The following is a 53,894-nucleotide window of genomic DNA, read 5'->3' as shown; positions in this document are numbered from 1 at the left end:
CTCCTGGGCTGAGGGTCAGACTGGAGATTTAAAGGTCTTTTCCAGCCTTATGGATTTATGAACCATCTCCCAGAGGCCTTGGGTTTGCCAGGGATGTCCCTTGAGCTCTTCTCAGGGAGAGCAGCACCCTCCCTGTGTTATAGCTACATGTTATATTATTTGCTTTATAATTATAATTTAATATAATTATAAATTAATTTTAATATAATTAAATCATAAATTTATAGTTATACATTGAATATAGATTATTAATAATAATATAATTATAATTAATCTATAATTCACTAATATTAAAATTAATGTTATATGTATAATGTTGGAAAACTGCTGATGAAACGTAGAAATAGTAGTGTAATACATATATATATATTTATATTTTTTTACACTGTACTATGGTATTAAAATAAAGACTCCTTTTGTTCATATAACCCAGAGAATGAAATTATAGTCAGAAACGCCCCCCTGCATTCTTAGATTATTTTATCCAGATGAAGCCAGTACTGACCAGAGCTCCAAGGGAGGAATTTATTGAACCTCTGTTACTGGGGATTGTGAGACTCAACAGAGCCAAAATTGATCTACTGGGGAGGGGGGAGTTGAAGCTAAATAAAGGAACATCTAAAATTTAGGAGGAATGTTTGAATCATGCATAACAATTTATGAATGTGCAAGAGATTTGTGTTTTTAAGGGACGATCCTTTGTGAGTAAGGTGTGCTCTTGGCTGAATGCTGAGGCACCCGGCCAGATTTGTTGATTTTGCTTTATTTCTGTCTCCTAATTATCTTTCTATTAAACTTTTTAAGTTTTATATATAAAAAATGTGAGGCTTGTTTTTCACACCTGTGTCCTAGAAGGGAGAATCTGGTGACAGCCACCCGTGTCCCTGCCCTCCCTCCAGGCACCCAGGAGAGCACAGCTCCTTCCCGGGATGTCAGAGCTGGCCTGGCTCTCAAAGCAATTCTGGGTTCTGCCTCTAAACCAAACAAGATGAAATCAAAGAAGAATTAACATGGAGCATTCAGGAGAAATTTCCATCCTTAACACACCTCCTTCACTCTCCGTGCCTGCCTCATTAAGGAGGCTTCAATGAAATCCTTTCAAAAACACATCCTCACAAAAACAATGGAGTGATTGCGGTTTGTGAGGAGCTGGGATGCAATTAGCATATGAACATCAAAATGGTTCTGCAATCTCCAGCAGCTCCGTGCTGTCTATATCTTTTTAGACTCCCAGGTTTTAGGTTTTTTTGGAGGGGATGTGATTATGTTCCAATTCCTCCCCCTTAACTGAAGTTCAAATAACCAGGGCCAGGTTGGCCAGGGCTTGGAACTGTCTAGTGGAAGATGTCCCTGCCTTGGAATGAGATGGGTTTTGAGATCCCTTCCAACCCAAACCATTCTAGGATTCTGTGAACAGCAGGAAAACTGTCCAAGGGAGTGGTGCCAAGCAGCACAAACTCTCAGTGGCTTATCCAGGAGTTCCTGTCACCACTCAGGAGCTCAGGGCACACGGAATGGTTCAGGTAACAACAGGGAGGGGTGAATAAAAGTGTCACTAGGGAGCCTCAGAGCATCCTCCCAGCTCATCAGAGGGTCTGGAAACAGCTGCTTCTCCTGGGATCTGACAGAGACAACAGCTCAGGGGGTTTGGATCTTCATTCCCTGTGACCCACACAGGTGTTTGCCTGGGGACAGAGCAGGGTAGGTGACAGGGACTGCACCCAGCCCAACCCTGCAGCCAGAGAAACTCACACGTGCAATTACCCCATATCAGCTCATTAAATAATCAATGGTTATCTTGTGAGGAGGCTTCCTTTTTCCTCTACACATCTCATCCTGCACGATCTCTGTGCCCTGAGGCAGAGGAGGAGACTTCTCAGTCTCACTTGGCACAGATGGTGCCTTAACTCAGCCACAGCAGATGGGAGGATGCCGCCTGCCACGCTGAGGAGTCAATAAATGTTTCCCTCCAGACACCTGGCTTCATTTCTCTCTTCTCTACGAGTTAAGAACATTTCTCTTGCCCTGTTCACCACTTCCTCTGGCCCATGCACTGAGTCACTTGGACCCTCTTAGGTCTAGTTTAAACACAGCTACTCCCCCTCAGTGCTCCTGCTGGCCACGCCACCGTTTCCTGTGCAAGTGCTTTACACTGGATTTACACAGGAATTTTTAAAGCAAAGAATTACACAGCACCTGTGCCACCCCTCTCTCGACAGTCCCTGTGTCCCACCACCACTATTTCATTTACTGTCAATAACTGCTTACTTCAGGCAAAAAGGAATTAATCCCTTGCACCCGGCCAGGAGGTTTAAAATCAGGATTTTCATTGTTAAAGCCAAACAGCTGAAACCAATGAAACAATGCCATTAGTCAGGAGCAGCAGCCAACTAACACAATTCTTACAAAGGTGAACAGGTTCCCCTGCTCTCCAAAGGCTGCAAAGACAATCTTAATGAAGAGGCACTGAAAGCTCTTCCAAGCCCACGCAGCCCTGAGGTGGCAGAGCTGTGCTGGCATTGAGCTCAGAACTGTTCTGCGCTCAGCAGCCCCTAATTTCTGCCCCTCGCTGTCTCCTCTGGCTCTCTGCTGTTCCACTGTGTCGTTGATGTGTCAGAGCTGTGAATAATCCAGCCTTTCCAGCTGTTCTGGGGAAGAGGATCCCCTCTTTCCCAGCCACAGCCGGAGGGAAGGTCATTCCTGCCTCCACTGCCATCCCTGGCAGAGAGCAGGTTAATAAATATTTATAGGGCTAAATGCTCAGGGGTGAAAACAATCAAGTATTTTGCAAATGTCATCCAGCGTGATATGGAGTGTGGAGACCCTGAGTGTGACACAGAGTGTGCAGATCCTGAGTGTGACACAGAGTGTGCAGATCTGAGTGTGACACAGAGTGTTCTGATCCCTGAGTGTGACACAGAGTGTGCAGATCCCTGAGTGTGACACAGAGTGTGCAGATCCCTGAGTGTGACACAGAGTGTGCAGATCCTGGGTGTGACACAGAGTGTGCAGATCTGAGTGTGACAGAGTGTGCAGATCCTGGGTGTGATTTAGTGTGTGCAGATCCCTGGGTGTGATTTAGAGTGTGCAGATCCTGAGTGTGACACAGAGTGTGCAGATCCTGGGTGTGACACAGAGTGTGCAGATCACCCCCAGCAGGATGGGCAGCTCGTGCCTTTGCTCACACAGAGAAACAAGAACTGCTCTGACCCATTCAGACAGACCCAGAGCAGCCCTGCTGAGAAGGGCTGGGGGAATGAGGGGCTGGCAGTGCCCAAGGCCAGGCTGGATGGGGCTTGGAGCAGCCTGGGACAGTGGAAGGTGTCCCTGCCATGGCAGGGGTGGCACTGGATGGGCTTTAATGTCCCTTCCAAGCCAGGCTGTTCTTTGATAATTGTTCCATGAGGATGACTTCCATCGGCTCAACTCCCACTCTGAACATCAAAGCAAAACTCTCCCAGGCCTTTTGGCCAGTTCAGGAGCTGCTGATATCCATGACAGAGCAATTCCAAAAGAATGCAATTCCAGGACCTCGCTGTGTCCCGCAGACACATCACAGGCTCTGTCCAAGCACTTTGCAACTAAACAGACAAAAAGGATGGCATTGCTCCAATTTGCCAACAAGGCAAGTACCCAAAATTCTACAGAGCCTTGTGTCCTGCCTCAATAAACGGCCTCAATCCCAGCATTTCACATACAAACTCACATTTAAAGGTATTTGGTAACTCCCCAAGCACTGCATCCATTGCTGAATTTTGGCTGCTAGGATATTGTCTTTTTTCTGCTGTTCTGCATCTCATTGTGCAATTCCTGTGTGTTCAAAAGCACTTTCTGCCTCTGCAGAAGGAGTCAGAGGTGCTGTTCCTTCCATCCAGCACAGGATTGGAACAGCACCTCCCCCAAATTGCCCCAAAATGCAGGATGTGGCTTTTACTCCAGCAGAACTTGTCATTTGGACAACAGAGGGCTCAATCCTAATGTGGAAAATCACACACACTGCAAAGGGCACTGGGGAATGTACAAACATCAAGGGAAAAAAGGCAGAAATTGCAGTTGTTGAGTGAACAAGGTAAAAGGAAAAACCTGTGACCTGGCAGGTGACCTCCTCCAGGCTGTTGTGTTTTCTGAGAGCTGCGAGTGTTTGTGCTAGAGCTTCAATAGCGCTGGATTCCAGAGCCACTTTGCAGTGAGAAATGACAGTAATTTCTTTGTTTGTGCATTAATGGAAAGGGGAGGAATCAATCTGACCAGCTTGGGGATGAATTTTTAATGCAAGGTACAATAATGTGCTGTCACTAGGTGAGGATGAGCCATAAATAACACGGAAAATCCTTTCCTTGCTTATGACACCCAGAGATTCGAAGCTCCCAATCTGTGTGTCCTGGGGCTTCCAAAATGAAAGGATTTCTAAATTCCTGCCAATCAACTCCATTATTTCTACTCCTGGTAGATTTAAAGTGAGCTTTTATATGAACACAACAGGTTTTGCAGTCTCTTTTTGTTTCCCCCACCCTGTCCAACATGTGCAGGGTGGTTATTTGAGTTATTTAAACCCATTTGAAGTCTGAACACCAGACTTCTCCAGAAATGGCATCAGTGCTCAGGAACTGCTGCCAGTGTCAGCCTTCCTGACTCAGCCATGGAGCCACTCTGGGGAAATGGAATTGGAACAGGGAATGTTGAGTTTTCCCCACAGATTTCCAGACAGAGACCAGTTGTAGAGGCACAGGGGTGGGAGATTTCCAGGTTCCATTGGTTCAGGTGACTCCACACAGGTGCTGAGTGACATCCAAAGGGAGCAGTGATTGAGGTGGGACCCAGGGAAGATTTACCATCCTGGGATATGATTATCAGCTGGATTTGCCATCCTGGGATGTGATTATCAGCTGGATTTGCCATCCTGAGATGTGATTATCAGCCAGATTTGCCATCCTGGGATATGGTTATCAGCCAGATTTGCCATCCTGCCTCCTGACCACTGCTAACACCTGGAGGCTGACCTTCCTCATGTAATTCCTACATTCCAGAGTGTTGGTCCTGTGCTAAAGCCCTGACCCATCTGACCCAGAGGAGTGCACACCGAACCTTCCTTCTTTTGGACACTGAGGAGAGACACAGGGATGAAGCCCACACGTGGATCCAGAGCTCAGCTGAGTCCAACAGACAATCCTCACATCCCAAAAGCCAGAATCCTCCACAAAACCAGGACAAATATTCAGAATTCCACAGTGGTTCTCTCCCCAAAGCTGATTTCAGAATCTTCCAGGGGAATTTCCTTGGAGTACTCAAATCCAGCCCTCCTCACCTTTGGCACCACGGGCAGACCAGGAGTCCTGGCTGTTGGAGCTCACTGGTGCTGCTGGTTCTGTGAGGATTCTTCTGAAGTTCTTTCCAAGCCCTGCTTTGGAAACCAGCCAGCACTATTTGCTTCTCGGGCAGAGGATATGGAATTACCGTAAATTATATTGAAAAATTAGATTTATCCACTGCTGTGATAATTGATCTCCCAATTGGTCTCAGAGAGTTAGCAGCTGGTAAGAAAATAAAATGCAATTTAAATTTTTATTTATTTTTAAAACCCCCCACTTTAATTCAAGCATGACAACAAATAAGGGGGAGAGGAGAGGGTGAGTTTCTCACTTGCCAGTCCTCATATTAAATCCTGATGATAAGAAGACAGAGCAAGAAGTGATTGCAGAGGTGTTTGAGAAATTCACACTGCACTGGCATTAAGCAGCACAGGCTCTGCAGGGGGGTTTGATACCCTTGCACATAATTATGTGTAATTGTAGCTCAGCCCTGAGCTAAGGGATTAGGGCCAAGGGCGTGCCTGGAGTAGAATCCCCGTGCTGGGCTGTCACTGCTGGAGCTGCTGCTATTGATGTTGACAAACCAACATTCCACAAGTGACTCCAGGAATTCAGCTCCTCTGTCAAAGCCTCTGTAACTGGGCCCATCAAATCTCTGACTGTTTTCTCTCAGGCCCTCCGAGGGAGAAGAACCAGCCCCAAAAATCTGGCGTTGCTGATGGCTCCTCTCATTAAGGCTCTTCTCTGTCAGCCCCTGCTCAAATCATATCACACATTACAGATGGAGACAGGATTTGGGTTTTACACCGAGATTAGCTCTGAGGAAATGTATTTTTATCTGCTGGGAGGAGAAAGAAAGAACTCCATAATTCACCATAACCCAATCACTTACAAAGTGATCGGCCAAACAGTGTTTGCAGGGACTTGAAGAATCTCATGCTGTCATCGGTAATAAAATAAGAATGATAATCCTGCTCCCTGGCTGAAGGGGAGCACAGGAATGGACACGTCATTAAAAGGCAGGACAATGGTGTGAGGGAGAGGGGGAGATCCTGGCTGGAGCCAGGGCAGTCTGGCAGCCCCATTTACAGCAGCAGATAAACACCACGAGTTCCTAAAATTGCCAAGCCCAGAACTTGCAATGTGAAGCAGCTCTGACTTCATTCCACAGAATCAGCGAGGCTGGGAAAGCTCTCCAAAGTCATCAAATCCAACCTGTGATCAATCCTCACCTTGTCACCAGCCCAGAGCACCCAGTGCCACCTCCAGCCCTTCCCTGGACACCTCCAGGAATGAGAACCCCAAACCTCCCTGGGCAGCCCCTTCCCATTTCCCTGCTGGGCATGAGGAGCAGGGAGGTTTGGGGGAATCAGGAATTGAAAGGGACGTTTGGAAAGACCCAGTTGTCTCCAGCCAGTGGAGGAAATAGAGAGGGGCAACAAGGAAATATAAGGAAATAGACAAAAATATAAAGATACAGAAGGAAACAGAAGAAAACAAAAGGAAATAGAAGAGAACAAAAGGAAATAGAAGAAAACAAAAGGAAATAGAAAGAAATAGAAGCAAACAGAAAGATACAGAAGGAAACAGAAGCAAATAAAAGGAAACAGAAGGAAACAAAAGGCCTGACCCTGATACTCAGGCGAGCAAGTCAGACTGAAATGTTTCACCAATAATTCATGACTGTTGGACAAATATAATTCATCCTGGCTGTGTTAGAAGCTTTGATACATCAGGAAACAAATTATTAGCTGGACTGACCTTTTATTTTCCAATTACAACAGTAAATAATATCACAGAAATAAAAAATGGTGCAGAGAATCCCAAGGTAGCAGCAGTGCCACTAAAACTGAATTTCTGGTGGCACAGGGAGGGTTAATCAGTCTGAGAATTCAAAATTATTTTCTTCCACACTTGTGCTGTGGCATTTGCACAGATTATCAGTGGGGTACAGCAACAAGAGCAGCTCACGTAGCTTAAAAAATACATTATATATATATAATAACATATAATAAAGTAACAAGCACCCAGGCAGGCCAAGTGTATTTTTGTTCTCTAATCTTCATGTCCAGAAGCCACCTCACTTGCAGGATCATCCTTCTCTGTCTGCAGTATTGTTCCAGCAGTTGAGTAGGTTAAGAACATTTGTATTATTATTATTATTATTATTCCCACTATTTCTGATTTGCATGCTAATAGTTATCTAGCAGTTCAAATCTCAATTAGGAGCCCACACAGGCAAGAGCAGCACAATTCATGGCGAGGTTGTAAATGTGGAAATGTACTCAGGCTCACAATGAAGGCAGCTCATCACCAGCACTGGGGTTTAGTATTATTAATTTGGTGTCACTGGAAGGCTTCAGAGTGCTTGCTTCAGTTAATGCACATTCCTGGATACATTGGCTGCTTTTTATTGTGATGGATTTTATGTTTCAATCACACAAAGTTGCCCAGGGCCTTCCAGCAGGGATTTTTTTTCTTTCATAGAATCAAGGGAAATGAAATGTGTTGGTCCATCAGTGCCTCTCCCAACAGGATTTGCCTCACCAGTACTTGGGATGGAACAAACCCTGCAAAACTGCTACAAAATCTGGGATTCCCTAAGCCAGTCCTGAGCAAGAGCAGTGGTGAGGGGGCTAAATGGGGATTAATTACTGCCTGAATAAACTCCCATCCCTTAAAATCACATCATCATCATCACCTCACACCCCAAATCCTCATCCTGAACTTCCCAGTTCTGCCCTACACCATCTGTTCACCTTTAAAAAAATCCTGCTGTGCCTCCAGCACTAAGTTTTCCCTTTATTTTTTTTTTTTGGCTTCTCAGCATGGACAGTGTGACTGGCAGTGCACTGAGGGCTGTGAAAACAGGAGACTCCGAGCCAAGGACAGCAAGAACCTCTGCAGAGAAACCACAAACACTGAGAACAAAGAGGAGTTTTGCCTGGCTGAGCCGGACAGAGCGAGACAGACTTGTTCTGCTTATTTAGGATGTTTTAGTAATGGTGTCAACAGGTTATTGGAACATGATTTCAGTGCTGTGTCCCCCAGCACGGTGACAAGGGCCACCTCAGCAGCTTCTGACACGCAGGAGCCTCTCCTTCCTCCCTTCCTGCACTCGGCAGCAACCTCCAGGTAATTATCCACAAGGGCACAGCCCCAGGAAAAGCCATTTCTCACTCCAGTGCTGCTCAAGGGCCAGCAGGTTAAACAAGTGATGGAAAACCTCTGGGGCCTGCTCTCCTGCTTCCCCTCATGCACATGGGGGTCGTGTCCTCCACCCCGGGCAGGGTTTGGAGGGGGTTTATGGCACTTTGGGGAGGCAATAAATTGGCAGCAGCACAGGAGACATCCAGCCTGTGGTCAAATGACTGCTGCAAAGAGGGAGGAATGGGGTAAAAAAACTGATGAAAATGTTTTTGTAACAGCCACTAAACAAGAAAAAAACCAACAAAACAAACCCACAGGTTTTGGGAAAAATCACATTCCAATTTAGCCAGCTCCAATACTGGGAAGTGTTTAAGGACCAGTATAACCACACACAGCTTCTGTTTCCACAGGCACTGGAGAGAGTCCCACCCCTGGGACAAGGGGAATTTGCAGATGGAAAATCCGTGGTCCCTCCCACCAAGCACCTCTGAAGGACTCCAAAAATGCTGCTCAGACCCCCAAAAGGCAGCAAAGCAAACAGTGGGAACGGCAGGGCCGGAGCAGCACAGAGCGCCGGCTCCTCCGCGGCTCCTGCCTGGATTTTGGCACCTCCTGGGCAAAGAAAGATCCAAGCACTGGTGTGCTCAGCAGAGCCCTCTGATCATCAGCCCAGCCAGGACTCCACAGGATTAAACACGACTCAAAGAAGGTTTCTTAATCGTGATTTATTACTATGGTAACACCAGGCAGTCAAAGGGAATTATGCAAGGTCCGCCCCAGGGGTGGGAGAGGGAGAGGCAGCTCTGCTCACGGAGCACCTGGAGCTCAACAGGTGCGCCAGGGAGGGAGAACAGAGAGAAAAACCTGCTTTCCCCCACTAATTAGCAACTCAACAATTAATATTGCAGAGCCACCTGGAAGCCAAACCTTTCCCTGAACCACTGGGCCTGGTGCTGTACAAAGCACAGCTCAGAAATGGAATTTTTGTTGCAAATCAAAAGGCTGAGGGAACTGGGATTGTTCAGAATGGGAAACAGAAGTTCTGGGGTGTCCTAATTTTGGCCTTCCAGTGCCTGAAGGGAGCCCACAAGAGGATGGCAGGGGTGGAAGGAGATGATCCCTAAGGTGCCCTCTAACCCAAACCTGTGATCACATCTTGCAATAAACACAAAATTTCTCACTCCTGAAGTGGAAGAGAAGGAATTTACCCCAAACCACAGCATGGATTTCCCTGCTTGGACATCCCATTAAAGCCTGACTTGGGAATTGCACTCTCCCTGGGGTGTCAGCACAGAAATGGACACATTATTGTTATTTCTGGGCCTTGTTTCACATCACAGCCTCCAAAAAGCACTTGTTGCTTTATAGGGTGGGGGGTGGGGGGGAAATGAAACCCCTTTTATATCCCTACTAGGAAATAATTAGATAATTACTCAGCAGTAAAGCAGAACATATAAGAAAGTGCTGTTCTCATCATCATTCCTTGAAGCATCTTGTCATTATTATTAGGAAATGATCAATTTGTGCCAGGCTAATTCATATGGATTGTAATTCCGGAACATAAATTACCCTGCCATGTGTACTCAGAGCAGAGAAACAGCAGCAGAGGTGCTGAACGTTCAAACCAATTTGTTAACAGGCTTTTCCTCCCCAACCTACTGCCCTCCTTTCTAATCTGCTGCATTCCAAAGAGTTTCCAAGGGCAAATATCCATATATATTTATTAGAAAGCCGTGCCCTAAAACATTTGAGGTTACCCCTTGGAACTTATTCACAGGCTCTGTCACAGAGAGAGTGGTTTAATGGTGCAGGAAATACATCTCTATAAAGCTGTGTACATCCTGCTTTAGTGGTGACAGAGAGATTATGGTCTATCAAATAAGTAAATTCATTTAGTGCACGTGAAGGAGGACGGAGGGAAACGAAGAATTCCTCTTGTGAAACTCATTCCAAGCACCAAGCTCCTCTTCCCTTGTCTACAACCACTGTACAGCTTCCAAGAGTTTTCGGGAGTGGCCAAAGCATCTACACAAAGTGTTTGGAAGATTCTGGGAAGGTTGGGACACTCTCTTGTCCCTCAAGTCTCAGTGGTCAAATAGTTTTTCTTCCTTGCCCACCTGGTACCGCTCCAAGGTGAAGAACTGCAGAGACTTCTCCCCACAAAAGGATGACAAATTCCTCATCCCTCCTCATTAGAACCTTTCTCCTCATGCTCTGAACACAGACGGATCAGCTCTAACTGCCTTGGGTCTTTTTTTTTGGCGATGCTTCACTTTCTTCAACCATTTCTCACCGAGAGGGCAAACAGAGGCGAATGTTAAACAACCCCGAGCTGTGACTTCTCTGCCTTTGGCATTTCTCAGCCCTGTTCTCACTCTGTTAAACAGCGGCTCTTTGCAGGGAGGGAACGGGGGCTGACAATCCGTGGCTTTGCATAACAAAAACCCCGTTTAGTCGAACAGTGGGGGTCGGAGACACTTCAGGAAACCAGATAATCCAGAAACTGGTGCTAATAAGTTATTGACTTTCCCACTGCTCTTCCAGGAGCAGCTCATGGCTTCTGGTAATCGCTTTGCTTCCACCCTCAGAGTCCAGCTGTGGCTCTTGGAAGAGCTCATTTATGGCAGCTTGTGATAATGGGATATTTTAGCAATGTCAGCTTTTGCACAAGATATAAAAATCCACCGATTTATTGCCCCCTGCTCCCAGTGCAATCAGAAAAGGCAAAGAAACCCATAAAGTGTGTCTCAGTCACGTTGAGGTGAACACGACTCCCCTTGCCTGTCCTGCCCAGCTTTGGATGGAGTTCCCTGCCAGACCCTCGTGTCCTTCCTGCCCTGGAGGTGCTGTGCCAGGAGCTCAGCTCGGGTACAGATGCAGCAGGTGCGATGCTGCTACCTGAGAGCTGGGAGGGATCATTTCTGCTCCAGTCTCTGACTCTGTCCCCTCTTTGTCCTGCCCCAAAACCAATTCCTTAACAGAAAAAACCACACCAGGGTTGGAGGGACCACGCAGGTCCTGTTCTGCCTGTCCAGGTTCCTGGGGTTTTTCCTCCCTCTGCTTCTCCCCTTGCTGAATTCCAGACAGCTCCTCTGTGCCCATCCCTCCAGCACCCTTGGGTTCTCCCAATTTCGTGCCACCAGAGAACTCGCTGAGAAGGCTCCTGCCCCTTCATCAAGGCATTGGTAAATAAATTAACCCTGAGCCCAGCACTGAACGTTGAATAGTCACAGAACTATTTCTGATTCTGGTCCTGACCTGGCACTCCAGGACACCCCCGCAGCTGGAGCTAAATTTTAAATTTGAGGCTTTAAATCAGGCAGCTTGAGCACAGCCAGATCAGTGTTTGGAGGTGCTGGTTCCAGGATTTATCTGGGTGTAATTCAGGTAAGTTCTCAGGGCTGTAGCTGCAAGCAGATGTGACACAGGCAGCTCTCCGCTCTAATTGCACCAGACTGCATCTTCTCGGGGACCTGGAGTCTCTTATGCTGCCTTTCCAAAGCACCTGGCACAGCAACATGTTGATGCAAGGAGGCTCCCAGGCAAGGATCTGATGCTAATTAATAAGATGAGCACACCAGACCTTCAGTCTATAAATCAACAACATCCCCTGCCACAACCTCACAGTCAATTTACAGCAGCTGAGTTCTTACTGTGGAGAGTGCCACTCCAGTACCAGCCAGAGCTGCCCACAGCTAACTCCAACAAATGCTTCACATGGACTAGGGAAAAAATACTTTGATAGTAGGGCAGGAGAACAGAGGGAGCTCTTTGTGGGCTGGTGGCACTTGGAAGGCACTCCTGTAATGTGGGAATGTTGGCAAAGGCAGTAGAAGAACCAGGGTCTCTCCAACAGCTGCCCTGCTAATGAAGCACATCCATCTCCACGCAGCACACCCAGGGTCTTTCTGCCTTTGGTGCAGCTGATTTAGGAAAACCAAGACTCACACATCGGTGTTTTCAATAAATCCTGACTAAATAATCACAGCTGGGCCCTTCTGCCCTTAAAAGCTGAACATTTTCTACAGTAGCAAGGAAAGTTTCTTGTTATGATGGCAGGAGGGAAAAGGGCGGGGGGGGCAGGGAAGACTTTCTGGAGTTGGAAGGAGAGAATAGTAAATATATTTTTCCCCTTTAACTGAGGCAGCTTTTACAGCGAGGCTAAAACACTGCAGGGACTCATGGGGATCAGATCCTGTCAAAGGTTTGCATTTCATGGCTGAGCTTTGAAAGGTGAGGGCAATGCATTTGCTGGGAGACAGAATGATAACTTCGTCCTTCAGGCTGAAATAACAGAGCTGAACATATTTCCATTCAAACAGGAGAGAATCTCTGGGATAAAGGGTAAGTGGGTGTGGATGAGTGCACTGGAGGAGAAGCAGAACACAGAGCAGCGCTGTGAGGGTCACAGGCGAGATTCTGTGCCCCTGGCAGGATGCACTCAGGGGCTGGGCAGTGCTTTGACCTCCTGGTCTCTGGAAAGCAGGAATTGTTTAACACAGAATCATTGTGGAATGGGTTGAGTTGGCAGGGGACTTAAATCCCATCCTGTTCCACCCCCTGCCACAGGCAGGGACACCTTCCATTATCCCCAGGTTATTCCAAGCCCCATCCCACCGGCCTTGGACACTTCCAGGGGTGGGAATTATGAGACCTGGTAACAGCCCTGCCCTTCAGGGTTCAAAGTTTGCAAGATGAGCTGAAGGAGGAAGAGCTGATCCACCAAAAGCCCTTAAATGGCTCCGTCCCAGGGAGAGCAGCAGGGGAGAAATCAATAACCCGAGCAAGAAACTGTAATAACAGCTGACATTTATCCAGCATGGATAGCCAGGTGTCCCCAAACACTTGACAGATATTACAGGCTGAGCTGATTTACAAGCAGGGATCTGGCTCCTTGCACAACATCGATTGCCACGCCGAGGCAAAGGAACTCCTGTGGATTTAGTGGTAACCTTCAGCCACCTGCCCACTCCAGGGTGAGTGTTGGGATGCTCTGACCTCCCACACCCCACACGGTTCAGGGTGGACATTCTCTCCACCAGGAACAAGGCAGCTCCCATTCAGGGGAGGCAAACATTTGTTTTTGGCAGCTGCACAGAAAACATCCAAATATTGTGAGAGAGGCTCAGAAGCACCTTCACGGTGCTCTGCTCACCTTGCAATCTCCTCCTTCCCCTCAGGAGCCCAGGCTACACATCCCTCTACTTTCCATTAGACAGGGAACTATTCCAGGCAGCTCTTCACCCTGGATTTGCCTTTGGCACAGCAGCTCAGCACAAGCAGCAGTGACACTTTGAACAAGGTGTTTCCTTGTCTGCCTCAGCCTTACATTCCTTCTACAAAGGGAAGAAAGCAAAACGGAGGGGATAAGAACGGGATTTAAAGGCCCAGGAAAAAAACCCAAAACAAACAACAACCCCACTGTCTTGGAGCTGGCAGGGCAAGCACAGGTCTGATGGCACTGAGGGCTCCAGGACCCCAAATGCTTGTTAGGCTTGAGGCACTGAAGTGACACCACTGCATGTGACACTGCCCGCCTGCAGCAGGTCCATGCTAGAGCCCAAACAGGTCCAGCAACACTGAAACCTCTGTAATTTACAGAGATCCGAAGGGCAAATGCATTGGGTTTGCATGTCCTGGTTTTTGGTAGCAGGAGCATCTTCTGTGAGAGGTTGCCAGAAGCTTCCTCCATGTCCAGCAGAGGCAATCCCTGCTGGCTCCAAAGATGGACATGCTGCTGGCCAAGCCTGGGCCAGCTAGAAATGGTGGGAACACCTCTGGGATAACAGATTTAAGAAGAAATCAAAACAAAAAGTCGTTGCACAGTTGAAATTGCAGCCAGAGAAGAGTGGGGTGAGAACATGGAATAGGAACAATTGTGCAGACACCAAGGGCAGTGGAGGAGGAGGGACAGGAGCTCCTCCAGGCACCAGAGCTGGGATTCCTCTGCAGGCTGGGGTGAAGACCATGGTGAGGCAGCTGTGTCCCTGGAAACCCATGGGAATGCAGAGATCCCCCCACAGCCCCTGGAAACCCATGGGAATGCAGAGATCCACCTGCAGTCCCTGGAGATCCATGGGAATGCAGAGATCCACCCACAGCTTGTGGAGATCCACAGGTGTTTTTAAGGGTTTATTTTATGTCTCATTATCCTGCTCTGATTTTGTTAGCAATAAGTTGACTTCCTATCTCTAATTAGAGCCTGTTTTGCCCATGATGAGTGATCTCTCCTGGTCCTCATCTCAACCCATGAACTGTTCATTAAATTTTCTCTCCCCTGCACAGCTGTGGGGGGGAGTGAGAGAGTGGATTGGGTGGGTGTACATCTGCTCCAAATCTCACTCTCTTCAGAGCTCAGGGTTTTTAGAGGAGGGCACAGGGGGCACAGACACCAAGCCAGGTGCTGCTCACACACTGCAAGACACCCAAGGTGTGGAGCTGCAAATCTCTACAAGACGTGGCACAACTGCCTTGTCTTCCTCTGCACTCCAGCCCTGCTCTGGAGAGGGTCTTCAATTCCATGTGCACCATGGAAACACCACATCCCCACCTCTCCCTCATGGCTTGGATCTGCTGCAACTGTTCGCTTCTAATAACCATGTAAACATATGGGGGTTTATTCTGGTGATCAATAAAATGATCCTTGAATTTTTTATGTGCTTTTTACCTCATGTTTTCCTCCTCAGGGCACTCTCCCCTGCCACACGAGGAGCATGGGGGTGAGAGGAATGACGGATTTGTCTTTACAAACAAGCTGTGGGTCTGCTGATAAGGCAAAACTATCACTGAGAGATAATAGAAACAATGGGATGGATTCCATTGAAGGATGAAAGAGGGACTGAGGAAGCATCACAAATTCCGTAAGAGTTAAGAATTAAGAAGGGGGTTATGCATTGGGGGTGTCTCAGGTATCAGGTGTTCCGGAAAGCCTGTACCTCTCAAGTACCTCATCCTATGGGGAAAGAGAGAAGGAAACAAGCGGGTGGGAATTAGGATAAAAAGGAGGCTGCGCCCTCCAAAAATTTGAGAGATCCCAGGGGAATGCCCCATGGCCTCTCCCTTTATTTGAATAAAAAGGACTCCTCTGTCTCCTTTTTGGACATAAACCTGTGGTGTTTGTGGATTAATTTTCCTGACAGGGGAAGTGAAGGAAGCTGGAGCAAGGAGCCAGCAGGCTGAATGCCAGGATCACCCTCTGCCCTGGGAGCAGCACCACTGCCTCGTGCAACAGAGGAAAACCACCGAGGTCTGAAACTCCTCAGCCCTCCTCCTTCCCCTGAATGGAGCCCGGGTTTGATCCCCCAGGTTTCCCTTGTCCCTGTTCAGAGGACATTACCCAGCTGCTGCCAGCTCTGGGGTCAGCCCTTCCCACAGTCCCCTCCCAGCTCGCTTCCCCCGGCTCCTTCCACACGTTCCCGATTTTCAAATTAAACCTGCAGGAAAGGTGGGAAGTTCTGTGTGGGGAATCTAAAAGAAAAGCGGCACCAAGGGCCTATCCCAACTTCTTCAAGGGCTTCCTGAATTCCCAGTTCACATTTCTCCCTCAGAACATCACTGCTGCTGCCAGCTCTGCCGCTCTGGGATGTGTGACAATTCCTCTGCTATTTCCATAAGCCCTGGGAGTAGAGTGGAGGATGGATTTGCATGGAACTGCTGTAAAGTTTCCCAGCTCGCTGCAGCTTAAAATCACAAAAGAGGAGCTCGATGGGAGGTTGTTGAGACAGATAAAACACAAAACACTCCTCCTTTCAAGCAACAGATTCTCTTCCAGTCCTTGGGTAGCTGCAAAGAAAGAAAAACTGCTCTAAACTCTCCAGCGATTGTTCCATCTGCAGCGGCTCCCATCCATCAATCAGTCTGAGCTTCCAACTTGGAATTCACAGTAAAGCAAGACATTGAGAAAAACCCTGAAGAAACAGGAATAAAAACAATCCTGTTGCCAAGAAATCGGCTCCCCAAACCCCTCCAAACCCCGAGGGACAGACTGAAGCTTTCCCAGCTGAACCTGCTGCTGCTGCTCTGATTGCTGCTCATGTCCTCGCCATACTTGAGCTCCTTCTGGATAAACAAACCTGGACCAAGTTTTCCAGTATCATAATCATAATTGGGGGAGAAAATTAAAATCTCACTGCTATTTGTTCAGCATTATAAAAGTGGCTGTGTCAGGCCTAACAAGCACCATTAGTTCCACTGAGAAGCCTTTCAGCTCCATGTAGGAGCCAGAGCTTGGTTAAACACCCATCGAGATGTCGGTGCCTGTTATAAATGCATATCACATTATTGGCTTTTCGCAAATATTAGAATGAATGTTATATGTATAAGGTTAGAAAATTTTGTTGTATTAATACAGTTTCCTTTGTTTCTGCTATCGATGAAATTTAGAAGTAGTGGTGTGATACATATATATTAGGCTATAACATGATATTAAAGCACAAACTACTTTTTGTTTATATAACCCAGAGACTAAAAAAAAAGATAGTCAGAGACCCCCCTGCATCCTACGATTATCTTGTCCAGATGAAGACAAGCAGTCCTCCAAGCCCTCCAAAGAAAAAATTTATGGCACCTATTATTGGAGGACATAAAACCTAGTGGGGCCAAAAAGATTGATCGATTGGGAAGGAAAAACTAAACAGAGGAACACCAAAGATCCCAAGAAGAATGTCTGAATATGTGTGAGAATTTATGGATATGTAGTAGGGTTCTGTTTTTACGGGACAATCCTTTGTTAGTAATGTGTGCTCTCTTGGCTGAATGCAGACACCCGGTCATATCTGTATACTTTATTTTTATCTCCTAATTGTCTTTCTATTAAACATTTAAATTCTATAAAAAATATGTGAGCCTTGTTTTTCACAGTGCCCAACTCAGATTTCACAGCTGCTTGACTCAACAGGCTTTCCCTAATTTGCCAATCACCAAGAGCAACCCCTAAACCCCCAAAGAAGAGCACACAGAAGGATTTTTGGCAGCTCCCAGTGCCTAAAACAGGGTTGGGGTGAGTTCATGTGCTCTCGTTACATTAAAAACTCTGTACACAAGGGATGTTATGAAGGAAAAGCAACGTGGAAGGTGATGAGGAGACAGGTAAAGGAGTTTGGCTGGCAGGAATTATGCTGAGTTTTCTCTCAGATGTTAGCTTTGTCCAGTGTTCTCCAGGAGGCTGGGGCAGGGGTGCTGGAAGTGGCTGCACTCACTCTCCAGCTGCTCTGATTTTGGGAGTCTGAGTTCCCTCTGTTGTAAATGAAATCAGAATTTTGACAACTAGGTTTATTGAGTTAACAGCAGTTTAATTAAAAATGAATACAATTTAGTAAATTTAATAATAATTTGGTATAAAATAATATAGTTTAGTAAAAGAATACAATTAATAAAAAAAATACAATTTATATATGCAATTTGCCAGTAATTAAGTATGATTAAAGCATAAGCAAAACCGACTGGGGTCCAGAGAGGGCTTCCCACCCTGCCTCATGTACAAAACAAAACAATTCAAATTAAACTTATATACTGTATGCTTATACATATTTATTAATGTTTCCCACAAGTTTCCTCCTATTTCCGATTTTTTTGACTTTATGTCACATTTCTTCATGGTGCATGCTTCACTTGTTGTTAGGGGGTCTTCAGTCTTCTTTTGGTGGTCTTTGGACGAAGGCTTACACTCATCCTCACTGTCCTCTGGATGGCCTCACAGGTTTGTGTGTGCATACTAAGCACTGTACTATGCTAAGTCCACTAATTAGTCTTACATTTTATAATTTTCAGGCCCTATGCCTAAAGTCGTTCCAACTTTGTCCATCTCAAGGTTGATCTCATCTTGGGACATCACTTATCTCAAAACTACATCGTGTACCTCAATTTTAACATGTAACATCTGTAAAGGGGTACATCTGCCTTGTAACACTGACTCTTTTGATTGCTTCTAATCATAACTTTCCAAATAGTTATAATTTAGTTAGCACAAATCAATTCCATTTATTGTACCTCCTCAGCAATGGGATCTCTCCAGCTGCTCCCTGAGACCAAGGGAGATCTGTTATCACTCACCCTCCCCAAAGCCTTGGCAGCAAACAGCCGGCCTGAGAGGATTTACGAGGAACACACCAATCCCAAATCCCTCTTGTTAAAGTTTATTGCTATGGCAAATCTCTGCTGCAGAGAGAGGTTGTTGTAGCAACACTGTGCCATGATTTTAGCTTCACCTTTTCTCTTCTCCTGCTCCCAGAGGTGTCATCTCCACCACGGAGATGCTCAGTGAGGTGGCAGATGCCCTGCACAGCTCCCTGGACCATCTCCCTCTCCCTCCCTATTCCACATCCATCACAGGCAGTTCTGCATCTTTTTTGGAGAAAAGCACTGAAAACACATTACAAGCACACCCACTGCCAAAGCAGCTCCCCAGGCTAAGTGAGGCACAGCCATCCTCGGCAGAAAGTTAAGGATGCAGCCTCCAACAGTTTGGATTCAGCATTTTTTTTCCTCTCTTATCTATTATGAATTTAGGCTAAGAAGAGAACTCTTGATGAGCACCTGCCTAAATTCAGGTGTATTTTGACTGTACCACATTTATGGTGCTTATTCAGTTTGTGGTACCCAGAGCAGAGGGTGCAGACAGTTCTACCACTCCTGTTAGCAAGAATATTCCCTTTGGCCCTTCCAATCCTCAGAGAAATTTCACCAGAAGGAGCCAGACAACCCACAGACCCTTTGGTTTCACCTCTACACATCATTCAGCTGTAGCCTCGTGCTCCCTGCACGAGAGCCCAGCACTCCCCCCTTAACACAGGCTCCAAATAACATCTCCCCTTCCTCTCCTTCCTCTGCTTTTTCATCTTTCCTAACTGCACGCTACATTTCTTCCCTGCAAACACCCAATTTAGATGGCATCAGGAGGTGCTAACAAAAAATGCTTCACTGTCTTGTCAGCAGATTACAGAAGGGTGTCTCATTCAAATTTATCCAGTTGGAAACAGAAGTAATTGATGTGAACTTGAAAAATATATGATTTGGAAGAGGGGGGTGGGGGAAGCTTCTCGCCAGCATTCCTGTCTTCGCTCACCCTAGTCTGGGTAATCAGGAGCTCCATTATCACCTCCCTTTTCTGCATTTACCTCGGGCAGAGGAGCTGGGATGAGGACAAGGTGTAAATGTGCACGTGCTGCAGGTCCCGGGCTGGCTCTGCTGTCTGAAAACGAAGGGAAAAGCAAGCACTCCATTAGGATGGGCTGTGTTTGCCCAAGCAGGGATGTTGTCTTGGAGGGGAGACTGCAGTGAGGTCCCTGTTTCTTCTCCCTTGGTCTCAGCTGCCCCTTCTGACAGTGACACCTTCATTTCCCAAGGCAGGAGCAGCAGGGAAGATGAGAATCCCAGAATAGTTTGGGTTGGAAAAGACATTAAAACTCATCCAGTTCCACCTCCTGCCACAGGCAGGACAACTTCCACTGTCCCAAGTTGCTCCAAGCCCTGTCCAACCTGGCCTTGGACACTTCCAGGGATCCAGGGACAGCCACAGCTTCTTTGGGCACCTGTGCCAGGGTCTCCCCACCTCATAGGGAACAGTTCCTTCCCAATATCCCATCTAGCTCTGCCCTCTCAGTTTTAAAGCCATTTCCCCCTGTCCTCTCATGTAAAACATCTAGGGAGTGGTGGGTGACTCCTGAGGGACACAGGCCTGGCTTTACAGCAGAGACCTTGAAAATGGGGACACAATGTAGAAGATGAAAAGACAAAGGACAGGAGATGACAGTGAAGGCCCAGGGCTATAAGCAACTCACCTCTAGTACAGAAATGCGAATCTTGGAGCAGAAAAGGGGCAGGTAAGCAGATGCAGAAGTTTCAGCTGTACTGCCATTCCAGCAGTTTCCTCTCGGGAGACACAGCAGCACTAACTGATCCCCAGAGCTCCAAGCATGAGGATGTCCCAGCATCTCCTACAGCTGCACCAAACACCTGCCACCACACACTCAGGAGATGGCAACACAAGGTCCCAGCACAGCACAGGGCTCTGATGCTCCCTCCAGATCTCCCAGGTCAGAACCTGGCTCTGAGCATCAACAGCAAATTAAAGCCCTTTTGCCCAAGACACAGAAGAACCTGTGGGTGAACATTTCCCTCATGCAGCTACATCATTGTATGAAAACCAGAATTACTCTGTGTGATCAGCTCTCCTCATCCCAGCTAAACAACCTGCCCATCCCTGCTCAATAGTGCAGCGCTGCAGAAGTGCAAAGCAACTCACTCCAAACCACAATTTGAAGTTATTGTTATTATTTCTATTGCACAGAGAGCCCCAGGTGAGAACAGGTGTTGCACACCCTTTATTTCAATTAAATACTGTAATAGGGAGAGCAGCCCAAGGCTGCAGGGAGCCAAATTAGAAAATTGCATAGAAAACACAAAATCTATCAGATTCACTCAGGTGAGGTTCACAGGAGGGTGGCTGGCTGCTCCTTGGGGCAGCTCTGCTGTGAAGGAATGAGGCAGTTGGTTCTCAGGGAAAGACACAGTAACAATTTCTGCTGGCCAACCACGACTTTTGCTGAAGGGGAGGAACAAATCCTGCCCCAGATGGACCCTCCCAGGTTTGTCTCAGACTGTCACAGAGCTGAGAACTGAACTTGGGTAACTGCTGTTGAACATCCGAGTTGTCCACAGCACCAAGGTGAGAGACACAGGAGCCCAGCAGCTGAAAGCCTTTGGAAGAATATTTTCCCAGCAGACTTTAATTTTGGGACAGAAAAATGGACTAGACCAGAGGCTCTCTGCTACCTGCCCAATACAAGCACTGGACATCACTTTCCAAAGGCAGCTCACCTGGGAGTCCTGGAAACGAGGCTTTTAAAACTCAGCCTACTGTTTGTCCTCCTCTGCTCCATGTTCTGGGGTCCTGCATCCAAGCAGATAAATAAAGCACCCAACTCCACGCCCACACTGCCAATAAACTGGGATACTTTGCCTTGGGATGGAGCCATTCCGGAAGGGAAGCAGCATTTACAAAAGATGACACTGATTTTGGGAGAAATATATTTGGAACAGTGGAAACATAGCACTAAAATCCGCCTCTCCTTTTCTTTGAAATTAAAAACCCCCAACACAGCCCTTTCCTCAGATTCCTCCCCAGAAAGATGAAGCCAATTTTCCAGCATCCCAATGAATATTTCAAAGATGAGTGTTTCCTTAAGCTAATTGGTGCCCATTATCATGGAATTAAAAGCCAAATGGATTGAAGGCAATTGAGCCTCATCACTTCCATTATTCTCTTTTCCCCAAAGACAATCCTGATTTTTAACTCCTCTGACCCTTGGGCTTTCAGACAGGTATTCTGACAGGCTTGCTCACAGCACAAGAGCTCAAGGAAAGGTCCATAAACTGCAGAGGGCAGAAGGGACAGGTGGAGATGCAGGATCCATGACAAACGGCTCCAGAGGGAATTCCAGCACACCAGGAATGTGCTCTCACCAGTTTGCATCCATCCCCTGGCCCTCCCCCTGTTTGTAACCCACACACTGACCCAGAGCCTCGCTCCTGCTGTCCTTGCTGCTCACCACATGGACTTTTTTCCACGCTAAATCCCTCAATTCAGCTTCCAAACCCAATCCCTGGATTCATCCCTGCTCCCCAGAACCCTGCCTGGCTGGGCAAACTGCTGGAGCAGGGCAGGTACAACCTTCAACAGCAGAACTTCACCTTGCACTACTCTCCAAAATGCAACTGAAGGACTTCAGATTTTTAAAGACTGACACAAGCAACAGGTGACAAATAAATTCTGCCTTTTCCTGCTGTCACAGCCATTCCAACTACCCAGAATCACTGGGATTTTTCCTTCAGGTCCCACCCCACTTTGTTTTTTGCCTTTCCCAAGGTCGGCTCCTTATTCCAGCCAAACCAAAGCCCCCAGGACAGCAGCACCAAGCAGGTGCTTGTTCACCAAAGAGCCCAAATGGGCACTGGCACCTCTTAAACCCTGGCCCACAGAACTATTTATTACTCCTCTGAAAGGCTCCCAAGGAAGCTTTTGTGGCTGAAATGTGACTTTTCTCCTTTTCCATAAAGGAAGAAAACAAACCCAGCCAACTATTGCAGGCAGCTTCCCATTTATTGCCATGTCCTCCAGCAGTGTGCACTGGGGACTGCCGTGAGGAACTCCAGGAATTGGGGATGATTTTTCCTGCTTTTGCCACCCAGACTCAGGCACTGGCCACTGCCCAAGGGACTAAACAGCACTGCTGGTCTGTTTTGGAGCCAGAATTGCCTTTGGGAAAGCTGTCAGTGCTCTGATGAACACTCAAGGCTTTGAAGGAAGCCTGAGGAGTGATCTCAAGGAATGCCAGTCATACTGAGCTCAGCCTTCTTCCCTCCCACACGGGGCTTTTGTTCACTCGCTGTTTACAGCTCAGAATTATTGTCATCATAAATGTTGAATCATGAGGCTGGAATCAAAGGGAAAGATTCCTGCTTTGTTTGTGGCTCCTTCCTTTGTTGCCCACCTTTCCCCCCGCCTCCCGGTTTGGTTGTGTTCCTCATTCAGTTTATGTGACACATTTAAGTCTCGGAGGGACGAGAGCTATGGCAACAGGAGTTGTGCAGCTAATCCCTGATGCAGAGTGCTAAAATCACACCATGCAGCAGCACAGCAATTCACCAAAGCAGCCCTGTTCTCATTCATGTTAAACTTGTGGAGAGAAGTCCCAGAAATTCTGGATAAGGGGAATAACTCATGTGCCATGTGGGTCAGGGCAGTGGGTAAAGCTGGAGCCTAGTCAAGAGAAGATATGGGAATGGGGTCTGGGTCAGATTAGCCTGAAATGTAACAAGAAATGGCAGAGGCAGTAAAAGTGGCTGGAAATTGGTAGAGACTCACTTTTGCTGCATTTCTGCTCCACGTCACTATTTCTGCTCATGTACAGGAGGTGATAATTCGATATGACACCCTCACAACCCTCCCTATACTTTGGTTCCCTCCAGTTGATCCCAGTCTGAACCAGAACCCACAGGGAAAACAGCACAAACTGCTCCAGCTGGGCTGAGCCCCCTGCCCAGCCCGGAGACCCCTGGGGCTTGCTGGGCACCAACACGGCCACCAAGCCCCAGCTCAGCCCCTCAGCACCACCAGCAACAGGCCACAAACTCCACAGATCTTTTTATTTTTTTACTTTTTTTTCAGAAAACCCCTCTACCTGGAAAGATAGCAGTGGTGTGGAGTTGTCTCTGCTTCCCAGGACGTTCCTGGCTCCATCAACACCAAGGAAAACCCCTCCAGGATGCTGTGGGACACCAGGAAACTGCTCCTACCTGGGCAGCCCAGCAAAAAAATTGGAATTAAACAAAGCCTCCTCAAATACGTGAGCACTGCACACAGAAAATAAATAAATAAATAATATATATATATATATTATTATATATATATATCTCAAAAAACAAGGAAAAAGCTCACTTGTGCTCTCCATTCAGCTCTGCACTGGGAATTAATCTGTGATTCACAACTTCCCATCCGTGGGCTGAGAACCAACTGGTTATGAATGAATATTTTTGCAAACTAAAGAACGTGCAAGGTCTGCTCTAGGACAGCTTTTACACTGAAACCACAACTTTACAACCAGCACCTGAACCCCAAACAGAGTTGCACGGACTCACCCCAACCTTCACCTCCTTCTTGGGGAGGTTCAGGTGCTGTAGGGGGAGAGCTGAGACCCCTACCCCAGAAAGGGACAGGGTTACAGAGGAATCCCTGCTCTCCACAGCCAGAAATAAAGCATGATTCTAGCCAGGTGTGGGCTGTGCTGGAATTTGGCTGGGATTCAAGCACCACCCTTTTTGTAATTAGCGAGAGGTATGAATGGAGGGCTGTTACAGAGGAAATGATAGTTTATAATAATTGATATTCTCATTTAGATGGCATAATTTATTGTAAATAAATAAATGAAGAATTAAAAAGAAGCTTTTATTTGTAAGGAGAAAAATAGATTTGAGATTGGGCAACAGAACCAGCAAAAAACTGGAGAAGCCCCCTCAGGATCCCTCTCCTCGGGTGCCCCTCCCCGTGCCAGAGACCACCTGAGCTGTGTTATTGTTTCCAAAATCCTCCCAAATCCTTGGGAAAAATCTGATTCCCTAACAATGCTTTTTGGTGTCAGTGATTCAGGCATTATTTCATCCTTGGCCAGGGTTTGGGTGTGTGGCTGACAGGGCTCTGGCCTCCACACAGACCCTGATCCAAAACCTTTCCATTTATTTATACATTTTTAGTAAATAAAAGAATCAATGTTCACTGGCTCTAAGCCACACAATTCTCTTCATCAATCACCATTCTACTGATTATTAATTTCTTGCTCTTCCTGCTTATTTGGCCCACATCCTTTAGCCCTTTTATCAGCAGGGACTCTGCAGCTTTCCAGGCCTTGATCTCTGTATCTCCTGGTTGCTCCAACATCCTCCAAGTGCTATAAATTTAAATTCTCAGATATCCAAGTCCCTTTGGTTCAGTTTGCTGGAGCTGGTCAACGTTGGTTTCAGCAAACTTCAGGCTTCAAGTGATTTACAGATCAAAGTAACAATAAGGGCCTGTGAGGAAACTCGACCAGTGCTGCCCGCAAATGGGCACTGCTCACTGTTTATTAAAAAAAAACTCATTAAAAACTATGAAAGGAAGCTATTTCCAGTATTGCCAGTTTACTGAACTTCGGGAAGATGGGAGTGGGACAGAAAGGGGAAGGGGAGGGAAAAGGAATGGGAGGGAAAAGGGAGGGGCCTCCATGCCTGGCAGAGGATTCCTGAACATTCCACGTGCTCCTGGAAGCTCGGGAGCTTTGGGATTCACTCCCCCTGATTCCTGAGGGTAAGTTTTGTTGTATTTTCACTTTGGGGAAACTTTGTTCTTTCCGTTTGGTTCCATGTTACGGGATATTTTGGGAGTAATGGATGTGTATGGTGAGTTCTCCCATGGAAATTGTCCATGTCACCTCAGGATTTGCAGACAGATCTTCAAACCTGAGGTGTGCAGGAGTGAATCTGGAGCAGAATCAGGTCCTGAGGAGCTGGGTGTGCTGAGCAGGTACCTGTTTGTCAGGTGCACATCCCTGGATAGTTGGGATTTTCTTCTTCTTAATTTTCCTTCTTCATTTAATGTTATTTTTACCAATTTCCTTATTAATCGAATTTAATTCTTGTATTAATCAACTTCAAATGGGGATTGGCTTTCCAACATCTGCCTTGTGCTGAGTCTGCTTCTGTCATTCTCTGTCTTGAGGTGTTGCTCGTCTGCACTCTGGTTTAGGCTGGAGAGCTGCAAGAGAAACAAAGTTGTTTTTTTTTTATTAGTAACAAAAGCACTGCAATTTGGCTGATTCTGCTGCTGGAGCCTTGGGGGAAGGAGAGCTGTGAGCACCTGGAAAAACCCCTGATGAGATGTTCAGCTTGCATAGAAACACACAAATAAAGTGGCTTTTGGAGCCATGTGGAGAATTTGGCTTTGTTCAAGTTGCACCTCAACATCTGCTGGTGCCTGGGCTGGCTCCAGCCACAGGTACCAGCACTGTGCTTTCAGTGCTTGTGGAAATCCTGCTGCTCTGGGTGTGCAGGGTTGTGCTGCTGTTTTTCTTCCAGCAGTGCCTATGATGTTCTGGGTCCAGGTTTAGGAATGTGCGTTAAAAGACTCAGAAGAGGAGGTGTAACGTAGAAACACATTTCCGTCAAATCCTTGTGGCATCTCCATGGGAAGCTGGAATGTTTAATTCATAAATTGAATGTGGGGGAAGCCCTGGGATTCCTGAGCATGGCATGGGCACTTTAGGAAAAACTGGTGGGGTTTGAGGAGAGGGGAGAGGGACAAGGCTCATCCTGAAGTGCTCCTGACAAAACTCTGGTGGCTGTAAGGAATTGTGGAGTGGTCCCTGGCAGGAGCAGCTTGTCCTTGCCTGTCTTCAGGACAGGAAAAGGAAATTTTGCATGTGCTGCTGATAAACTTTGAGCCTCTCTGCTATCGCTTTATGCATGTCAGGATTTGTCAGGGTAGGAAAGCAGATTATTGCAGATACTGCAGAGCAAGGGGCTCCCCACTGCGGGTTTGGGATCAGTCCTGGGTGGGCACAGAACAGCTGGGAAAGGGATTTTTTGGCTGCTCTGTGCAGGTGAGGCTGAAAATGCAGTTAGTGCTTCAGACTGGGGCCTGTCTGATGCAAATTGGGAAGCACCTCTCCTGACTTTCCAGGTGCTGAGCAAAATGTGCTTTCTTTACCTGTTGGAAGCTCTTGGTAGGTGGAGCCTGTCCTCAGGACTGAGATGTTGGGGGCTCCACAGACCTGGCAGAGCATCTGGAGTCAACAAAAGTGCTAATTACACAAAAGCCTCCCTTCTTCCTGCGAGAATCCATGGCAGGAAGTTTCATTAATCCACAGAACCCCCAAACAGTCTGAAGATTCCTTTAATGGAATAGTTCCAGCTGATGCAACAAGACATTCAACCCAGAAAATAGGAACTAAATCCATCCATGGGAATTAACTGAGAGTATCTGAGGTAACTTAATTATTTACCTAATTCTGAGCTTTGGATATACCTGGGGGCTCTCATTGTTTCCCCATAAGCAAAGAGCAGCTTGGAGCCTGTGTAGAATTTACTTTAGATGGAGTGAAACAAGAATAAATAGAGCAACAGAAGTGAAATCTTTATTTAGAGCAGGTGTGCTGGGCTCCTCTCTGCCACGCCACATTAATCCAGCCTGCAGCGACCACAGCTGCCCTGCCAGAGCCGGAAACCTCGGGAACACAGAGGGGCAGGAGCAAGAAGGGATTCCCCATTGGAAATTCTCTGTGGGTTTGGTTCTTTAGATGCAGTTTTCATTTTAAAAAAGGATTGCAAAGCAGTTTTGGGCTACTTCAAAGCAGTGCTCAGGGTAGAAATGTGCTTTTCTGTGTCCTGGAGGAGGGTGGGGAGAGGATGTTCAGGCAGCTGGTCCTGTGTGGTACAGCAGGATTTTTATTCTCTTAGAGGGTTTGAGTTTGGAAGGTCTGGGCAAACCAAGCTTAGGTAAGCTCAGCCCATCTCCTCTCTTTTGGGGCATTTATTGCCTCTCCTGAGGATGTTTCCCAATGCTGCAGTCCCTGGTCTGGTGTTAAATGTGAAGTAGAAAATGCTGAAATCCTCAAGTGCTTCTGGGGAGGGAAGCAGCACTAGTGGTGCTGGAAGGGAAAAGGCAGGTGAGGGAGTGGGGTGATCTCTTCTCCTGGTGGTAACCAAAACTCTTGGCCAAATTCCTGTTGAAACCTGATTAACACACATCACTTAATTTAAATTCTCAGTTAAGGTATTTTAAGGAGCCTTTTCTTGTTCCAGGCTCCATTCAAGCTGAAATTTTGCCCTGGGAAGAGAAGGGTTTTTTTTAGCTCTGGTTTTTCTGTCAATGTCTAAGCTGGTCAGTAAAACAATTCCCTTTATTTTTCTGTTGCATGTTATTCCTCACGTTCTAGCTCATGGGATGGGGTTTGTTTCCTGAAAAGCTAAGATGCAGAAGGGCTTTTGGCTCCTGTGTTGGGATGAGTGATTAGAGTAGTGACTGACAGTGAAAAACAGGAGTTTTTTTGGAAGCACAAATGGTTGGAAAAGCATTCCTGCTTCAGCAGGGAAGAGGAGGGGGATTGGAGAAGGGGTGAGCTTTCTTCTAAGCAAAGGTGAGAAATACTAGCAGTGAAAAGTTCAGCTGTGATAAACTTGATAAAAGTTGCCCTTGACTGCTTGCAAGCATCAGTTTAATTTAAATGTAATAAAAACCTAAAAGGGAAAATTAAGATGCGGAAAGCAGTTGAAAAGCCTTCTGAAGACATCTGCAAAATGGTTTTATTCCCAGCAAATATAAGAAAAGTGTTTGGGTTTTTTATTGTCAAACAATAATTGTGCCTCCATTTATAAAACAGCTTTTACAACCAAATCTCTTTCATAGATTGCTTCCAAAACAAGGCAGAAGTTGATTTATTTTTAAACCCAATGTCCATAACCCTCCCCTTCGTGGTGAGGGAGCATCTCCACGGTGGCAGGGAGTGACTGGAGCTGAGGCTGTGAAGGAATGGGGGGTTTGGCTGGGGCAGAGCAGGGCAGGGACCCCCTCAGCCCCTCTCCCCTGTGCTGAGCCCCATGGCACTGCCCTGGGCTGGACCCCTGAGCTGGGTTAAGGGTGAGGGAGGGTTATTCTGCTCAGGGCACTTGATCTCACATGGGTGTTGTTCTTTTCCTCCACCCAATCCCTTCCCAGTCCTTTCCCCAGTCCAGCTTTGGCCAGGTCCCAGTAGAAGAGCTCTGTGGTCTCACTCTATTCTGTGATCATTTTAGCAGAGACAGAGCTGTGCATTCCACTTCAGCTCCCAAGCAGGCCTGAAAATGAAGCGATCTGCTTGCAATAAATACTACAAGTGCCTGTTTTCCATACCCTCTAAAAATCCCACTGCTGTCTCCAGAGAGCAAGGAATGTTTCTGTCACACAGACCCACAGACACAGCCCTGTCAGACCTTTGGATCTGGGAGTATTTTGAAAGGTTATTCAGTATAAGCAATAGATTATTGGTATTGAGGCATAGGAGATCTCTCAGCTGTGCAGACCCCTTTGGATTCAGCTGGAGATGAGAGGCCACAGGCACAGCTGGGCACAATGGATGGGATTTTTCTGTGCAGGGTGAAATGGCCACTGCTCTAATGATCTGCATTTCTCTGTCCTCTTCTGATGGCAGCTGTGAAATGAGGAGGTTTTGACCTGTTTGTTTGGCTGTGTCTGATGTCAGGAAAGCAAAACAATCCCTAAACCTAAACCCAGAAGCCCCAAGAATCCTGACTTGGGCTTTGTGCTTAGAAGACAGGAACTGAATCTTTTCCTGGGTGAGGAACTTGAAACCTACAGCCAATTAATAACTGCTGTAAAATAGTGCTTTGGTCTGGAAATGCTGACAGGGAATTTAGTGCACCGTATGGAGGGCAGGAGGGTTATAGATAAATTAATTAAGCCTTGGAAAGTTTGTAATCCTTGGACAAAGGCCTCTCTAAAGGTAATATGCAACAGCTACTGCTGCAAGCTCCTGTGGTTTCAGATGGGCTGGGGACATGAGGTGGCTTTAAAAGAGAATCCCTGAGGTGACCAGGCCAGGTTGGCCAACCTGGGATAGTGGGAGGTGGCCCTGCTGTGGCAGGGAGTGACACTGGATGAGCTTGAGATCCCTTCCAACCCAAATCACTGCATGATCCTTTAGCAAGGAGAGCCTGGTTCCTGTTGTGGTCAAGCAAGAGGCTCGAAAGCCTCTGTGCTCTGGGGTGTGTTTGAGATTTGGGCTTCTGAGGCTCCTTTGGGCTGCCTGGGGTGATCAGGCTCCTGCAGCACTTGGTGGGTATCTGTATCCAGATGAGTTTTGGTGACTGCAGGGATCAGAGCCCAATGTCCCATGTCACCAGCTTCAGCTTTACTGCCCCAGGGCAGCACCTGCAGTTAAACTCAGCTGAGCAAGCAGCACCTTGTCCCTGAGTGTCCTCTTACAGCGTTGTCACTTGCTGTCCGTGGTGACAGAGCTAGGAGCCCTTGTGTGGCTGGCAGTGCCCCAGACAGGATCCTGCAGTGCCCAGGACAGTGGGGACATCACAGACGTACCTGTGATGAGCTCAAGTGAAGGGTGTGGCTGCTGTGCCCTGGCTGAGGAGCTGCCTTTGTCCCCACATCGGTGACTTGGGCCATCAGGACGTGTCTGGCAGTGCTGGTGGAGCCAGCTTGTGACCCCTCTAGAGAGGAGCTGTTGTGTCACACCACGGCAGGATGATCCGTGCTGCTGCCAGGGGCCAGCACTGCTGTCACAGGGGCTTGTCCCTGTCCCTTGGGGGGGTTAAGCCATGCTCTTGCACCCCAGCATGGTGGCCTGGCTGTCCTGCCTGGCTCTGAGGGCAGCTGGCTCTGAGCATCTTGAGCTTCACTCTGGGTTCTCCCACAGAGCCAGAGCACGGAGGGACCACAGGGACTGGGAGCTTCCCATGGCACTTGGCAGCTGGTGGGGGCTGTGAGGGCCACAGGGACAGGAACACTGCAGAGCGGCCCTTTTCCTGAGATCCCAGAGCTCTGAGGTGCCTCTGGAACACCTTGGAGAGCAGTGGGAAGTGCCAGAGCTCCTCAGAGACCCTCGCTGTGGCCAGGCAGCAGCATATGGGCCTCGCATGCTTGGCTTGGCCCTGTCTGCTCCTGGAATAATTGCTCGTCTGGCTGGAAGCCATTCCAGTTCAGATGTGGAAAGGGAGCTGCTGGTGACACTTCCCAGGTTTCAGTCCTTTCCCTTCCCCCCCACCTTCTCGCTGTCCTAATTAAATTTAATATTAAAGTAAAACATTAAAGACATTATCACAGAGCTTTCATCTGACACACATAAGCCTCTTGCTAATTTGTTAGGTCATTAGCAAGGCAGAATAAATCGAAGGGAGCATGTGGAGGCTCCAGGGGTGACGAGTCAGCGTTTTGAGAATGGGGGAGTAGGGTTTTGGGTGAGCATGTGCTGGGCTGGGTGGGCTTGGCAGCCGTGGCTTGTCCAAACCTGGCACTGAACATCACCCAGAGCGGTGCCAGACGAGGCTGTTGGACCTATGTGTGCTCCAGGGGTTTGAATGCCAGTCCAAGGGTGGGATCCCCATCCCCTCCCCTCCTTTTCAGGTATATTGGAATTTGAGTTGTGGTTTTTTGAGCCTCTGCTTATGAGGGTTTATCTGTCTTTGCTCAGTGGAAGCAGGAATTGTGTGATTCCAGGGACTGGAGCTGCTGGAATGCTGTGGAGAGAGAAGGTGGATTTCTCCTTCTGCTCTGGTGGTCACTGGGTCATGAACTCTCCAAAAAGCCCTTTCAAAGGGCACTGAGGTGTCTCAGAAAGGAGAAAGGATTGAAAACAGGAGAACTGCTCCGTTTTGCAGGGATGTGGGAATCATTCAGCAGCTCCCTTCAGGCTCGATATTGTGTGGCTTTGGGAAAGCATTTTAACCATGTGCTAACTGAGCCTTCCTTCTCAAGGAGGGGGCTCAGAGTTGGGTTTTTATCTCTCAAAACCTTGCGGATTAAGACTGTCATGGTGTTAATTCCAAGTATTGCTCTTCCAGTGCAGAGGGGGCTTGGAGTAGAAGAACTCAGACCCTGCCATGACTCCCTGAATTCTTGGAAAAACTGCATGTTCTGGGCAGTTCAGTGGGTGCCATGAGCTGTAAGATTCAAATGGTTTCATTTCTGTAAGTTTTAAATACAGATGAGAAGGGTTTTTTTTGTTTTATTTTAACACATGTGAAAAATATGACACTAAAGGTCCCTTTCAGCCTGAACCATTCCTCAACATTTAACTCTCAGATAAACCACTCAGTGTTGTTATTGTCTGGGAAGGTGCTGATGCTGCTAAAGCCTGGCTCTGCTGGATTTGATTCCTGCCATCTCACCTGCCATGGATAATGGACCAAAAATAACCGGGGGAGCTCAGTGTTGGGAGGGAACATCAGCATTCCTGCAGCCAGAACAGTTTGGAGGAATTGCAAACAAATTGCTTCGGGCTTCAGTTACAAGATCAGCTCTTGTTGTGCAGGTTGCGCTGGCCTGAGGGATGTTTTGACAGACTTAAATTCTGGAGTAGAAGCTCAGATGCAGCGATTTGGGTTCACTGGAGCTTGAAACAGGCTGGGACCAGAAGTTTGATTCTGTCTGGTTTGGGAGGGGCTAAAAGATTGATTCTTCATTTTCACAGGTTCGTCTTTGCATATCAGAATCCAGATGAGCCCTTGAGCTTTGACACTGACCAGGGTAATTCTTCAGCATTAAATTGCAGTGAGAACAATGGAACTGAGCTGAGATGTTCCCAGGGCAGCAGTGAATCTCAAATAAACTGTTCTGTAAAGAAACACTGCATTGTTTCTGGGCTGAATCTTTGTTCCATTGGCCCCACCTCCTCTGTTGGGAAACCTTGGCCACTCAACCCACGCTGCCACTCCAGGGAAGAATCTCCAGGACTTTTCCAGGCAAGGAGAGGTTCTTTGGTGAACGTTTTCTCAGAAGGCACAAACTGAAGCAGTAGTTTTGCATTTGCTTGGTGGATCTTCTCCCTAGCACATGCTCAATGCTTGGATGAATGAGTTATTTAAGTGTATTTGAAGGTTGTGACAGACACCTGTAAACAGACAGATATTGATAAAAATGTCATTTGGAGGCAGATCTGTGCTTTTCTTGCAATCCAATTACTCCTGATGGCGAGGAGCCCGGAGCTCCCAGCACTGAGCATTAACCCAGAGTGTGATGGACAGGCTGCCCTCACAGGGGAGCATGAGCAGGGCCTGCTTCACCTCCGGCTCTGACCAAACTCCAGGAGTTCATGGAGATATCTGTAATTCCCACCAGAGCGAAAGGGGACTGACTCCAGATGTGTCCATGGGCTTTGTGTGGACCTTGTGTCAGCTGAAGGTGCTGAAGGATCCAGCCTGACCTGCTCCTGAAATTACCCAGCTGGAGATCTGGCTGCAAAAGGTTCCCTTTGGAATATTCCCTGGGATTTGCTGCCCTGTAAGTCATGCAGGAAGGAGTTCCTGTGGCTGTTCCCAGAGAAGCTGTGACTGCCCCATCCCTGGAAGTGTTCAAGGCCAGGTTGGAAGAAACTGGGATAGTGGAAGGTGTCCCTGCCCATGGTAGGGGGTGGAATGGGATGAGCTGGAACTTCCAACCCAACCCATTCCATGATTTTTTTGATTCTTTATTCGTGGTAAGAACAGTGAGACTGTGGCTTCATCTGCGTGCTGCCTTCCTTGGTGAATGCAAACACAGCCAGATGTGGTCATTAAAAATGGATTCCTTTTACCTAGCAGCTCTCCAGGAGCTCCTCAGAGCTTGTAAGTGGGAATGTTTTCGGCTGGGAAGTGAATTGTTCCTGATGGCTCCGGTGTTGGACACACAGGAAGCACTGACACAGCTTTTAATGGGAAACAGACACTGCAAGTCCATCAAGTCTCTGATGTTCTTGACCTCTTGCTTTCCTAAGAGGAACTTCTCCCTCCTGTTATCTTCCTCCAAGCTGGAGAGTAATGGAGTGTGGATGGAAGTTCTGTCGTGCAGTTCTCTGGTAGGGCTGGAGTCCAGCCTGCAATGCAATGATTGTTTGGCGGCAGTGTGAGCATTCAGAGAAGTGAAAACAAAAATCCAAGGTTAATGGAAGTTGCATTTCATCTGGATTGCTCTTATTTCCTATTTTATAAGCTTGTGCTCCATGCAGGTGCTTGGCTTATATCTTCATGCTGTCAATAAAGCCAACGTGTTGGAGCAGACAGGATTAATGCAGATTTTAAGGGCTATATTTAGAAGTAATTTAGCTATCATCAGTCAGAAGGGTGGGGAGAGATCTGATGGTTATTCATACTGATTGAATATTCTATTGATAGAGATACTTATTAACCCTAACCATGTCTTTCCAACATGTTTTCAGGTCTTGGACAAGGAAAAAAATGGAATTTTTTTTTCAACTGTAGAGAGAGGCAGAATTCAAGGGTTGGAATGGGTTTGGAGGGAAGCAGCAGGCTGGTTAGTGGGACCCCTGAGCTGGTGGTGGCAGTGGGACAGGTGCTGTGTGAGGTGACAGGAGGAATGCTGGAGCAGGGAGAATTTGGTGGCACAGGTGTTCAGGGTGTTCAGAATTTGAGGAGGTGTTTAAACTTCTGTTCCTGATTGAGCAGCGAATGGACAAGCTCAGAGCAAACCTTGTCCTTTTTTTTCTTTTTCTTCTTTTTCTTCTCCATTTTTTTCTTTTCCTCCAGGGCTGTGAGGGGGAGGGAAAGAGAGTCTCTTAGGGAGAGATTACTGCTCAGAATGCTCCTGCTCAGTGTGATGGGAGTGAGGCAGGGAAAACATCAGCACTGGTGTGACAGCAGGACAGGGTAGGGACTGTCCCCTGTGCTGGCACTGCTCTGGGGACAGCTCTGGCCCCTCATGGCAGGGCAGCCCTGGAGGGGCTGGAGCATGTCCAGGGCAGGGAGTGGAGCTGGGAAGGGGCTGGAAAACTCCTGATGGAGCAGAGGGGGCTCAGCCTGAAGCAAGGGAGGCTCAGGGGGGGCTCTTGTGGCTCTGCACAACTCCCTGATAGGAGGGGACAGCTGGGGGGGTCAGGCTCTGCTCCCAGGGAACAGGGACAGGAGGAGAGGGAACGGCCTCCAGTTGAACCAGGAGAGGTTTAAATTGGATATTAGTTGAAATTTCTCCATGGAAATGCATGGTCAGGCCTTGGCACTGCCCAGGGAGGTTTGGAGTGTCCATTCCTGAAGGTGTCCAAGGAAGGGCTGGAGGTGACGCTCGGTGCCCTGGGCTGGGGACAAGGTGGGGATGGGTCCCAGGTTGGATTTGGTGACCTTGGAGAGCTTTTCCAGCCTCAGTGATCCTGTGACTCTTGAGTCCAGTGAAGAAACAAGTGCTGAGTGCTCACTGCAATTCCATCTCTGTTCCCAAAGCCTCTGCCCTGCACTCGCTGCTCTCTTGCCGCTCTTTCACCGCATTTCCTGAGCAGAGATTTCATTTCAGATAGTGCAGCCACTGCTCTGCACTTCCAGGAGCATTTATAAAATGGAATTACCAGAAATAATCATGGTAATTAACATACAGAGTTAGGAAAAAAAGGAAGATTAATTACAAAGCCGTAATTCATCTGCAAATATGAAGAGTGAGGGAAGTTAGAGGAGTTCAGCAGTGGGAGGTGCCCTCAGGGTGTGCATCCGTGGAATTTGGGCTGTAGCACCTTGGCCAGAAATCTGGATATCAAGTGACTTGGGAAGGGACACATTTCTCAGGAGCTGTGAAGACATGACATAAGGTTTTTCATCCCAGTTTATTCTCAATGTCTCAAAGTCAGTGAACCTTGTAGCTTTGAAACAGGACAGCTCAAAGTCCACTACTGGCATCTTGGGATAGTAAATCTGGAAGAAGGAAGGAAACTGAGGCACTGAGATGGAAAATCACTGGTGTTTGTTATCCAGAAAATCAGATGGGAAAGGGATCTGAAAGCCCTGACTCTGCTCCTCATTGTGAGCAGGGGACAGAAACCCGTTTTCATTACGCTGAGTGTTTTCCGCACCAGAATTTGTAAAAGTTGCCCAGGAAATCGGTGGCACTGCTGAGAAATGACTCTGTCTCCAGTCTGCTGGGTGGTTTTATGGAGGGAGGAGGGTCTGGAGGTGATGGGAGGCTGCACAAAGCTGTTCCTCCCAGGGCAGGGGTTTCGGGTTTATTACCACCAGTGTAGGGGAGAGTTGATTCCTACAACTAATTGACTTTTTTTTCCTGAAGATGCAAGCAGTTGATAATGGCAGTAATTAACACCGTAGAAACAAGGTCAAACCCAAGAACATTACCCTCTAAAAGTCACTTTCCCGAAAGTCATGGCAAATTCATTGCCTTGGAGTAGCTTTAAAAAAAAAAAAAAAAGGAGGCGACTGATGATGAGCTGTTTGAATTATGTAAATGCTCAGGTATCCATGGGGTTTGACCTTTTTGCAGATGTAATTTAGCATTCAAGACACTGTCATCTTGCTGCCAAAGTCAAATTAGATGCTTGCTACTGCAATTGATAGCTGATAGCAGATCTCCTTCCAGAACAGGCAGTCCGGAGAGGCAGGGAAGGCAGGGATGTGTTTGCTGCAGGGCTGGGGAAGCTGCATTCTTAAATATGAAGTGGTGGAAAGGTTCTGGATGCAGTTCAAGTGAGTAGTGTGCTCTTCTAAAAATATTCACCTCGTTCCCGAGGTGGTTACACCCCCCTGTCAGCATCCACAGCCCTAGGAGGCAGCTCAGGAGGTCTCCAGGATTGTTTTGGGGTTGCTTTTCCCAGTGGGATGGCTCATGGCCAGATATGCTCCTGGACACAGGAATGGGGAACACCAGTGGTGTTGTACAAGATTTTGGTGCCCAGAGCTGCTGTGTTTCCACACAAGGATGAAAAGACTCCTAAGCCAAGTGAGGGTTTTTTGGGAATGATTTTGCCCATGAAGTGCAACCCCAAATCCATGCAGACTGCTGCTGTCCCCAGCCCATGGGTTGTGTTTGTCATTTCTCTTTTGGTCAATACATGAAAGACTCCCTGAAGCTGTGGTTGCACAAGGTAACACTCACTGGCCAGACCAGAGTTATCCCAGGACTTCTGATCCTTTTCTGGCTCCTGTGCAGCACCTGGGAGTGTTTTGGGTTCAGATGTCCCACAGCAAATCCAGGCAGGAGAAGCTGTTTGTTTGCCTAGCTGGAATGAGGGCATGGAGTGATAGGAGAGGGGAATGGCCTTTAGCTGAAATGGCAGTGTTAGATGGGAATTTGGGAAGAAAACCTTCCCTGTGAGCATGGGGACGGGCTGGAATGGATTTCCCAGAGAAGCTGTGGCTGCCTCTGGATCCCTGGGAGTGCCCAAGGCCAGGCTGGAGCAGCCTGGGATAGTGGAAGGTGTCCCTGCCCACGGCAGAGGGTAAAATGGGATTATCCTTAAATTCCCTCCCACCCCAATCCAGTGTGTGACTGGAAATGCACTCACTGCAGTTTGTCACAGGGACACGAGGGACAGCCCAGGTGCTGCTCTTCAGGGCAGTTTTGGTGGTTCCTGAAGCCTGTGCCAGGCAGCAAATCCCTGTGTAAGAGCAGGAGTGGAAGCTGAGGCTCTGTGTGTCCCTGTGCTGGGCTGGCAGGGCCCTGGTCGTGTTTTAACCCAGCATTACCCCAGTAATTCCCTTGGAGTTGCTCTGTGTTTCCGCAGGAGCAAACGAGAGCTGATCCCCCTCAACATCCCTGGAATTGCTCCTCGGCTGCTGCCAGGAGTTAACTCTGGATCTGCTGCAGGTTGTAACTGTACAAGTGCTTCCCACCCTTGTGCCTTCAGCTTTTGCTGCTCAAAACAGAGAATCTGGTGGATGGGATTTATCCCACCAGCTCCTTTTCCCTTTCTGAAGGGTTGTTTTGGGGTGGGGGCTGCTCTGGCCCCAGTTTTTCCCAGTTGTGTTGCTGGGCTGTGACTCGGTGTGAGCACTTCCCTGGCTGCAGCTGTGCTGCTGTTGCTGTTTCATGGTTCACTTCCAATGCAGGGTTTGCATTTCATGCTTCATTATTTTTTCCTCCCCGTTGTGTGGCCATTTGTAAACTGAAGGTGAATTGCACGATGTGTTCCTGCCAGGCATGCAGAGAGCACGGACACTGAGGATAATCTGGGAATCTTTCCCCTCTTGGATGCAGGAGCGATGTTTTTATGTGGCTTTGACCACTCCAGTCCTGACACTTCCTGCAGTCCCTGTGTCCCTGTCCCCTGGTCCAGGATCTCTGGCTGGATGTTGTAGAGGGGGATTTTCCCCCAGGGAAAGGATTCTGCCCAGCCCTGCTGCTGGCATCAGGGGAGGGAAAGGAGCACCATGCCTGTCCTGGCTAATGCCAGCCCTGGTTCTACAGGTGTTTTGTGGGAATATATGGGATCCTGGAATGGTTGGGTGGGAAGGATGTTAAAATTCATCCAGTTCCATGGGCAGGAACATTTCCACCATCCCAGGGTGCTCAGGTCCCATCCAGCCTGGCCTTGGACACTTCCAGGGGTGCGGCAGCCACAGCTGCTCTGGGAACTCCATCCCGACCCCTCCCCACCTTCACAGGGAAGAATTCCTTCCCAATATCCAATCTAAATGCACTCTCAGTTTGAAAATCTGCCTGTTTTTTTGAGTAAATGTTTGCATTTTTTCTCTCAGTAGCAGCTGCTGAGGCCCCATGCACCTTTCCAGCTGACTGTAAGTTGGATCCTACAATAATCATCAATATTTAACTAATAAGAAAGGGACTTTCATGTTAGGGAAGTGTTTAAAACCAGACAGGTTTTAATGTGTAAACTGTTTTCACTTTTCACACATTCTGATGAGTATTTCCCATCCATTATGGATTTAAAGACTCGTGTTCCAGCCTCTTGTCCACCCCTCTCCCTCAGATTTATTACAAAGTGAGCTGGATCTCAAAACTCCCTCAAACTGAAGTGGTGCCTCCACTTTTAAAAGGAAAATGTAGAGGGAGGGGATTCAGTTGTGTACAGATGAGGAGTTTATTGATTCAGTATTTTCCTCTCCATATCTTGGAAGCTGAAGTCAAAACCATTCACTGAGATAGAAGTAAAAATGGGGGGAAAATACAACAATTCCAAAAGATATTTTATCCAAAATATGACTTATGGAGCCCGATGCTCCTGGACCAAGCCAGGAGGGTAAGAGGAGAAAAAAAGAGTTAGTGGAGTTTTTTCTGCATGGATTCCTTGCTCATATCAACGATGTTCTCTGGGGGATAGATGGTCCCTGTGAGCACACAGTTATGGATGGAAATGGGCTCCAGAAGGGGGATGATTGCATCCATAGCTCCACATATGGGTACGACTGTGCCTTGGCAAGGAAAAGGCTGCCTAGAGCTGGGCAGTGAAACACCAGCCTGTGCTGTGGGAGCTGGGACAGTGCTGTCCCCAAAATCTGGTTCCTGGGGGGGTTTCCAGTGAAACCCCTCCCCGTTCTCAGTCTGGAAAGGCTTCAGGAAGAGCTGATGGAGCTGGGATGTGCCAGGATAACTCGGCTTTTCCCCCCTCTTTGTGCAGTGCTCTAGATCAGGGCAGTGCTGCTAAGTCCAGTGGGAGCTGGAGCAGTGCACTGTGTTTGGGGACTGGGAGGTGTTTAACAACTCGGAGCTGGGATCGAGTTCCTGGGGGGTTTCCAGTGAAACCATTCAATTTCCAGGCTGGAAATGCTGCAGGAGGAGCTGGGTCAGGGTAACTCAGCTTTACCCCCACTTGGTGCAGTGCTCCAGAGCCAGGCAGTGCTGCCAACACCAGCCTGAGCTGTGGGAGCTGGGACAGTGCTGTCCCAGAGATCCCAGCTCTGGGGGTTTTCCAATGAAACCCCTCCAGTTTCCAGCCTGGAAATGCTGCAGGAGGAGCTGATGGAGCTTGTCTGGGTCTGGTTAACTCAGCTTTACCCCCATTTCTGGGCTCCAGAGTCTGAGTTTCCTTTTTGAGCATCCCAAGGATGAGCTCCCCAAAGGTGCCGAGATATTGTGGATTCCTTGGACAGGATTAACTTGTCCTGACAAAAAGCCATTTCCCAGCCAGGCAGGGCTGGTTTTACCCTGGAGCTGTGCCTGCAGAGCAGAGGCAGAATAATTTTTGTTCATTAAAACCAAGCATTAGATAGCAAAGCTGCCTCCCCCCTCAGCTGGGCTGCCCAGCACAGACACAAAGCATTAACTGGAGGAAAACCCAACTGCACAGGAGTTTGTTCTCCCTGCCAGATCCAGACAATTAAGGATGCTCCTATCTTGGCATCTGCACTATTATCTCCTCGTGTTTCTGTGTTTGGTGTTATCTACTTGTGTTCCTGGTGGTTGGAGCCTTATTTATGGAGAAAATAATTCTGGTTATATTGAATTTTGCTGCTGTTCTCTGGCCCTGTCAGTGGGGTCTGTAAGAAGGAAAATCCTCTGAAGGGGACAAAAAGGATTTCATGAATATATAGGGAGGTGCAGAGTCCAAAATTGCCACCATATGAGTTGATTTACATTGTAATAGCCCCATTTTTCCCCCATTGCCCTCCTGGCTTTGTCCAGGAGTATGAGGCTCCACAAGCTGTATTTTGGATAAAAGATCTCTTGCAATTGATACCTTTCTTCCCCCCTTTTTACAAGATGCTTCTTTCTGGGTGAATGGTTGAGCTTCAGCTTACAAAATATGGAGGAGAAAATACTAAAGTCAATAAACTTTTCATTTGCACACAATTTAATCCCCATTTGATAAGTGGCATCTTCAGAGAGCAAGACAAGGAATGGCAGCAGCAGCAAGGAGACATTTAAAAAAAAAGCTCTCAGAAATGAGCTGCTATTTACAGGGCTCAGTGCAGTGGTTAATAGTCATTCATGAAATCACACAATAAAATCCAAGTGCACTGTCAGCTCTGTCACAGTGACATTGAGCTGTACAGGTGATGTACGGCAGCTTCACGTTACACCTCGTGACTTCATATTTTAGCTAAAATTAGGCTTTGTTTTCTCCTTTTAAAGAGGAGATAAAATGCAGGTTGGAGCAGAGGAGAGAGAGGAGCAGGATTTCTTGCGTTGGAGAAATGAAATTAAGACTCCTTAACTATTCTTTTGTTCCAGCAGAAGCTTTTAGCCCAGTTTTACGGTGTTTTGTGCTGGTCTAAGCCACATCTCTGTCAGTTTTTTCAGTAAACTCCACCAAAGCTGCCTCAAAGCTGGGATTCAGGTGTGTTCTCCCACGGTGGGAAAAGCTCAGGGGTTTGTAGCTTCCAGTTGCCCCTGTTTTTTGTGGGATTATATAAGTGCCACCCATGAGCTGAAGGGGCTCCCCACGAATCCATTGTTATCCCTTGGTCCTGACCCCTGAAATGTTCATTTAATAAATGGGTGCTGGCACAGGCAGCTGAGGAGCTGCTGTTGAAAGAGCTGAGTAAGTGCTGAGGATGCTGAGAGCAGTGGCTGAGGAGGAAAGGGCTCTGTCAGGCTTTGCTGGGCTCACTTGTCCCAGGTTTTTGGCAAACACCGCTGTCAGAAAGTTGGAATTGTGGAAAATACTGGCTTGGAAAGGATCCACGCAGATCCTCAAAGCCCAGCTCCACACTTGAACCAAAAATGAGCTGATTGGTCTCAGTGCAGGAATCTTGATCCCAAACCCTCCTCACCCCATGGGTGGGTGACTTCCACTCTGTGGTGTTCCTGGAAGTCTCAGTCCACTCTGATTTGTAAAGGGTGTCACAGTTTGTTCTTGCCATAATGTGTTTATTTTCTCTTCCTTCCAGCAGATGTTAAGCAATTAGAGAACATGGCAGAGCAACATATTTATACAAATGAAAGGAAGTGAGGAATAAATGCTCAGAATGTTGTGCTTCCTAATAAGATTAATCCAGGAGTGCACAAATGGGGTAGGAGAGCCCCAGCAGCACGTGGGCATTTTTCAGGACCTGGTAATGTGCAAGATACCTCATTAACAGGGGGGAATAATTACAGCCACGCCCCACGGTTCCAATTTCGAGGCCATTGGAGAAGAATGAATGGATGGCAAATTGTACAGAATGTTTAGAATTGGGTGGTAAGAGGGGTGGATCTGTTTCCAGGCTCTTTTAGGGAATTTGTAGCAGGTGTGTATCCTGTACTGGGCAGGATGGTGGGATGAGCCCTTCAGCCTCCTGCTCAGGGTGTGATATGCTCTGCCAGGGAAAAGAAAGGGAAAATGGCAGGAAATCTCCCTATCCCTGAGCTGTGCCAGTGTCTGAGGATGTGCAGAGAACTGCAGTAGCCAGGATTGAAAATACTCCTTCTCCTCATTTTTGGAATCTCTGTCAAATCCTTCAGAACCACTGGCAGCCAGCTTGGAACAGTTTCTCATGGATGCAAGAAGCTGCTCTCAAAATCTTGTGTTATGAGCCAGGAGGTTGGAACTGGAGCTGGGAGTGAGCTTTTAACTAATGTTCATCTGCTTCAGCGTGAACAAATGAACTGAAGAAAATAAGAATTTGCTCTGATAGCACCAAATTCTGTGTGAAAATGGGGTTTGAATTAGAACTCCAGGAGCAATGGTAGGTGGACAAACCACTGAACTCTTAATCCCTGGCTGAGTTTTCTGTAAGAAAATATCATCTTGTTTAATTTTTTTTTAAAAAAACCAAACCAACAAACAAAACAACCACGAGACCCAAACCAACCATACCAAAGTAGTGTTGGCCAATTAATTGGAATTTTTGGCAAATGGTTGTGTGGGAGAGTGTCTGGTTTAGGGACTGTTCCATGAACAGGAAAATGCACAAATAAGGCAGGAGTTGGGTTTAAATTGCATTTAAGGATCCCTGTGCAGGGACAGGATTTGCTGGCAGCGAACATTTGGAAGGGGTTGCCTGGATCTCCTTTTTGCTCAGCCATGCCGTGTACCCAGGAATCACTGAATGTGCACTAAAGCATCCAGGGAGCCTTTGCCCAGGGCAGGCTCAGCTCCACCTCTGCCAGCTGTGTGCCAGCTGGGCAGATGTTCCTGGATCTGCCTTGGGGTGGGGAATGGACTGGGTGACCTTTGGAGCTTCCTTCCCTCGCTCCCTGCACTCGGAGAGCACAGTGGGAAGGGCTGGGATGGATCTGGATGCTTCCCTCAGCCCAGGAGATGCTGCCTGCTCTGGGGGAGTGCGTGTTCAATAAGACATCTCTGCCCAGCTCTGCTTTTGCAGCAACATTTATGAAAGATGAGCAAGGTTCAGAAGAGGAGATAAAATTCCCAGACCTTGGATGTGTTCTGAGCGTGCTGCTCCTGGTTCTGTCAGATGGATTTCCCTATTCAGCAGCAGCACTGACATCCCCTTGCATCTGCAGCTGGATTGATAAATCCAGGCTCCATGGAATCTGCTCCCTGCATGAGATCCTGGTAGTACAAGGTACTTATCCATGTCTGTCCCTGCACGCCGCCGTTGGGAGGACAATATTGAAAGCACAGCTGAGAGGCTGCAGGAGTTTAAGATGCAGGAACTGGCTCCTGGCTCATCAACATAAATGAGCCATTTCCAACATGTGAGCCTGGCTGCTGGGAGACGTTGGAAGTGTCAGTCCTGAAGGGTCTGGGTTCACAATTTCAGGTTTGCTTTGCTATGCCAGACACAGCACATCTTGAATCACAGCACAACGGCCCCTGGTAGCGTTCCTGGGAGTCTGCTTCCCAGAGGAAAGGAATCCAGTTCATCAGCACTGTTTGGGTGGTTTCTCTGAAAGGCTTCCATGCAGATGATGTGACTCAATTTGCAGGCAGCAGGAGCTGGGATGGGTGTGCTTCTGAATCACAGGAAAGGCTTGGAGATGGAGAGGAAGGAGGAGGGTGGGAGAATAATAAAAAATAGGAGAGTGTTTGGTTTGGCTGGGGCTGTAGGGGAGGATAAGTTGTAGAGTCAGGGAATGGTTTGAGTTGGAAGGGTCATAAAGATCATCCAGTGCCACCCTCTGCCATGGGCAGGGACACCTTCCAGTGTCTCAGTTTGCTCCAAGCCCTGCCCAAACTGTCCTTGGACCCTTCAAAGGATGAAGCAGCCACAGCTTCTCTGGGCACCCTGTGCCAGGGCCTCCCCACCCTCACAGGGAAGAATTCCTTCCTCCATCTCATCCAAATGCTCAGTCTGATCAGAGCTGATCCCCCAAACACATCTCCTGGCTCTCATGTGAGCTGCAGCTCATTGGTGGAGAGCAGGTTTTTGGCCATTTTCCCCCCTCTCCTTCATCCACCTCTGCTGACTGTGCCTTTCTGCCTGTGCAGCTCAAAATCCAGTGCTGTGGCAGCATCCTCCAGACTTGGGTGCCACAGTGGTGCAGTCCCTGAGGATGGGGCTGGAGCATCCTCAGAGCTTTTCCCCCAAAAGGCCAGACCTCGTGTGTTTGCTGTTCCTCCTCAGCTTTGGAGCACTTGTGTTTTTAAGCTCAGGGACCATTTTCCATCATGGAACCATCCCCTCTCCTCTCCTGTGGGCTCTGAGCTGCTGTAATCTCACACATTAGCAAAAGAATAAACTTTTTAGCCTGGAATAATTATATTCTCTATCAGTGACAGAATCTATTTGGGTTTTTTTTTCCCCCTCCTTTAAGTGGCAATTTTACATGGTAGAAAACTTTTTAATTCTCTTCTGCAAGCTACATATAAAATACAACAGATAGGCAAAAATGGATTATTAAAGCTATCTATTTTTCTTGGCATTCCTGTAATTTAATAAACTGTTTGAGTTCTGCTTCTGCAGCTCGTGACATCACCAGAATAAACCCCATCCTTTGATTAATAGCTGTTCAATCAGTCCCCCTCCCCACATTATCTCCAGTTTAATGGGAGCCTAGCTAATTCTGGAAAAGTTTGGATTGGGGAGCTAAACAACTTTGGGAAAACTGCAGTAGTGGCAACACCAGCCAGGGGAGATTTTGAGAGGAAAGGGAGATAAATGCTGTTTAATGCCTGTGGGGGAAGGTCTTTCTGTCTCCAAAATATTGCAGCTCTGGGTGGCTGCACCTCCTCCAAATGGCTGCTGCATCCTCCAGCTTATTCTGGCTTTGCTGGAGCACCAGGGCTTGGATTTTTACCCAGGGATGGGGAGACTCCCCAAAATTCATGAGAGTTTTGCAGATTTATCAGCAGCACAGTGCAAGGGCAGTTTGAAAGGGAAAAAAGTGTTTTAAAGGCAGAAACTGCAGTGGTTTCCATCCTGGAGTTGATTCTGTAAGAAAAGATTGGATGTGGCACTCGGTGCCATGGTTTAGTTGAGGTGGTGTTAGGGCATGGGTTGGACTCGATGATCCTTAAAAGGTCTCTTCCAGCCTGGTGATTCTTGTCCTGCCTGTGCTGCAGGGAGAGGCTCAGAGGCAGTGTAACAGATGATTTTTAACATTCACAGCTGGTTTGGGGTTTAGTTTTGGTTGGTTGGGTGCCTGAGTAGGATCTGCTGTGCAGCCACCACGGGGCTTGCCCGTGCCTTCCCTTCAGAGATTTGAGTGAAGCTGCTGCCTAAAACTTCTGTGGGGGAAGAGATCCACTAAGGCTGGGCCTGGGGATGAAGGTGGGGAGGAGGCAGCAGGATGGAAATGAAGCTGACCCTTCTGAAGAAGGGCTGCCCTGCTGGGACTCTGCTGCGTTCAGCCCCGGCCAGGAGCGCGCGGCAGGGTCACGGTGACACCGTGTCATGGGTGACATTTATTGCCAACAAGCTGCCTCCGTGTCACCTGCGGTGTCCTCACTGTCAGGGCCTTCTTAGGGACTTCCAGGAGCTTGGAACAAATCTCTGGAGCCTCAGCACTGTGGATGGGTTTGGATGAATCACTGAGAGGGAGGTGGGTTTTCTGTCAGGGGTCGGTGTGGCTCGTTTGAGCCACTGATCACAGAATCCCGGGATGGCTGGGATTGGAAGGGATCTCTGGAGGTCAAGGCAGGGACAGCTGCAGGTGACACATGAATGTGTCCAGGTGGGTTTGGAATGTCCCCAGAGACAGAGATCCCTCTGTGTTCCCTCCCCAGGTTTGCTGCACACTCTTTGCAGTCAGAAGCAATTTTCCATTTGGGTTTCCTGGCTGGAAAGGCTGGGACAGTGATGGTTGTGTTGGGATGTTCTGCTGCAGCTTTAGGGACACAGATACTGGGGACAAGAAATGGGACCCTGCTGGCATCGTTGTCATGGCCCCTTTAGTGTGCTGGAGTGAGAGAGAAATTCAGCTCCCCTGGTATTGACAAGGAGGTGGCCCCAAGGTGTCCCAGGAGAGGTTTTCGGATGGATTTTGGGGAAAATTCCTTCATGGAAAGTTTGTTTAGGCATTGGAAAGGCTTCCCAGGGAGGTTTGGAGTCCCCATTCCTGCAAGTGTCCCAGGAACACCTGGATGTGGCACTCAGTGCCCTGGGCTGCTGACAAGGTGGGGATTAGTCACAGGCTGGACCTGATGGCCTTGGAGCTCTTTTCCAACCTCAGTCATCCTGGGATTCTTTTCCATGACTCAATGATACTCCATGGTTTGATGGTGATGAAATTCCATGAAGCATCTTCAGATTGGTCACACCCTGAGCCCCGTGGTCCTTTTCCTGGTGGAAGGAGCTGCTGCCAGCACAAAAATCAGGGGGAAATTGGGCTGCCATGGGCAAAGTCTCACCTCCAGTCATGACCAATTCTGCAGGAAATCCCAGAAACTTTCCTGGCATTCCAATACCTGACCTGTTCCCTGTTCCCTTGCGTCCCACTCTTTCTCCTCGCACATATTGACCGTTGGCTCTGGAGTGCTCCAGAAAATAACCAGCTGTTCCCTTAAGTGGATTTGGTCAATCCCTCAAGCTGACAGATGATTTTTATTATGTACTATTACTTAATGAACTCTTTTGTGGCAAATGTAATTCAATACAGATCCTGATTCCCAGTTTGTCATCAGTCCTTTTACAAAGGAAGAAAAATGGGAAAGGACTTGATGATTCCTTTATCTTGTTATGCTAATTGTGTTAGGAATATTGGAGGAAAACAGGCAGTGCACTGAACAGGAGAAAAATCCAAGCTTCTACTCCACTTAAAGAAAATGGGAATTTACTGGGGCAGAACGGACCTGGCTTGAACCAAAGGAAATTCTGATCCAAGTTTTGGGTTTGAAAACCATAAGTAAATAATCATTTTGCTCTGTAAAATTATTTTTCCAAGGAATCCTGTAGCAGCCACAATGGAGGGAACAGATCTTGCAAGAGAATCTTGGGGGAAATTCAGCAATGAGTTAGGAAAGAAATCAGGATTTGCCCAAGGAGGTTCATATGACATTCAGTAGTGATGGAATGCACTGGAAGGGAGTTTGGGAATTGGTCAAGGTAGAGGAAGAGTTTTATGACTTTTGTGCCCTCCAGATCCTGGTTTGTGTCCCTGAGAATTTATTTTGCTGTGGTTTGTGCCTTTAAACTGGATGGATGAAGCCTTTGAGTTCTAGCTTCCCAGAATTCAGCTTTTTATTTGTAAAATGGGATGATTCTTCTTTCCTGTCTTTTACAGAGGTTTGAGAGAAATGTGTTGGGAGAGTCTGGAACTGCGGATTTCCAGGTATGAGTAAAAAAGGTCCTGAGAACTGGAATACTCCTGAAGGTCCATGTGGGAGCCATGATGTGAATAATGTGAAAAAAGGAAAAAAATTAATGAGAATCTTCATTGGGTATCTTCAATGCCATGCTGGAAACAGGGCAGGAATTCTGGGAGGAGAACCTGTGTAATCCTGTAAAACAAAGCAGGAATTCTGAGTGGAGAAGCCATGTAACCTTGTGCTGGAGCCAAGGCAGGAATTGTGTGTGGAGAATAGAACCTGTGTAATCCTGGTGAAATAAGGCAGGAATTCTGGGGAGAGAACCCATGTAATCCTATGCTGGAAACAAGGCAGGAATTCTGGGGAGAGAACTGTGTAATCCTGCCAAAACAAGGCAGGAATTCTGTGTGGAGAAGCCATGTAATCCTGGTGAAATAAGGCAGGAATTCAGTTATTAAATCCATACAACCCTGCCTCGGTTCCTGAGGCAGAGCTGTGGTTTCCACTCCTTGTGCCTTAATGATGCTCCAGCCTTGTTCCTCACAGGGTCTGGAGGGAGCTTGGCTGATCCTCAGCTCCCTGATTTCCAGCTGAACACATCCCAGGGGTAGATCCAGTGCAGGTTGCTTGTCCCTAAGAAATTAAATATTGATGAAATCATGGAATGGTTTGGGTTGGAAAGGGCCTTAAAGCTCATCCAGTGCCACTCCTGCAATGGGCAGGGACACTTCCCACTATCCCAGGTTGCTCCAGGTCCCATCCAGCCTGGCCTAGAACGCTTCCAGGAGTGGGATGTGACAGATGGACTCTTTCTTGGTGTCCTCCCTCTCATCTTCCCACATCTGAGGTGCACTGGGGCTCTGAGTTCATTGTTACTGGTGCTGCTGGGAGTTTGGCAGTGATGGATGGGCTGTGGGATTTCTCCCAGCTATCTTGGTGTTCCTTCCACAGCCTCTCAGTTTGGTAGATGTCCTCCCCTGTCCCCTTCCCCACAAGGTGAAGATAGTGAGGAATGTTGTGGCAACACTGGAGGCTCCTAATTGCTTGTCTAATTTATCTGAGTTGAAATTCTGGCTGGCAGCCACGTGTGGAGGAAAATAAGGGCCAGTGGGCACATCTTGCCAAGGCATGAATTCCTCCTTATAAATTGTCCTAGAGCACCTCAGCCATCTGGGTAACCCAAAATAGATGTTGATGCAGTGTGGAAAGAGGAGCAGTGAGGACTGAAGTAGTTCTGAGATGGAGAATGTCACCTGGAGGATTGCTGTGAGATTGTTTAGCAAGCCCACAAGAATAAACAGACTCTGAATTTTATACTGGCACCAGCTTGGTCTACACCACCACCTTGTTTATTTACATAAATGGGATTAAAAGGGAAGGAAGAGCTGAATTTTGTAAACATGGGTGGAGAGAACAAATCTGGTGTTGGTGTATCGGGATTAAATCTAAAGCTCAGTGATGCAGAGAGGTTTGGGTTGGGAGGGACATTAAAGCTCATCCCATTCCAGCCCCTGCTGTAGGCAGGGACAGCTCTCACTGTCCTAGGCTGCTCCAAGCCCTGTCCCACCAGGAGTGTGCTCCAGCTTTTGACTGAATTATGACCCACACTGGAGCCTGTTCCCGTAGGAAGCGCTTTGCCTGAAGAGGTGAAGCACATTTGCTCCTGCAGCTCCTCCAGGAATGAAGGTTCTCCACCTTTTGCAGGACCTGTAACTACTTGCAAAACAGCCAGGCTTTTCCAGCTGTGCAGTTAATTCCCATTTTGACCTCTACTGGTGCAGTATCCTCTTAAGCCAGGCCTAAATGTGAATTGGGAGTGAGCTGACTCAGTGGTGCTGGGTGAAACACTCAGATCTTTGCCACTGCCCTGAGTCACTGGTGCTGCAGCTGGGTGAGAGTTTGGTGGTGATTTGTTGTGACGGGGCTCCCAGAGGCTGTAAAATCTCATTTAATCAGTCTGGTACCTCTGACCCAGCCAAGTGGCTGAAACAGAGCAGCCCCAGCCTCGAAGCAAAGCTGCTCTGCAGGGGTTGTTGTCAACCTCAGAACCTTGAAATTCCCAAGTGAAACACCCCAAGGGGATATAATTAAGCAGGATTCCACATCCAAGCTTTATGGTTTGATCTTTGCTATTAAAACTCAGCTTTTAAACTCTGCATTAACAGGAGTTTGAGGGACTAAGGCAGGAGTGAGTTGTGCACCACCCAGGCATTGAGTATTTTGTGTTAATCTCCCTCTGAACACACAAGTAAAGTCCCTATCTCTGAAATTCACAGCCAAGTCTCTCTTCTATCAACCATCTTTATTGCACCAGCACTCAATTTTGAGCAGCTCGGGCATTTTTCATAAATAAAACATTTTTATTATTTGTCTCCATCTTTCCATACAAAAAAAAAAAAAAAAAAAAAAAAAAAAAAAAAGAATAAAAAAGCCCCCTTCTTATTCTGTCATCCTTAAAAAATTTATTGCAGATGAATTGTCATCCAGCTGTTTCTCACCCTATAAATCATAGGGGATTATCTGAGATGGAAATGTTCACTTTAGGGAAAACATGAAGTCCTTATAGAACTCTGGGACTTTGATAAATGACAGCTTTTCCTCACAATACCAGGACAGAAAAACTGAATTCTCTTAAAATTTTGCATGGCTCTCCCTGGCAGAGTAGTTGAGGTTTGTCCCTGCAGCTTCTCCAGGAAATTAACCCAGGAATCCAGTCAAGCTTCAGGGGATTGCATCAAACTTCCAAATTACTTCTTTCTCTTCCTCATAACTGGGTGAGTTATTTTTTTACATTTTATTTTCTGGGAAGGTGATTGTTGTCCTACAAGTTATGGATAAGTGGCTTATAGGATAGAGAGGAAAAGCTCGTCCTTCCCTTTGGATCACCATCTCAAATAATCCCCCATTATAGGCATGGAACACGACAATTCCTGAGTGGAAAAGGCCATTCCAGCACTTTCCTGTCCTGGACTGGTTGTCACCACAGAGCAAATATTGCAGTGCTGCCCCTCCAAACCCCCCAGATTCTTCTGGCACTTCCAGTGGGATTGAAGAGTTTTGTGTTCCCCTGAGCCACATCCTGTAATGGTCACCTGCTCCAAATCCCAGTTCTTGTGCTTCCCTCCTCCAAACACCCATTTAAATTCCAGGTTGCTCCTGCCATGTTCAATAATTTAATGTGTTATCAATTTACTCCTCATAGCTGGAGGGAATGACTGATGCTCTGTGCACACACTATGGGCACATCTATGGTTCATAAACAGCTAAAGTTAGGAAATTCTAAATGGTAAATGTATCTAATTATCTCCAATCATAGGCTCGCTGTAATTAGTGGGATGCTGGTTCCCTTCTATTTTTAAAGAACAGAGATATTCTCTGTAATAAAAGACTCAACAGATTTGTGCTGTGGGTATGAAAATAGAACATGGTTAGACTATTTCTGAGTACAGAAACAACTTTCTGCCCCATTTTCTCAAAGGGATTCCTGTCTGGTGGTTTCACAGGCTGCAGCCTTCCCCTTCTGTTCCTCCATGGCTTCATCTGGAAAATTCTCTATTTCCTCATCTGTAAAGTTATTTTTTGGAAGATGAAATAGCAGTTAACACTTTCACACTCCAAGCAGGATGGGCCAGGTTTGCAGGATGTTTTGTTGGGATGTTCAGAACTGGCCACGTGTTCATTCTGGTTGATTGCGAGCTGGATTTGTCAATTTTACTTTTTCTATTTTGGGAGCACACAGCAAATATTATCCAATTAATGCCAAGAGCATCCTTCCCTCTCTCCCCATTATTTGTCCTGCGAAACATGATTTGGCATAAATTTTTCTGTTCTAAATTCAGCTTTTCTTTGTGAAGATCAGCTGTTTACAGTAGCTTCCCTATAACACTTTAATTTTCAATTTTGCTCCTTTGAATGCTGCTTTCGCTTCTTCCTGTAAATATTTTGATGTGTCTGTGGTTGTTTTCCTTTAAATGTTGTGGGGAAGCGAATGCAGCAGCTGCTTAGGGTGCTTCAGAATTTGAAGTAGTCGGGTTTCATGGGACACACTTTTCACAAAGAAAATTGGTTGTGGTGGAAAAAAGTGGGAATTATTTTCCTCATTAGGAGGAGGATGTACCCTGTGCCTCAGGCTTTGTTTCAACAGGTGACACCTTGGGAAAGGTGTAGGATCATGGTATGGTTTGGATGGGAAAGGATCTTAAATCAGCTCATCTCATCCCACCCCTGCCATGGGCAGGGATAACTTTCCCTGTCCCAGGTTGCTCCAAGCCCTGTCCAGCCTGACTTTGGGCGCTTCTGAGGATGGGGCAGCCACAGCTTCCCTGTGCCAGGGCCACACCACCCTCACAGGGAAAAATTCTTTCCCAAAATCTCACCTAAACCACTCTCTGGCAGTGGGAAGCCATTCCCTGTGTCCTGTCGCTCCAAGCCCTTGTAAATTGTGTCTCCTCATGTTTCTTGTTGGCTCCTTCAGGTCCTGGAAGTCACAATGAAGTCACCTCAGAGCCTTCTTTTCTCCAGGAGCAATTCCAGCTCTCCCAGCCTTTCCTCACGGGAGAGCTGCTCCATCCCTCCGATCACCTTGTCCCTCCTCAAGGATCCTGGGCTGTAACTCTGCCGTGGGACAGGGACACCTTTCCCTGTCCCAGTTTGTTCAACCTTGGACACCTCCAGGGATGGGGCAGCCAGAGCTTCCCTGTGCCAGGGCCTCCCCACCCTCACAGGGAAGGATTTCCTCCCAAAATCCAGCGCACAAAGCGGTGCAGGACCTGGAATTCGGGGACGCTGCCGAATCAGAGCAGAGTTTTGGATGGGAGCAAGCGGGACATAAAAAAGTGGGATAATAGCTGCAGGGAAGGTGACATTCCAGCCCGGCTCCGGCTGCGGGTGGCAGTGCAGAGCAGGATTTGTGTCCCGGTGGGCGCTCGCACGGCAGGCAGGAATTCTGTGTTTAGTGAGAGGTGATCTCGCAAGGTGAGACGCGGAGTGAGCGCTCGGGGTGAGAAGGGCTGGGACCCGGAGCATCCCTCCCTGGGGGTGCAGAGGCTGCAGAAGTTGGGGATGGCCGCGCTCATCGCAATTGTCCATTCCGTCAATAAACGCAGTATTTTTTCATAATTATTTTAGAGACAGTTCAGCCCTAAACCTCCGTTTGTTCTTTTGTTTTTTGTGGTTTTTTTTGTTTGTTTGTTTTTTGTTTTTTGCGACGCAAACCTACCCGGAGAGGAACCCCTGGATTTGAAACAGCTGCGATCCGATTGCCCGGGAATAAAGTGGGATTGTGGCTCCTCAGTGTCTTTTTTTATGCCTGTGGATCGTTCCTGGTGCATGCAGGGCTCTTTGGCTCAGCCCCTGCCCTGCAGCAGCCCCGTCACATCTTCAGCCGGCTGCAATATTGGGCTGGGGGACATCGCTGGCTGGCGAGGGGACACCGGCTCATGGAGCTGTGGCCTCCTGGCCCCGGAGCTTTCCCTGGGGGAGCTGTTTCTGTGCACAATCGGGGCTGTTTGAATTGATGCTGCAGCTTAAACAGACATAAAGCAACTCTTTCATGTGCCAGCCCCGGTTGCCTTGGCTCTTGGCAGCGGCTCCCGGTGTGGGAAGTGCGAGGATTGAAATGCAGAGGGGACGGAGGGAGAGGAAGAGAGAAGGAGGATTGATCCCAGGGGTGGAGGGACAGATCTGCGAGCCCTCGACATATAATTTGTTTTTTAGCTGTCAAATAAGCTCATTCAAGGCAACCGGAACACGGCCGAAGAAGGGGGTTTTGCAGCAAGAAACTGCAGCAAATGCAAAGCCGGGGGAGCAGGGGGATGGGGGCCGGGGGAGCCCCCGAGGTGGCCCCGGCAGGGCCGAGGGGAGCGGCCCGGGCCCGGGCTGGAGCCGGGGGCACCGGCCCGGCCTCGCATCCCGGGCAGAGCGGGGAAAATTGGGCTGGACCGCGGGGGGAAAGGGGATAACAGGGCTGGAGAAGGGATGTCGGGCTGGCAACCCCCCCTGTTCCACGGGGCTGTGAGAGAGGGGCAGCTCCGGGCCTGTCACGAACGGAAAGTCCGTGCTTGGCGAGGAGGGGGGAGGATGCTCGAGCGTTCCAGAGTGCCTTTTTCTTCCTTATTTATTTATTTCCTTAAGCTCTGGTGTCATGTTCGAGTTGTTTTCCTTGTCCCTGGATCTGAGCATCATTAGCAAGATAATGAAGTTCCCGAATGTGGCGTTAAGTGGCTGCATTCCCATTCCTCCCTCCCTTTTCCCCATCTTGCCTGCAGCTCCAGGGACCGGCGTACCGGGAGATGTTAAAACAAAAACAAGGGGAGGTGCTGCTGCTGCTGGTGGGGGAGAAACGAGGCTGTGCCAAGGGCAGGAGCTGCCTGTTGGCTCGGGGGAGGGGGCACAGCCTTTCCCACCTCCCGGATGCCCCAGGACCAGTCCCACCAGCATCAGGGCACCGCTCGGGTGCTGGGAGCCGTGCTGCCAGGACAAGTCACAGACAGGGAAAAGGGAGGGGAGGAGGGGGTCTGTCGTGATCTGTGTTTGCAACAAAATTTGCCTCGTCACAAAAATTGTGTCAATAGCATCAAGTTGTTGTTTTGGTTTGGTTTGGTTTTTTTTTTGGGGGGGGGTGCTGAATAACAGGGATGTGTGCGTGAGAGAGAAATGGGGGCTGGGGGGCTCGTTCCTCATCAAGAATCCTAGAGTGTCAAAAATAAACACACTGCTGGAGCCCAGTTTGTGAGGTTGGGTGCTGGTGGGAGGTTTTGGGGGGTAGCACAGCATCCGCCCCTCCACAACACCCCTCTGGCCCGGGTTCCAGAGAGGGAACAAAGCTCTGGGAACGATTAATCAAATAGCTTAATAAAAAAAAAAAAAAAAAAAAAAAAAA

At 47.8% G+C, this 53,894-nt stretch overlaps 1 long non-coding RNA gene across 2 annotated transcripts; it reads right to left on the bottom strand.

Moving 5' to 3' along the window:
• Positions 1-17,902: 17,902 nt before the first annotated feature.
• Positions 17,903-24,312, bottom strand: LOC117245443. Of its 2 annotated transcripts, none has more exons than XR_004500139.1 (3): positions 24,096-24,312; positions 23,639-23,753; positions 17,903-19,647 (listed from the first exon to the last, which is right to left on the bottom strand). It is a non-coding gene; the product is annotated as an uncharacterized LOC117245443 (long non-coding RNA). The 2 variants fall into 2 exon arrangements; XR_004500140.1 differs by lacking the exon at positions 17,903-19,647 and adding an exon at positions 21,228-21,348.
• Positions 24,313-53,894: the final 29,582 nt, after the last annotated feature.

The sequence above is a fragment of the Parus major genome, chromosome 23 (genome assembly GCF_001522545.3).
Source record: "Parus major isolate Abel chromosome 23, Parus_major1.1, whole genome shotgun sequence".
Lineage (NCBI taxonomy): Eukaryota > Metazoa > Chordata > Aves > Passeriformes > Paridae > Parus > Parus major.
This window is presented reverse-complemented; position numbering and strand designations above follow the sequence as displayed.